Raw genomic sequence first — 72089 nt, 5'->3', positions numbered from 1 at the left:
GATGGAGGTGCTTGTGTGTTCTTTCATTATTTTAATTTTACAAAAGTAGGTATAATATACATATAGTAGAAGGGTACAGTTTGCTAAATTTTGACAAATATTTGTACCTATGTAATTTACATCTCAGTCAAAAGATAGAACATTTTCATCAAACTAAAAAAGTGCCACATGCCCCTTTCCAGTTTATCTCTGCGCCATAACCAGGAGTAATTGCTGCTTTGATTTCTGTTATCATAGTTTTCTTCTACTTTAGTTTCACACGTAGTGGGCAGAATAATTATCCCCCACATACTAATCCCTAGATGCTGTAAGTATGTTGGGTTTGAATGGCAAAGGGGAATTAAGGTTGTAGATGCATTTAGGATTGCTAATCAGCTAACTTTAAATAGATTATCTGGGATTATCTGGGTGCAATTTATGTCCTTAAAAGCAGAAGAGGAAGGCAGAAAAGAACATCAGAGGGAGATGTGACTATAGAACCAGAGAGATAGAATGTTGCTGGCTTTGAAGATGGAAAATGTGGGCTGTGATCCAAGAAACATGGGTAGTCCCTAGGAGTTGGAAATGCAAAGAAGTAGAATTCTCCCCTAAACCTCCAGAAAGGAACATAAATCTGATGATATCTTGATTTTAGTCCCTTGAGATCTATGTCAGACTTCTAACCCACATAAGAGAATATTTGTATTGTTTTAAGCCATGAAGTATGTGGATGTGGTTACTGTTACATCAGCAAAGAAATAATACACTTAATATACACAGAATAATATCTGCTTGTATTCATTTGCGTATAGCTTTTCTTGTTCAGCCTAATATTTCGGACATTCACGAATGTTGTTGCATATATAAGCATGTGTAAATGAACATACTACAATTTCTTCTCCAGATCAACATGTGAATTGCTTTTAGCTTTTATCAGTAAACCATATGTTCTTAAGGTTTTTTGTGTGTGTGCTTTTGATATTTAGGGCTCCTAAGCATGAAGCTGCGTTAGAATCCTTCCAATTAAGTGCTCTCTGCTAAAAAGAGTACTTTTGAAAACATTTTACTGCTAAATTTGAACTTTCTTCAATTAAGCAACTTAGAACATTAGTATTATGACTATTTCTATTAATAGTAGCAATAACAACAGTATATCACCTTTGTAAACTTACATATGATCTCTTTTGATTCCTACAAATTATTCTGAAGGAGATGAGATATGCCTTTCTTAAATTACTATGGCAAGTAGATCTAGACTCTGAATCTAGGCAAGACTTTTGACTCAAATTCTTATATCCTTTCTACTGTAGTTCTTTGCTCATTCATTCATTCTTTTATTCATCAAATAGTTATGGAATGCCCATTATATGCTAACCCCTGTGCTACCACAGTCTGTGATAGTATATTATATATTTATTTTAATGTGTAATTTAAATTGATAAGCTATTAAAATATAGCAATGGAAGTGTCCTAGGGCATATTCTATTTTCCAATTTTCTAATAATAGGGAAAGGCCAGCATTTTATGAAGTTCCAAATGGGGACTCCATTTTCAGAAATAGGCCCACTTTAAATAGGAAAATTAAAAAAAAAAAAGAGGGAACTCTTCATATACCTTCCTATACCTGCCCACATGCATGAAGGTAATTAGCTCCTGTGCTTTGATCAACATCTTTAAGTGTTATTTCTCATGGGAGAATAAAAGAGATGTATGGTCTCATTTCTAATAAGAATAGTAATATTTGACTAGCTTATTTCTTTAATATGATATAACTGATCAGACTCTTGATTCCTATTCCAAGGCTGATTCACCGTAATTATCTACCAGTGAAATATTCAAATTATTTAGAACAGCATCTCCCAAACTTACTTGACCATAAAACTTTAAAAATTATAATGTATTTTTTGGATGTCAAAGACTCATGAACTCTAGTGCCTGCTTGCATAAAAGAGAAAGAGAAAAGTTGTCTCAGAAAAAAATAATAGCCTCCTGGACTGACACCAGATTTAATTTATATGTTTAATATATAATAACTACCAGATGTATCAGACATACACAACTTGAATCAGCAATCATTTACAAGATGACATACAATGGGATGGTTATTGGAAAGGGTTGTCTGTGCGTAGTTGGGCAGCCTTAATGTCATACCTTCATTTATATTTCAGCAATTTTCTAGTCTCTGAGGTGGAACACCTCAGGCAATTTTTGCCTGAAAATAACTATTTTTTGAACCCACCTATATGATACTTAAAAAAACCAATATTCCTAGCATCAGGTTCCCCTACAGTTTTTTTTTTTTTTGTTTTTTCCAGAACACAAATTGATACCACACAAAGCAGAGTTCGGGAAAAGCCAGTCTCACTTCTCTCTCTTTGTTGCTTCTAATCACGACACTAAGGCAGGGGTTTTGTAAGTGTAGTTTGTATGTGACCGTATTCATCTCTGGCTGCATTCCAACATGAAGCATAATTTGTGCCTGCATAATCATTTCCTTTGTTCCTTTCCCCTGGTCTGTATCATTGATAATGTTCTGGGGATGGAGGTTACAAATGACAGAATGATAACATTATGCCAACTTTTAGTCACTTATACACTAAATTTCTTGTTTTAAAACTGTCACATTTGAGAACACAGATCAAATACAAAGACTGGATTCCCACATGCAAAGTGAATAGAAGCAATTTCCTGATAATGCAGAGCCTCTAAACAGAAAAAGGGAACATTTGGATTTGGATAAGTGAGCTCATCTTTATCAATGAAACATGCTTCAACACTCCTCTCTTCCTCTCTGCCTGCCTAACATCTTTTTTCTTAGACTTCCTTTCTTGATGCCCAAGGCCAGATGAGCTATGTCTCCACTGGGCTCCCTAGTACACTCCAGTTTTACAGACACAGCACCTTTTCCCACTGTAATGGGATTCCCTCTTTGTTTCGGTATATTTACTACTGGATTGTAGAAGTCTCTGTGGTCAAGGATTATTTTTCTGGTTCACTATTACATTCCTGGTGCCTAGGTGCCTAGCATGGTATCTGATACACAGTATGTGCACAGTAAATACTTGGGAGATTAATAAGTGTTCTCCCCCCCTCTACTTTTTTGTGTCTATGTGTATGTATCAAGAGAAATATAGACTAATAATTAACAATTATAAGTACACAATGTCTCATGTTATAATCCTACTGTTGGTAACATTGAAGAATACAATGTCAATAATATTGTGATGTCTTTACTATGTACATTAGCTTGATACTTATGAATATTAGACTGGCTGAAAATTTCAATGCTTAGTTTTCCTAAAATGAATATATTGAATAATGTCAGCTCAATTAGATTTCAGCTATACACATGCTTTGTTGAAAAACCCATTTTTCACTTTCCTTCCTTCCTTTCTTCCCTTTTGTTTTTTCTTTTCTTTAATAAATTTTATTGGATTATAGGTGATTTACAATGTTGTGTTAGTTTCAGGTGTATAGCAAAGAGAATTAGTCATACATATACACATATATCCATTCTTTTTCAAGTTCTTAATAATCCATATATTAGGGTTTTCCAGAGAAACAGAAACAATAGCATAGGTGCATAGATAAATAGATACGTAGATAGACAGACAGACAGACAGACAGATAGATAGATAGATTAGAAAAGAGATTTTAAGGACTGGCTTTTGTAATTGTGAAAGCTGACGATTTCAAAATCTGCAGAGCAGGCTGGCAGACTAAAAACCTAGCAAAGAGTTGATGCTGCAATTAAAATCTGAAGATAGTCTGCTGGCAAAAATCCCTTTTCTTTGAAGGAGGTAAGTCTTTTTCTATTTAGACCTTCAACTGATTTAAGGCCCCCCTACATTATGGAGAGCCATGTGCTTTACTCAAAGCCTACTGATTTAAATGTTAAACATATTGAAAAAGTATTTTCACAAAAACATCTGGGAATGATGCTTAAATAATTATCTGGGTACTGTGACCTAGCCAAGCTGACACATAAAATTAAACATGATAGTCTATATAATACATCTCTTTTCTTTCACCACAGCCAGCAGACATAAACAAAGGCAAAGCTGTTATGGGAATCCTGGCTGGGATCTCTTCCACCAGAGCAAGAAGAATATAGGAATCAATAGTCAACAAACAGGATCAATAAATTTTGCCACTAAATTTAGAATGGGCTATGCCATCAGCTTGTGTGGCTATAAGTATTCATTTGAGTTGTTCTAAAAGAGTGTGCATCAGTTTCCTCATTGTCAAAAGTAACTATAAATCTACAGAGATGTGGTAAGTGGCATGCACACTACAGAGTACAATTATTCCAATCGTCTGGTTATTTCTGTGATAAATGCAGAGAATCTGATATTGCTTATTGTAAATGGAGCACCAGAGGCCAGAAGCTGGCTCTAAATTTAGAGTAAAAGACCTAACTGGGTTCTAAATTTGACAAAATGGTTTTTCCTTGTCCCCAATCAATGAAGTGCAACTAAAAGAAACCTACACTATATACTCATTACATTTTCTTTTACATGGGTGAGTACACCAGTTGCTTTTTATCCATGTTTGAATTCTCCCACAAAGCAAACTCAAGAATTCTTGTAAAAACATTTGGCTACATGAGAAAGGAAAGCCCCATGATTTTGCCATGTGGCAAGACAGGTGGCCATCTGGAAGGGGTCTACTTCTGTATGTTGTAGATGAGAATGGCCTTTCCTGATGATAAACAAAGTGTCTAAGAAACTTTGTGAAGGGCCTTGTCATAAAGTAGACCAGGTGCCCACAATACCACACAAGAAATATACTATGCAATGGAATCTGGTTTCTCCTTGATGCATGCAAGCTTCATTATAGATAATGGAAATTGCATGTATATTTTCAGAAAGCACTACAATGTGTGAACTGCAAAGGAAAAGAAAACACAGGCATGAGATTTTAAAAGAAAGAAAGAAAAAAAAGAAAAAAAAACCAAGAAAGAAATGAAACCCCAAACATTATACTTCTGTACTCCTACGGTGATAATAAAAACTGTGGATGCTGAAAATGAAAGCATGCATTTTTTAAAGAAACTAAATGTGGCTACATGCCCTCCCACCTATGTGTAAGCTCAGATTCAAGAGCATTGGCAACTGGTACTTTAGCTATTCATTTGCTTCCATGAAACAGTAGGTATAGTGCATGGAGGGTGTTGACTTTATTTTTTTTTCTTTTTAGCTATTTATTTTCAATGATTTAAAAATATTATAATTATAAATTCTGGAATTAATGTAACTGTATAAATATAAACTGTTTTTTTTCCTATGTAGAAGGCCAGAAAATATATGCTATGGTAAGCATTTATATATAAAGCTGTCCTTCACATAAAACAATAGTCATAGATAATATCAGAATATTTTCAAAGATACAATTTTAGGCAATAGGTTGATAAAAATAGAAATTAATTCCTATTAAAAAAGTAACATCAAAAACTCAAAAAAGGATAGTGCTTTTTCGATGTACATAAAATTTGGAGAATGTGTAAATATTTTGAATTCTTGCCACATAGCTAAGTACAAATCCCTAGCATGGATCAAAATCTTGCAAATAATTCTTGGCAAAACAATAAAACAAAACAAAACAAAAAACCCCAGAAAATATTGAGTCAGTCCCACAAAAGGCAATAAATAGACTGCAAATAGAAATTGCTTTATTTCCAAGTCAATTCATTTTGGCAAACTGCATGGTAATATGTCTTCTATTTGATGGTGAAAGAATAGTTTTCACTGTGAGTCATGAATAGACCCGTTACTAATGATTAAAATTTACTGCATGATAGTTAATATTCATAATGGAGTAGATATGGCTTCTGCAATATAATTTAATCAAATGCCATAAGAATTTTGTTTTTTGGTTTTTGTTTTAACTGACCAACATCCAATTATCCCTGTGTGTGGTTTCTGTGTACAAAGGGAAGATAGTTTCTCTTCCACATTGCCACCATGACCCCTGGGGCTGTTAGATTAAGATCACAGCCACAACTTAGATTTGCCTGGGTGATTAAAAATTCTGGAACTTATGTAGTCCTACAGGATGGATTTTCCAACATTTTAATAATAAAGTTGATAATAAATCATGATGCTGGCATTAATAACCTACTTTATGCTTTACATAAATCACTGTTCCTTCTCACAATAATCCTGCTATATATTCCCAGCAAAATGCCTACTATAGATAAGGAAGTTGGGATCAGAAAAGTTAAATAACTTTTCCAAGATTGCACAGCTAGAAAGTGTCTGAATGACTAATTTCAAGGATCTGTGACCCTATGGTTTATGTTTATCTCCTTTTACCTTACTGCCTATCTTTATGTGGGTATCTTTATGTGGGTAACTGTTTATCTTACTTACCTTGTAAATTAAGTGACTCCATGCAGAGGTAATCAAATAAAATTTTAATATGCTGCAGCAAATACTTTTCATATTAAAAGAGAAAATATTTCTCATGTATATTTTGTAACATAACTTCTTAATTCTATTATTGTCCAAATAAAGTCACTATGACAGAGCATGTCATTGCTTTGTTATATTTAAAAATGTAATATAATGACTAAAACTCTTATTGCAAATGAAAACTCCTTTAAAATGTGCATGTTACCAAATATATGTGTTGTATATGTATGTTGATATAGACTGCTTCAGCATATTTTAAATTCTGGAATTAGAGGGTGTTTATTAAATTAGGACATCAAAGAGCATCAAAGTACCAAGTTATTTTTCTTATCTCAGTCATTGTCCAAATCCATCATCAGAAATAACAACGTGCCAGTATTGCCAAGGTTCTGCGGCATTTATTTCTTCACCAAATGTTCCATATTTTATAGTTCCCTACAAGTGCGTAAATGTTAGTAGCTTTTGCTAACAGAATGGATGCTTAGGTGCTTAATTTTTTTTTCAAAAGATTTTGAAATAGAAAAGAAAACTTCCTTCTCTTTGACTCAAATTGGGTTTCCAGATGTGCAGGGTCAAAGGTTGGAAATAAAAGTATCAAGTTTTGGCTTACTCTAATCAGACAGCATGCCCAAATGTGTGAGAGCTTTCCCAGAGGGTGTCCTTTTGTAGTTTTATTTTTTTCTCTTGTCTCTCCTGCTTAGAGGTCCATATTCACTCTGCTGAATTATGCCATTCTAATTCCACCTTGAAAATGGTCTAGGTATTTTCTTCAGGAAATGACTGCCCTACGAACCCTTAAAATGCTTGTTATAAGTACATACATTTGGGAAGATGCTAATTTTCTTTGTACTGAGTTTGATGTGCCATGCTCTACTTGGTAATATTTGATGTTCTCTTTCTTTGTTACTAACTACTAACATAAAATGAGAGCCAGGGGGTGAAGTAAAAAAACAAATAGAGACATCATGAACTTGATTCCTTTTTGCTCTGCTGAATGGTTGATCTTTAACAATTGTTTTACATTTTCAGAATAATTTTTTTTTACTGGCCATATATATTTAGAAAATATCTAGAAATTGAAATTTTACTAAAAAATATGTTAAAGGATCCCTTTCAGAAACTCGAATTAGAATGTCAACTCAAAATATCATATCAAAAATAAGCCTAAAGAAACATCCATGACTTTTGTTCTTCTTAATTCTTTGTGAAATATACTAGTTTATGATGTTATACAAGGATCTTTCAGAGATATTGTAGGTTCAGTTCCAGATGACTGCAATACAGCAAATCTCAAAATAAAGTGATTTACATGAGATTTTTTGTTTCCCAGTGCATATAAAAGCTATGTTCACACTAAACTGTAGTCTATTAAGTGTACAATGGCACTATGACTAAAACACAAATGTACATGTTTTAATTAAAAGAACCTTATTCTAAAAAATCTAACCATCATCTGAACCTTCAGAGTCATAATCTTTTTCTAGTAAAGAGTTTTCCCTCAGTGCTGATGGCTGCTGATTGATCAAGGTGGTGGTTTCTGAAGACTGGAGTACCTGTGACAATTTCTTAAAATAAGATATAAAATTTGCTGCATTGATTGACTCTTCCTTTCAGGAATGATTTCTCTGTAACATGCAGTGCTGTCTGATACCATTTTACCTACAGTAGAACTCCTTTCAAAATTGGAGTCAATCCTCTCAAACTCTGCTGCTGCTTTTTAACTAAGTTGATGTCATATTCTAAATCCTTTGTTGTCATTTCAACATGCTTCACAGCATCTTCTCCAGGGGTAGATTTCATCTCAAGAAACCACTCTCTTGGCTCATCCATAACAAGCAACTCATTAGCTTTTAAAATTCATGGTGAGATTGCAGTGATTCAGTCACATCTTCAGTCACCACTTCTAATTCTAGTTCTTTCTTTCTATTTCCACCACATTTAGTTACTCCATTTGCTGAAATCTCTCTCTCTCTCTCTCTCTTTTTTTTTTTTTGGTGGTGGGGGAAGGCTGCACCTATGGTGTATGGAAGTTCCCAGACTAGGGTCAAGTCAGAGCTGCAGCTGCTGGCCTATGCCACAACCACAGCAACACAGGATCTTTAACCTCCTGAACAAGGCCAGGGCTCAAACCTACATCCTCATGGATACTGGTTGGGTTCATAACCCACTGAGCCACAACAGGAACTCCCCTTTTTCTGAAGTCTTAAACCTCTCAAAATCATTCATGAAGGTTAAAATTAACTTCTTTTAAACTCAGTTGATGTTGATATTTTAACCTCTTCCCATGAATCACAAATGTTCTTAATCGCATATAGAATGGTGAATGATTTACAGAAGGTTTTTAATTAAATTTGCTGAGATCTAGCAGGAATCACTATTTATGGCAGAGAGGGCCTTTTAAAATGTATTTTTTTTTTCTTTCTTGTTCTTTCTTTCTTTCTTTTTTTTTTTTTTTTGGCTGTACTTGTGGCATGCAAAAGTTCCTGGGCAAGGGATAAAACCTGTACTACAGCAGTGACATGAACCACAACAGTGACAATGCCAGATCCTTAATCCAATGAGCCACCAGGGAACTCCAAAAATATATTTCATAAATAATAAGACCTGGAAGTTGAAATTACTCCTTGATCCATGAGCTACAGAATGGATGCTCTGTCATCAGGCATGGAAATAGCGTTAATCTCATGGTACATCTCCATCAGAGTTCTTGAGTGATAAAGTTCATAGTCAATGAGCAATAATGTTTTGAAAAGAATCTTTTTTTTCTCCATAATGGGCTTAAAATAGTCAATAAGCAATGTTGTAAACAGATGTATTATCATCCAGGCTCTGTTGTTCCATTTATACAGCATAGACTGTATATATTTAGCATAATTCTTAAGAGCCCTGAGATTTTCAAAATGGTAACTGAGCATTGGCTTCAACTTAAAGTCACCAGTTGCCTTAGCCCCTAACAAAAGAGTCAGCATGTCATTTGAAGCTTCGAGCTAGGCATTGACTTCTCCTTTCTAGTTATGAAAGTCCTGGAAGGGAGCTTCTTCCAATAGAGGGCTCTTTCATCTACATTGAAAATTCAGCAGATGAAAGATGTTGTTTACTGTCACCACCTGTATTAATTATTTTACCTAGCTAGATCTTCTGGATAACTTTCTGCAGCTTCTACCTCAGCAATTGTTGCTTCATCTTGAATGTTTATATTATGGAGAGAGTTCCTTCCTTTAAAACTCATGAACCAACCTCTCCTAGCTTCGAATGTCTCTTCTGTAGCTTCCTTACCTCCCTCAGCTTTCACAGAATTAAAGAGAATTGGGGCTTTGCTCTGGATTAGGCTTTGGCTTAAGGAAATGTGGTGGCTGCCTTGATCTTCAATCCAAACACTAAAACTTTCTTCATATCAACAATAATGTTTCTCTTTCTCATCTTCTCTGTGTTCACTGGAGCAGCACTTGTAATGTCTTTCAAGAACTTTTCCTTTGCATTCAAAACTTGATTGTTTGGTGTAAGAGGCCTAACTTTCAACCTGTCTCAGATTTTGACACATCTTCCTCGCTTCCCTTAATCATTTCTAACTTTTGATTTAAAATGAAAGATGTGCAACTCTCCTTTTCACTTGAGCACTTAAAGGTCATTGCGGGATTATTAATTGGCCTAATTTCAATATTGTTTTGTTTCAGGGAATAGGGAGGCTCAAGGAGAGAGGGAGACAGGGAACAGCTGGTTGGTGGAGCAATCAGGACACACACACATAACATTTATGGATTGTTCACTATCTTATAGGGGCACAGTTTTTGAAGCAATTACAGTGATAACAATTACAACATCAAAGATCACTTGTCACACACATATTGCTGTAATACAGATAACAGTAATGAAAAAGTTTGAAATATTGTGAGAATTACCAGATGTGACACAGAGACACTAAGTGAGCAATGCTTTTGGGGAAATGGCGCCATAGACTTGGTGGAGGCAGATTGCCTAGACCTTCAATTTGTACAAAATTCAATGGCTACAAAGCTCAATAAAGTATAGTACAATGAAACTAGGTATTCAGTAACTTGACAAATATACAATGAATGAATATTAAAGAAATGTCCAGCCCTAAACAGGAACAAAAGCAATTGGTCTCTTCCCTTCTATTAAGTTGAAACACTGTAAGTGCTCTCTTTCTCCTATAGCTAATTTTAGTGTTTTGAACCCTTTATGTGGATTTAGAACATCTCATGAAAGAGTCTGTAAAGCTGTATATCTAACCAATGCCTCACAGCCTCATGGTAAGGAAGATACAGAGCACAGTGAAGGAAGACAGGAAGGACTGGGAGTGAGAAAAATTTCAGTGGTAATAAAATAGAAGTTCCAAAATTAATCCATGATCTGTTATCAGTGTGAGACAGCATAACACAGGGAACAATTTGTTACATTATCAAAACCTCAAACTTTCCATTCCAACTGATATAGATAGCTCCACATTGAAAAAGAGTTTCCTTTTTTATGGTTCCTTTTTAAAGATCTCACTGAGTCACAGGTCAAACCTCTGATAAGATCTACTTACATCTTTTGCAATCTGTATTTAATCAAGGACAACTGTTCATTTCTCCCTTATGAGTTTGTTGGACCCATTAAATACTGCATCTGAGAAAAATGAGGTTGTTAAATTACATTTCTCATAAAAATGTAAATAATAAAATGTGTTAATATTTTATTAATAACTAAGTTCTATATATGAGGTTAATGTAAGGTTAAATTTTTTAAAAATCTTTGGATCTAAGCTTGGTTCTTTGGGCAGTATACCAAACCAATTAAATTAAAAGAAACATGCTGGTTGTAAAACCATTCAACATTACTATTGAATGAACTGATTAAAGGTGCAGTTTTAGGTAAGAGTGCATGGCCATTTAAATTCTGACTGTCTCAATTTTGCTAGTAACTTTACTAGTCTGTGTTACTATTTACTTACCTATAAATACCTCATAGATTTATTGTGAGAAATAAAAGAAGTGGCATAGATAAAGTTCTAAGGCCATGATCTAACACACAGATATTATTATGAATTAGAATATAGGTTCCACAGGGGCATGGATTTTTTTGTCTTATTTACTTATGTGTCTTAAACATTTAGGAGAATAAATACATATAATAGAAGCTCAAAAAATATTTTGGAGTAAATGAATCTTCCATTTTAAAGAAGTTTTTTGTTAATCAGTTACATTTTTGTGGTCAAATATCACTATTAATTTACATTAATAAATAATATGCGTAGGACCAGAAGAAATAAAATCTCATTTAAATGAAAGGATGTATGTAGAGAAAACAGAAGTTGGATTCAAATATTATTAAAAAAGAACTCATGGATTTTAGTTTTAAAAATTTAAGTTTAGTATGTTTCCAAGAGACATATCTAAGTGTGGATAATTGCATAGAATAATACAGAAAAATTGGTTAGAAAGCGTAGAACAAGCAATAAAAGTAAAAGTGATCTAGCAATATTATTTATCAGATAAAATAGAATTTAAGGGAAAATCATTAGTGGTGGCCAAGAAAGTAATTTGTCAGGAAGTATAATAACTATAAAATTTTAAGTAACTAGTAACTTAGGTTTAAATATATAAAGCAAAATCCGGTATATTTAAAATGAAATTTTTATGAAATCCAGGTTAAGTGGCAACATTTAACATACTCTTCTCAGAAACTGACAGAATCATGACGTTTCCTGGTGGCACAATAGGCTAAGGATCCCGATGTTGTTACTGCTGTGATGTAGCTTCATCTTCCACATGCTGCAGATATGGCCAAAAATAAAAGAAAAAGAAATTGACAGAATCATGCAGGCAGAAGTAAGTCTAATAAGATTTGAACAACATAGATAAGTTTGACATAATGTATGTTATACATCATATATGTGCATATATTCCTGAAATAAGCCTCCACCATGAACTGCTACCATGCAGTTTGGATATAAGAACCCATTCCTTCATTTTCTAACCTCCCTCTTTCATAATGGAGAAAGTTGATGTTTCCACAGATTCTCTCTAAAAAGGAAAGTGCCACACTCTGTGCAATTAAAGACCAGATACCAAAGGTTATTTCCCTACCACAAATTCCTTATTGTAAACCTCCTCTTTTTCTCATATTTGTTGGAGAAAATAGAGGCCACCAGAATTATCTGCTATTTTCCACCCTTTGATCTCCAGTAGTATACATGAAAATATCCAAAAACATATCTCTATACCTTACTTCCTCTATGTCCAGACCAACTCATGTCTAGGTTCACTGTATGACAATACTCATGTTTTCTTGATATCTCTAATCTCTTTCTATCTTCTGAGTCTTTTCCTCGTCATCCACCATAGATTAAAAATAGGAGTTACTGTTGTGGCTCAGTGGTTAATGTACTTGACTAGTAGCCATGAGAATGTGGGTTTGATCCCTGGCCTCACTCTGCAGGTTAAGGATCTGGCATTGCTGTGAGCTGTGGTGTAGGTTGCAGACGCAGCTTGTATCCTGAGTTGCTATGGCTGTGGCATAGGCCAGCGGCTGCAGCTCTGATTTGACCTCTAGCCTAGGAACCTCCATATGCTGTGGGTGCAGCCCTAAAAATACAAAAAGACAAAAAAAAAAACCCATAAAGTATCTGTATAAATTTTCTATTACTACACAACAAATTACCACAGACTCAGTAGCTTAAGAGGAACACAAACTCATTATCTTCTGGTCTGGATGTGGGTCAGAAATTGGTGTTGTTCAGGATCCATGAATGGCATGACAGAGTTTTCTGCTCAGGGTCTCATATGACTGAGATCAAGCTGTTGGCCAGGACTTCTATTTCACCTGATGCTCATGATTCTCTTCCAAGCTTATTCATCGTTTTGTCAACATTTAGTTCTTCAAGATGTAGGACTGAGTCCCTGTTGCCTTGCTGCTGATGACTAGAGGCTATTTCTAGGGGCTGCCTTCAGATCCTTGCCAACCCCTCCATTATTAGGCAGTTCACAAAATGGATATTTGGTTTCTTTCCAAACAGTCTGTCATTGTCATTATTTTTTATTAAAGTGTAGTTGACTTACATTATATTAGTTCCAGATGAACAGCATAGTAATTCAGTATATTTTCAGATTATACTCAATTAAAAGTTTTTACAAGATAATAGCTATAATTCCCTGTGCCATATAATATAGTCTTTTTTTTTCTTTTTTTTTTTTTTTTGTCTTTTCTAGGGCCACACCTGCAGCATGTGGATGTTCCCAGGCTATGGGTCTAATCAGAGCTGTAGCTGCCGGCCTATACCACAGCCACTGCAATGCAGGATCCAAGCTGCATCTGAGACCTACACCACAGTTCACGGCAATGCTGGATCCCCGATCCAATGAGCAAGGCCAGGGATCGAACCTACAACCTCATGGTCCCTAGTCGGATTCATTAACCACTGAGCCACAACAGGAACTCCCCATACAATATCGTCTTGTTGCTTATCTATTTTATACATAGAGAATATTACACCTAGTGAAATAAGTCAGGCAGAGAGAGATAAATACTGTGTGATGCAACTTATATGTGAAGTCTAAAAAATAGTACAAATGAGAGTATATACAAAACAGAAATGATCTCACAAAACAGAAACAGATTCAGAGATGTGGAAAACAAACAAGTGGTTACCAAAGAGGAGAAGGAAGGGAAGGAGCAAATTATGGGTATGAGATTAAGGGATACAAGCTACTATGTATAGAACAGATAAGCAACAAATTCTGCACATTATTTTAGTTTAATTTCCCTTTCAAATGTGGGCACTCCAGTTTCTGCTTATCTAACCACCTGCAATTACTTCTATCTGTCCTCCAAACTGCTATCCCTCACTGCTCCCTAAACATGGAAATGTCCAAGGAATGGCTCAAGAACCCTTTGAAAATTCAAAATCCACAATACTAATACTATAACATGGTATAACTGATAAAGGATCAGCAATCATAATATACCATTCCTTGAAACTGATTATATCAATCTTTAAAATTACGCTTTTACAAATCTCCCAAATCTTTGGACATGGTGGGGTTTTTTAAAAAAAATTTATTTTTTCTATTACAGTTGATTTACAATGTTCTGTCAATTTCTGCCATACAGAAAAGTGAACCAGTTACTTTTACTCCCAGTTCACCTCTTCACCCAAATTGTAATTTGAGGGGAAAATATATTTGTTTTATTTACTTTTTTGTGTCTTGATTAAATATCTGCCATGGTAATATCTCTCCTTATTGTTTTTCCAAAAATCCATCCACCCACCCCTAAGCAATATTTTGTTTCAAAATTTCTTTTTACATGATCTTATTATGTTTAGCAATGTTGCTCTTCCATGACTGTTCCCCAGCCATCCACCTCCCAAGACCAGTTTCTCTCTTTGATCTTGTAACAATCATATCATTTTGCTCATCATAATTAGGTTGTTCTATGCGAAGCAATGATTCATCCTCAGGGGACTCAGTGTTTTCCAAAAGTAGGACTATAGCTCACTTGGATAAATTTCCTGGAACAAGGAAAAGACATTAAAGAATAGCAAATGTGTTGAATTTCAGCCCCACCAGGTATCTCCCTAACTCAAATGCAGTGTTTTTCAACACCGAACACTCATTGACTTTGAGACTTATGGAGACGGACATCTGTCTTTTAAAATCATATAATGATCTTGGGAATTTTAAAGTTATTAAAAAGTTAACCTAACCTTGTTTGTTTGTGTATAGCTACTATCCTCTTTTGGCATGTCATTTACGTGGTAGAAATATTTTCTAAATAAGACAACTCCGGTAGGACAAAATACTAAACATTGCTGGATAATGTTTTAAAAACCCTCAGGCCAGCAGCAGGCTTAAAATGGGTTTGTGTTTCATATCTTTGCTTCCAAAGTCCTGCAGTGACTTTACATATATTTTTCTGGTAATTTAGATATCATTGAGCTGGAGACTCCAGAGTGAAAACCTTTAATAATCATGAAGAAAAATAAGGGTTTGGTACACTACGAAAGCCTTTTTCTCTCACTTTCCTTGCATATTAAAACCTAATAAATTAATCTCAACCCTTTGCTAAAAATCTGTAACTAGGTTTTGCTTCTGGAATAAAAATGCAAAATGATCTGAAATACTTTAGAAGTATTCGATGTTTCAAACTGTTTCTAACATGACACAATTTAAACTTCAAAGAAATGGTGATTTATTCAATAAAACAAGTTGTGTGGTTTTGAATGATGGCTCAAAGGACCTGTGCTGGTCCACACTTTCCTTTAAATCATGGATGGTCTTATCTCAACTTGAGAGCTTGAATAAATTTTCCATTTGTAGCCTTTAGTCACTTCGGTTTTAATATTGTATTTTTTAAGAGGTGACTAAATGATTTTCTTTAAAAATTGTCAATGTATCAATACTGGTATATAATATGTAAAAGAATTTTCTATTGAAGTAGAGATAATAGCCACAGTTTCACAGAAAATTGGCACCAGTTTGAAAGAAATATCTGATCCGATTTTCTAAATGGAAACTATAATAGGAAAGAAACAACAATCTCTGAGAACATATACTTTTTTAAATATTAAAAATACTGCTTTACCATATATTATACTTGGGCTTATATGAATATCTTAGATTATTAGATTTAAATGATGGTAATTTTCTTCAAAAGCATCATTAAAATAATTTACCAAATCTTTGCTTATGCAAGGTGTTTACTGAAACTAAGGAAAATTAGTTAGAAGGACAATCCATGAATACTTAGAAATAAAGATTCAACAAAAATTTCCCAGGGTGATATAATCACTAAAATTTATAGAACACATACTATGTGGCAGGCACAGTTATTTCTATTTAATTATTTTTAATTACATACTATTATATATAAAATCTCATTTTTCAGATGAGGAAAAAGAGGCCCAGAGGCTATGTCTTGTGTAAAGCTATTGCCTAAAGTCATGTAATTAATAGTGATACAGTTAGGATTCAAATTCGGAGTCTGTGATATGTAGCCATTATAGTTAAGAGCCTTCAAAGAATCAACCTGACTTGACTGAAGGCTGCTGATATTTTTAAATGTTGGCTTTAAAGAAATCACACAATATTGGTATAGATGTAGAAATAGAAAGAAGCTGGCAGCAGAAAACCAGAAAAGAGAAGGCATAACTATAGGTTTTACTTGCTGAGGATACATAAGTGTCTGGGAAAAAAGCTCTATTAATGTTTTAGAATCAAAAACTTCTAAAACCATACTAATAAATGCATTTATTTTAATTTAATGATGGTACTTTGCCTCCTATTTTAAATATATGCATTGTATTTAATTTATACCTAATTTATACCTATATATATGTGTATATATATATATTTCCTCCCCCTAAAAAGGCTTCTGATTTCTAAAATGAATGAATATTTTATTCCTTTAAGCACAATTTTTTAAAAATTATGTAATTTTTTCTATTATTCTGTGAACAATTACAACAAAATCTTGTTGAACATTAATGGAATAAAAACAAAATTGAGCTGTTTGCCAAAGGGCTTTTATGCATTAGTCACTATCATGCAAAGAAGTTCAGGAAGCAATTTTTCGAAGAACAAAAAATGCCCTCTTTCCTATAGAAGGACTCAGACACCGAGCTATAAATAAAGAGAGACACAGAGGATAAGAAAGATGATCATAACTGACAAGTCTGCTGGCCGTGAATACTGAACTAAACTAATAACCAATTGACTGGAAGCTTATAAGGTTTTTGAAACTCTTTTTAAAAAATGTCCAAAGATTTTAGTCAAATGCATTTACCCAATTTGCCATTAAAGTATTTGTGTGCATGTCTATGTACATATATGCAGTCAATTATCTTATGGCTACAGTATACCTGTGTTTAATTTTAAGTTGACCACAAATCACTTCAGGAGGTAGGAGAGATAGATATACATGAATATGTGTTGTATGTGTATATATGCATATATAATAAGTACGCAATTATATAATAGCATATAAATACACATACACAGAGAGAGAGAGAAAGAGGGGAGAGAGAGAGAAAATTTGGGGATGTTAAGAATTATTCTTCTTAGCTGGTAACATATAACGCAGAGAAATTTTATGGATTGTCTCTGTGGTAAAATTATCCACTTTCTCGCCTAATCTCCATTCATATACTTTTCTAGGACCCCAACATTAGATTTATCGAGCATATTTTAATATATTCTTAAATAAATCATCCAAAAATGTAATGAAGTAATTATCTATTTGTTATATAAGTTTTCATATTATATAAATACGTTCTCAATTATTCTCCACAAAATGCCTCTTTAGCAATAAGCTACAGCAAAGGAACAATTAAATATGTTTCTTAAAACTTATATTCTTAAAAACTGTTCATTAGCTGTAGTAGTAAGAGCAGGTAGAACATGAGTAATTGCAATTGAAGTGTCTCAGCAAACCTCATATTTCTAGTCTTCTGGTTCACTCATTGTCTTATTTTTGAGATTAGTACCAGTGACGAATTGATAGTTGTATCATTTCTGCTTTCTTTTTCTCACTGAGAAATATTGAGGCAATGAAATATCAAAAATTTTTATGTCTTTGTGTTTGCCTTCTCCTTGTCATTCTTTATTTGGCTGCACATTATTTTACCAATTCTAGAATGACTCAGGAGTAGTTTTTGCCAAGTTATAGAGGATTAAAATAAATCCCAGATTTAACCAATTCTAATTACACCTGGAATGGTCTTTTCCTGAAACTTTCCTAGTCTCCTTCCCCAACAAACTAACAATAGCATTACTTTGTTGTAATTTTTTTTACTTGAACCTAAAGCAAGTCATTTCAAAACAGTTTTTAAAGTAGTGTGTTATGAAATTTTATTCCACAGTAACTTTATTTAGGTCTGTAAATGCAACAATTGACTCCTACCCTAATGAGTCATTGGCTGCAAAGATCTATTTTCACCAGATGGGGATGTTGCATCAGGAAAGAGCACTTCTGTAGAGCAAAACAGGGATTCTTCTACTAGGAAAGGGCAGAGGGCAAAATCATCTGTGTCGTCAAGATTTGGACATGAAATAAGAGATGCTTAAAATATTTTGAAATATTTGATTTTGGTACTGAAGTAGATTATTTACATTAGGAATACTTGCAAGTTTGACAATAATATTTTTTTCTTTGCGTCTTGCTAGCAAAAAAGATTTTGTTATCAACTGCTCTTTTGCATCGGGGTGAAGCATTTGTGAATATCTAAATAAATGGTATTTTCAAGGAGAGGGAACTATGTAGGTCAGTTCTGCTTTACCATTTAACAATTTATTTCATTCCATTTTATATTTCCTTGTCATTAGAAAAAAAATGCCGTAGTCTCGATATCTCCACATGGATAGCTATTCACAAATATTATTAATAACTGTTGATACATTTTTGTTTATATTTTAACTATGACTTTTATCACTTTTTTAAAATGGGGTAATGATAAAATGTTTTATTTGTTTGATTGTAAACATTTCAAATATGCATCAATTAAATTGAATAACATGCTTTATTGCATGTGTCTCTGAGATGAACTATGAATTTTTCAGGCTATAGAAAAACAAATTTTCTGGAGAACTTCAGTTTGAGGGACTTTCTAAGGTGATTAGCTTAAAATACTTGTGGAAGAGAACATGCAAATATACACATAAAAGGGCACATTTTCACCTAGTTTTTCTCCCTATTTTGTTTCAAGTGAGCAAAAAATTATTACAGGATGAAAGGAATTTACAAAGAGGATAGTCAGAAATTACTTATTTGGCATATATGAGCTATACGTATAGAAATGTATCATTCCATATTTCAAATCAGGAAACTAAAGAAATTCTTCATCTCTGACAATTGTGCCTTGCTTTTCAGGTTACTTTGTCACATCACTATACTTGTCATGAATGGCTCTGGGAAATAAAAATAGTGCCAATAAGATTATAACAAGAAAAGGAAGAGGTAGAAGAGGAAGGGGAGGAGAGGAAGGGGAAGGAGAATGTATCCAAATATTAATGTTAATAATATTAATAAGTATGATAAATCCTTCTACTCTACCCCCTATATGTCTAAGGCAGTCACTTCAAGAAATTTCAAAAAGGTTACTCCACCAACTTCTGCAAATCTGTCCACCAGGGTTATCACACGTTTTCCATCCTGATCATTTCTCCCACTCAACCAATTCCATGGCCTGAAAAACTGTCATAAACTGTTTGTCATGAAGCTAGAAATGGCTATCCAGTGGGAGACATATTTTGTTTGGCTTCAATCTGATTTAAAAATTTTAATTAGCAGTTCCATCATGGCGCAGTGATTAACAAATCCGACTAGGAACCATGAGGTTGCGGGTTCGGTCCCTGCCCTTGCTCAGTGGGTTAACGATCCGGCATTGCCGTGAGCTGTGGTGTAGGTTGCAGACGCGGCTCGGATCCTGTGTTGCTGTGGCTTTGGCGTAGGCCGGCGGCTACAGCTCCGATTAGACCCCTAGCCTGAGAACCTCCATATGCCGCGAGAGTGGCCCAAGAAATAGCCAAAAAAAAAAAAAAAAGACAAAAAAAATTTTAATTAAATATTATTTGGGAAATAAAAACCGAGATATTTCACATTTTTAAATGTGCATTTTTAGTACAGTGAGCTGAGCTGAGCAGGAATAGCATCTATTTCCCATGGGTGGTATAAGGATAGAATGAGTTTTTTTTTAATTAATTTTTAATTGACTTATAGTTATCATACAATATTATATGTTACAGGTATACAATATAGTGATTCACTATTTTTAACATTTATATTTATAACATTTATAGTTATTATACAATATTAGCTATATTCCCTGTGTTGAGTATATATCCTTGTAGCTTGTTTTATACATAATAATTTGTACCTCTTAATCTCCCATCCCTGTATTTCCCCTCCCTCTTTTCCTTTCCCCATTGGTAACAATTTGTTAGTTTGTTCTCCATATCTATAAGTCTGCTTTTTTTTTTTTCATTTTAAAAGCTTTAAGTATGGGTGATTTACACAGTTGTAATAATTTCTGCTGTACAACAAAGTGATTCAGTTATATATATATAACTGCATATATATATATATATATATATATATATATATATATACACACCTCCATTCTCTTTCAGATTATTTTCCCACATAGATTATCAGAGTATTGGACAGAGTTCTTTGTGCTATACAGCAGGTACCTCTTGGCCAATCATTCCACATACCAGTGTATATATGCCAATCCCAAATCCCCAGTCCATCCCTTCCCACTCACCTGTCCCCTTTGGTTACCATAAGTTGTTCAAAGTCTGTGAGTCTATTTTGCAAATCAGGTCATTTCTAGCCTTTTTTTTTTTTTTTTAGTAAGCATATAAGGGAGCTCATATTATGTTTGTCTTTCACTATCTAACTTCACTTAGTATGATAATTTCTAGGTTCATCCTGTTGCCACAAATGCCATCATTTCATTCTTTTTTATGGCTGAGTAATATTCCATTGTATATTTGTACATCTTCTTCATCTATTCCTCTGTCAGTGGACATTTAGTTTGCTTCCATGTCTTGGCTATTGTAAATAGTGCTGCAATGAACATTGGGGTGCATGGATCTTTTAAAATTATGGTTTTCTCTGGATATATGCCCAGGAGTGGGATTGCTGGATTATATCGTGGCTCTATTTTTGTTTTTTTGCTTTTTTGAGGAAACTCCATGCCAGTTTCCATGTTGGCTGCACCAGTTTACATTCCCACCAGCAGTGTAGGAGGGTTCCTTTTTCTCCACACCCTCTCCAGCATTTATTGTTTATAGACTTTTGGATGATGGCCATTTTCTGGCTGGTGTAAGGTGGTATCTCATTGTAGCTTTGATTGGCATTTCTCTAATAATTAGCAATGTTGAGAATCCTTTTATGTGTTTTCTGGCCATCTGTGTGTCTTCTTTGGAGAAATGTTTATATAGATCTGCCCATCTTTTAATTGTGTTGGTTGTTTTTTGTTTTGTTTTGTTTTGTTTGATATTGAGCTGTAGGATTTGTTTATGTATCTTGGAGATCAATCCCTTGTTAGTCACTTCATTTGCCAATATTCTCTCCCATTCTGTGGGTTGCCTTTTGGTTTTGTTTATGGTTTCCTTTGCTATGCAAAAACTCTTTTAAGTTTAATTGCTTCTTTTTTCTTAAATTCACTAGTTTATTATATTTTTTAGATTCCACATGTAACTGATATCATACAGTATTTGTCTTTCTCTGACTTATTTCACTTAGCATAATGCCCTCAAAGTCCATTCATGCTGCTCCAAATGGCAAAATTTCATTCTTTTTTATGGCTAAGTAGCACTCCATTGTGTGTGTGTGTGTGTGTGTGTGTGTGTGTGTGTGTGTATGTATACACACCACATTTTAACCATTCATCTGTCAGTGGACACAGATTAGATCATTATTAACAATAACAATATCAACAATAATTTATTTAGTGTCTACTGTGTGCCTAACACTGGGCATACACTATTGAGTCTAATCTACATGAAGGGCTTAGCACAGTGCCTAGCACACAGGAAGCATTAAAGAAGGATTAGTCAATATTATCATTGCTAATTTTCCCAACTTCCATGCAAGACCTATATTATTATTCCCAAATGAGAAACTTGAGGCTCATAGCAAGTAAGTAGCTTAACAAATATTAGCAATTTCTATTTTATAATGGCTAATCTTTATAATTACTTCACAAGGAAGTATTATCCCATTTTGTTAATGAAAATGCTGTGGTTCAAAAAAAAAATTAGCCTAAGATAAGACCCAGGATTTGAACCTGACTTTAGGTTCACAGCTTCTATGAATCCACCCTAGCCCATTTCATAGCATATTCTATCTTTCCTGTGGTCAATCTATTCACTAGGCTCTTGTCCATGAGTTTTTGAGACACTCCTTTATTTATTTTTAATTTTTAAAAATTTTATTGAAGTATAGTTGACTTACAAAGTTGTGTTACTTTCAGCTTTACAGCAAAGTAAATCAGTTAAATATATATATATCTCCATCCCTTTTCAGATTTCTTTCCCATATAGGTTATTACACAGTATTGAGTAGAGTTTCCTATGCTATACAGTTAAGTCCTTGTTACTTATCCATTCCAGATATTGTAGTGTGTATATGTGAATCCCAACTTCCAATTTATCCCCTCCCCATTTAGTAACCATAAATTTGATTTTGAAATCTTTGAATCTGTTTCTATTTTGTAAGTTTTTTTTATAATTTTAATAGATTCTACATATTAGTGATGCCTGACTTACTTCACTTAGTATGATAATTTCTAGGTCCATCTATGTTGCTGCAAATGGCATTATTTCATTCTTTTTTATGGCTGAGTAATATTCCACTATATATATATATGTGTATATATATATATATGACATCTTTATCCAGTCCTCTGTTGATGGACATTTAGGTTGCTTCCCTGTCTTGGCAATTGTAAATAGTGCTGCAATGAAGCCCCTTTAGATCAGTAGTAGAGAGTATGTATTTTTGGGAAGTGAGAAGTTGGCAGGGAAGAATTGGAGGAAAAACTTACTGTTAGCTCTAGTAACAACCAATCTATAACAATATTCACAAGGGCTTAGTATGTGGCAGCTACTGTGCTAAGCACATCACACAAATTATCAGTTTAATTTTCAGAATAACACTATAAAGTTAATATTGCTATTGTCCCATCTTATGAAAAAGGGACACTGACCCTTCTATGTCTTAAATAGCCAGGTCACACAAATAAGGGGCAGAGTGGGACCAGAACAGAGTAGCATGCATTCTGTCATTCAACATTTATTGAGTACCTCATTGGTGCACATTCCTCCATCATAGAGTCTCAGGGGGTTATAAAAACAGTTTATAACCTGGAGTGGTTGGAATTCTAGCAATACATATTACAGTTTTGTTTTCAAAATGTATTACATGAAGGGTCTTGTGGAGGTTAACTTGGCATAAGGTGGAAGGCTGAACCAGACTGAGCAGAAATTGCAGGGGTGGAGGGTACTAGGTAGGAAGCTATTGCCATGGCTCAGGCATATGCTGAGGAGGATCTTGGGAGGGATGTTGGCAAGAAAGTTATTTTTACATGAAGCATTGATTCTCTTCAAATCAGAAGACTATGTATATGCAATGTGAACACGAACTACAGGTTTGGAATGTCTCTAAGGTAAAAGCAGTTATTTTACAATCACAGTTAGGCGAAAGTACACATCACAATAAGCACACCACAAACCTGCTTTCGAATGAAGAAATAATTTTCAGCACAACTAATACTTGGCTTATAAACACTTTCTAAAGTGCATGAATAATTATTTTCAAATTTTTTCCTTCTGATTTTTTTGGGGGGGGTCTTTTTGCCTTTTCTAGGGCTGCTCCCACTGCACATGGAGGTTCCCACCGGCCTGCACCAGGGCCACAGCAACGTGAGATCCTAGCTGCGTCTGCGACCTGCACCACAGCCCGCGGCGGTAACGCTGGATCGTTAACCCAGTGACCAAGGCCAGGGATTGAACCTGCAACCTCATGGTACCTAGTCGGATTCATTAACCACTGCGCCACGAGGGGAACTCCCCTTCTGACTTTTAGCTTGGCATTTGCTTATTGAGTATTTTCTGTGTGCCGTAGACTAGAGTTTTAAATCATATGATGATAGTGTATCTGAAATAATCCCAATCAGTGAAAGAGACGAAAAAGGAGAATGTGGTTTTATGAAATCCTTAAAATACCCCCTTTTTTTTTTACCATTTCAGAATAGGTACACTCTTACATTGCACCTGCCCTCATGTGTAATGATGTTTCTGTAAATCAAAACCTATTATACATTTGTGCTTCTTAAAGAAACCCTGTGGTGAATCCTTTGTTGTTAATCAATCATTCTTAGTGCATCGGGTTGTCAATCTTGAATCTCATAATCGATTGGCTTTCCTTGGAATATCACCTATATTGTTACTTACTCAAACAACTTGTAAAATGAGCTCTCCTTTAGGTAGAGGCAAAGATCAATACTAAAGTTACAAAGTAAAAATACTTTTGAAAAAAATTTGCAGGACATAAAAAATTTCTTTTCTAATCCAGATGAAAACATTTGAGCTATTTAGCATTTCAGTATCAGTAATCATTAAGGTATTTTTTTAAAAGATATTTTACTCCACAGAGAATGTGCCGAATCTCATTTTGCAGCTCTTTTTCCATCAATTGTACTTGTTGTGATATAGGAAACATAAAACAATGTGGAAAAAAAGGTGATGCATTGAGTTAAATTTGATTCGTGGCATCTGATGCTTTCTTGAAAAAAAAAAAAAGTCTTTTTTCTTTCACATCTCTCTTTGGCTCACAGTTGAAATGAGGAGATATAAATGACCACAGAAAGCTATAGTTTTTCTAGCATAAACACTAAGACAGAGATTCATTTCAGGATCTTGTCATAAGGAGATGAGAAAATAAGGTTGTGCCCTTGTCCCAGATGCATGTGTTTATGCACAGGGGATGGAACCACATTCTTTGGCCACAGCCATGTGCTACCATAAGGCATGATTTTGTGATGAATGCTTATTTAATTGTAACAACCAGCTGGTTCTTTCTCAGGTAGCAGATAAAACCCAGAAAGCTCTACCATGTTACAGCTATTTAACAATTTTAGAAAGGCCTTTGATATTCATATTTCACATATCAAATACTAGTTTTGTGTAAAGCTCTGATCTCTAAAGTTTGTAAATGCACATTCTAGTTGAATGGATGAAGTATGGGCCAGCTAGAGAAAATATTATGGTTCATACATATAGCAAAACACTGTGTGGCATAAACTCTGATTGCTTGTCTCTTATTACCTATTTTATTTTTATCACTCTGTTTTATAAAATGTTAGACTATTAATAATAAATATATGTGAACATAAACTATTGATGTCATTGCTGTGGCCAGAAGGCTGGTTGGTATTTAAATAAAGAAAAAAGAATCAGCAAATAAGAGAACTGGTTTCCTGTTTACACAGATATTATAAAATTGAGTTATACAGTAATTAAAAGATTTATAATTAATTGCTGTCATTATTAACTGGAATTAATTATAGTCTTTAACTTCTCCCAAATAATGAATTTCCATAAGCATATTTGAACTTGAAATATTTTGCATTTTATTTATATCAGAAATCTGGAGTCTGATAGTAAAATTCTACTGATGTCTTTAATAAATATGGGCCAAAAAGATAAAAAAATAAATAAATAAGTAAATATGGGCCATCTCTCTTAAGCTGAAGCATTTTTAACCCTAACCATTTACATATGTGATGAACATGAACTATTTTTACTGTCATATTAGTGTAATTTTTATTACTGATATTGGTCTCTAACTGATTTTTAGCCAAAATGCAGCCACAAAAGCTACATGGTTAGTTTAAGCATGGAGTTACTTGTAAGAGATTTAATGGGAGGTTGACTATTGAGGTGGGCTTTAGAGAAAGTAAACTAGAAAGAAGATCAAGAAAGACTTTGAAGGAATATCAAGGAAAATCACAGGGAATCAGCAGCTCTGTTTTCCATAAAATATTTCTCATAGACATACTGGTGGCTGATATTGACAAAGAACAAAATTAAGTTGTTGATAGAAGGGAATGAGAAGTTTTGTGATATGAGCTACTTCAAATAACTGAATGGGAATTACCGAAAGGAAAGAAAGACCTAGTGAAAGCTGGAAGAGAAAGGGAAAGTTAGAAAGAAAATCCCTTTAAAAACTGTTCTTGAGTTCCAACTTGCCAGTTTTGTCCTCAGAGCCTCTAATGTAAATTTACCTCCTGTTTGGGAATGACACAAATACAGAAAAGATATTAAGTGTTGCCCACAGACAGAGCTAGAGAAATAGTAGCAAGAAGTTAGTAAGGAGGAGAGGTGAGAGTCAGGAGGGGGTTTCTGACCAGGCAGCTCGACTTGACACAGGTTATCTTAGACTTCCTGTCGTTCAGTACCTAGCTTTGTTAAATGAATGTGGTACACTAAAACATTTATGAGGTTGTTCCCAGTAACAGACTTGAGCAAGTTTGGGATTTAGAGGAAATTTTTAGAAACGTAAAGCAGAGGGCTTACTTTTTTCTCAAATAGAGTAAAAATTATTTCTGCTCTCATCCTGCTGAGAAACAGCTAGCAGTGCCAGCTGAACCAGCATGCAAGATATGACTGTATACCCATCCTGATTTGGACTTCTTTGGGTGTCATCAGTTACGCACCCATGACGCACATCTTAGGAACAAGCCCTGGGTTTTTTATTTAGTGTAGCAAGTCATGCAGGCGAGTTTTTCTCCTGCATGCAGAATTCATTATTAATAGTACAGATGTACTAGGAAAGGCATATTACAAAATGCTGACTTGCCAGAAAGTGCTGCATGATTAGGACAAACTGTAAGTCTGAAAGAGGGTAGGGGTTATATTGTATATTTCTTAATACAAAAAATATTTATTATTACAAAAAACATAGGAATTGCTTGGAACAATGATATAATGCTGTTTCTGAGGTGATATAAATGTTTGAATAATCAGCTTGAGGTAGATCAATTTTATGACCTTCAAGTCATTACAAAATTCTTTTTTATTATTAAACACTTTTTAAAATCAAAGTATAATTTATAATATTGTGTTAGTTTCAGGTGTGCAACAAAGTGATTTAGTTATATATGTACATGTATATTTATTATGTATATTATATTATGTATTATATATATGTGTTCTTTTTCAGATTCATTTTCATTATAGGTTACTACAAGACATTGAATATAGTTCCCTGTTCTGTATAGCAGATTGTTGTTGTTTATCTATTTTATACATAGTGGTGCGTATATGCTAATCCCAAATTTGTGATTTAATCTTTCCCCCTCAACCCTCTACTGTCCACTTAGGTAACCATATGTTTGTTTTCTGTTTTGTAAATAAATTCATTTGTATCATTTTTTTTTAGATTCCACATTTAAGTGATATAATATGATATTTGTTTTTCTCTGACTTACTTCATTTGGTATGATAATCTCTAAGTCCACTCATGTTCCTGCAAATGACATTATTTCATTCCTTTTTATGGCTGAGTGGTATTCCATTGTATTTATACATCACACTTCTTTATCCATTTATCTGTCAATGGACATTTAGTTTGCTTCAATGTGTTGGCTAGTGTAAATAACTGTACTCTTTTTTTTTCATTTTTTTTTCTGTTGTCAAAACTATAAACATAGGGAGTTCCTGTTGTGGTGCAGCAGGTGAAAAACCTGACTAGTATTCATGCGGATGTGGTTTTGATCCCTGTCCTTGTATAGTGGTTGCTGTGATCTCTGGTGTAGGTCCCAGATGCAGCTTGGACCTGGTGTTGCTGTGGCTGTGGCATAGGCCAGCAGCTGCAGCTCTGATTCAAACCTAGACTGGGAACTTCCAGATGTTACAGGTGGCCCTAGAAAGGAAAACAAACAAATAAAAACAAATAAACAAAAAACTCTAAATATAAACATATAAATAAATGAACAAATAGCAAGGGCTACAAAAGATTGTACTGTATTTTTTTTTTTTTTTTTTGTCTTTTTGCTATTTCTTGGGCCGCTCCCGCGGCATATGGAGGTTCCCAGGCTAGGGGTCTAATCGGAGCTGTAGCTACTGGCCTACGCCAGAGCCACAGCAACGTGGGATCCGAGCCGCGTCTGCAACCTACACCACAGCTCACGGCAACGCCGGACCATTAACCCACTGAGAAAGGGCAGGGACCGAACCCGCAACCTCATGCTTCCTAGTCGAATTCGTTAACCACTGCGCCACGGCGGGAACTCCCAGATTGTACTGTATTTTTTAATGAAAAAAAGTACAAATCTAAAAAAAAATTATACAGGAGCAGGTGATAAATCTGCTGTGTGGGCTACATTGAAATGATGTTAATGCAGAGAAAAACAGTGAGTATCAGAACTGAGGTAATCATTGGTCTGCTTATACATTTTAAAAATAATAAGTGCTCATAGAAAGGCTGAGTCAAGTCAAGGGAAGAGAGTAAATGATGCTCTTTGAATGAACAATGTTATATTTTACAGTGGAAGAGATACATTCCTTACCTGCAATTTGATTTTCCCTCATAGTCAATCAAATCAAGGCCAGACCTTTGTATTATATTAATTAGTCACAACATGATTACTGCTATGTGCTCTCTAGACCATAAAACCTTATTTCTTATAAATATTCCAGTATAATCTTTCATGACATCCATTGGCCTTTGGGAATGTTAGCTAATTGTGACTTGATTTGATAAATAATAACAAATACAGGAGATTGTTACAATATGGTCCATGACCCAGTGGTGTTTCTCAAAGTATGCCAGCAGCAACAGCAGCACTTGGGTACTTGTTAGAAATGCATGTTCTTGGGCTATCCCCAGGCCCACTGTATTGGAAATACTGAGTATGGGGCCCAGCAATCTGTGTATGTGTGTTTTAACAAGTTCTTTAGGTGATTCTGTTATGTGCTAAAGTCTGAGAACCATGGCTCAGTTGTTTTTCAATTTTGTCATTCATAAAAATCATCTGAAGCATTTATACAAAGTTTAAAATGCTCAGGCCAATGTAATCCCAGTCAAGATCCCAACAGAATTTTTTTGTAAGTTGATAATTAATTCTCAAATTTATGTGTAAATTCAGAGGACCAATAACAGCCATATTAAACAAACAATGCTGGTTAGTTCACACTATAAGAAATGAAGACAATAAAAGCTATAGTATTTAAGCCAGTGGTAGAGGGAAAGGATAGACAAATAGGACAGAAGAGAAAATCTAGAAATGGATTCACACTGTATAGTTACTTAATTTATGATAAAGTTGTCATAAATGTTGGAGCAGAGTATGTTCCTTTCAATAAATTGTGTTGGGTTAGTTGGATATTCAGGTGGGAAAAATTGAATCTTTACTTTCAACTCATTCCAGATAGAAAAATTAATTTCATGTGGATTATAAATATAAACATAAAAGATAAAACAAGTTTTGAGGAGTTCTCATTCTGGCTCAGTGGCTTGAGGACCTGACATAGTGTCTGTGAGGAGGCTGATTTGATCCCTGGCCTTAATCAGTGAGTTAAGGATCCAGTGTTTCCATAAGCTGTGGCATTAAGTTACAGATGTGTCTTAGATGTGGCATTGCTGTGGTTGTGGTGTAGGCCTGCAGCTGCAACTCTGATTAAACCTGTAGCCCAGGAATTTCCATATGCTGTAGGTTTGGCCGTAAAAAAGTAAAAAAACAAAAAGCTTTGAGATGAAAATAGGAAAATATTTTTGTAAATTTGGTGTAGGCAAAGATCTCTTAGATTAAAAAAAAAATCCAAAGAATTCTGAGCATGTGAAAAAAAATGACTACATTAAAATTAAGAACTTCTTTCATCAAAGCATTACTGAATGAATGGAAGGCAAAATACCTGGTGGTAAATGAGATTTACAATATTTATAGCTGACAAAAGGCATGTATCCAAAAAGTTTAAGAACTCTAATATGAAAAAAGTGTATGACTCTTTAAAAAATGGTAAAGAGACTTTTATAGGCACTACACAAAAGATTATGTCCAACTATAAAATAAATATATAAAGAAAACTTACCTCAACTTTCTTAGACATCGGTGAAATGCAAATAAAATTATAATGTAACTGAGAACTTCTGTATGCAGGTGGGTGCCACCAAAAAAAAAAAAAAAAAAAAAGAAAGAAAACTATAATGTGATACCACTGTACATCTACTAGAATACAGTTAAAATAAAAAAGACAGAAAATACTAGGTGTGGGCTGAGGATGGAACAACTGAAACTTTCTTAAAATGTTATCAGTTCTACTCCTAGACATTTATGCAAAAGAAATACAAGTATTTGATTTCCAGATATATTTCAGAATTTTCTTAGCAGTAGTTTTTTAAAATCACAAAAATAGAAATGGCCCATTAATAATGTAATAAATAGATACATTTTGGTATATTCATTCACTGTAATAATTTATTTTAGGAAGAAAAACTATCATATACAAAATGTGGATGAATTTCACAAACACGATGTCAAATTTTAAAAGTTCAGTGTGTGATCCCATGCTCACAAATTCAAAAAACAGGAAAAACTAGTCCATGGACTAATCTATGGGAAGAGGAGTTGATGGCAGGGATGTCGAACAGTGAGAAGGTACAGAAGGAGGTTTGCTGGGGGAAACCACTGATGTTCTGTTTTTGATATGGCTTATGAAAATGTTCAACTTGTAAAATTTTATCATCTGTGTAATGATGATAGGTGCACTTTTCTGTTTGTGGGTTATGCATGAAAAAGAAAACATTTCCTAAAAAAAGTTACAGAGCATAGTGAAAGTTGCACTTTTAAAACACCAGTCAGGATGTAGTATGGGGGAGAGATGAATCTGTATTATAAAATTCATGAGAGAAAGAGGTTATGAGACTATTGCTTTAGGCTGGGATGGAAACAATAGCAGTTTTGTCTATGGTAAAAGCAAGGGAGATAGAAAAGCAGAGGAATTCAAAGGTAAAATGACGAAGTAGAACTGGCAGAACACGGTGATGAATGTGCTAGGGAAGCGAACAATATACAGGTAGAGTCTAGATTACCTCTCAGGAAACTCCTGTCCTTGAGGTGCATGCACCAAGCACTTGCAATGATAGGGATTCCTAAAGCTGTGTGGGAGAGGGCGTGCCCCGTAAGAGGCAGAAATGAGCTCAGTAAGTTCTTTCCAGAAGAAGTATTTGGCATGCTGATCCTGCCCTCCTTTTGTTTGACTTTTCTCACTTTCTTTCTGTATAACATGCTCTCCAGATTTTCCTCCTACCTTTTGATTAGTCTTTCTTGGACTTCCATTTGGTTCCCCCTCTGGGATGGCCAAATCGCTCTTCCAAGCCCCCCTTTCTTCTCTATTAATGTGACCATCCAGGCTCATGACTTTTTAAATAGAATCTTTGCCAAAAATTTTTCTTCCATATTTGCATACACCTCTGGCTACTTGACATGCCTACTGGTGTTAATAAAAATTAACTGTATCGCCAATTTAAATAACCAGAATTGAACTAATTATTCTAGCTCCAAATCTAATCCCTTTCCAGTGTGCCCTTCCTCAGTGAATAATTCCACCCGAAATACAGAAATGTAGACCTCACCCTTAATTCCTCCCTCTTTCCTATGTAGTCTTTCCAACAGTGCATCTTATCAATTTTATATCCAGAATGACTCTCAAATCTTCACAGTTGTCTCCATCACCATCACTGCCATCACCCTGGCCCAAGCTACCCTCATCTCTTGCCTCATCCATGCAGCGGGCTCCTCACTAGTTTCCTCTCAAGACACTGTTGCCCCTTCCCTTCTCTCAATTTATTCTTCACACTCAAGCAGATATGCTCGATACAGTAGGCAAATCTGATTCTATCAAACACATACTTCAAATTCTTTGATGGTTTCTGATTGATTTTAGTCTAAGACCAAAGTCTTTAACAAGGTCTGTTCCACCTTGCTCCTCCCTACCTTGCGCACTCCTTCTCCGTAACAGTGTCATCCACCTTGTCCTCCTGTCTCATAGCTTTGTACTTACTGCACTGACATAATTCCCTGATGCCTCCATCCACCCCCAAGTTCTCCTGGTTATTGAATACTCATCCTTTAGATTTCAGCCCAACCCTCAGTTCCTTGCGGTAACCAACCAAATTCCTCAGAACATTCCATGTCCCTCATGTACCTTTCCTTTAAAGCCCCTATAACAGTATGCTTTACATTTTTTATGTGCATTTATTGGATAATGCCTAGGTCTCTAGCTTGCAATTTTTATGAGGGCAAGGGAGTATCTTTGCACAACACTCTGCCCAAAGTACTTAGAACAGAGCTTAGAATGTTTTGTGCTCAATAAATATTTGGTGAATGAAAGAATCATTTGAGGAAAGCAGACTCCGTAATAAATGGCACCAAGAAACAAGTGAAAGTCATCAACTCAATGTACGCCATGGATATCAGGCAAAAGAAAGAAAGAAAAAAAAAAAACTAGCTTAGAGACTAAACATTAAAATTGCCCTCCTGTGACTTTGCATAGGCTGCCTTTGATAGACAGTGTGTAGCATTGGTCCCACCTATTACAACATTCGAAAAGGTCATCAGTTGTGTTCTGGGAATAGTTATCAAATCATGGCTGAGAATACTTTGGGCTCAAATTAAACAACAGTTAAGTCATAGGTCTTAATAATTTTTGACCCTTTAGAACATTGCCTGACATATAATAACTACATTGGAAAAATGTCAGTGTCATCAGTTTGGGGACCAAAGGACGTAAAGAAGCTGATCCTGATACTTTTTCACATGCACGGACACTTGTTTGCAGAAAGCTGTGTTGATAACAGTTTAACACATAGGGCAGCTACACAAGAACCCAGCACAGGCGGTATGTATTAAGATCTGCTTTGGGGGTGCTGAGGGTTTTTTCTTTTTTGAAATGTGAGATCTAAAATAATTTGGTTTTTCGCCTTTTGCCACTGTTCTCACTCCACACTTGCCGTTTTACATACGATTATTGAGTTGACCTAAAAGGCTTTTAGGTTGGGAGGTGCAAGGTCAGTGTCCCGGCCACCTTCCAATCTCCGTCTGTACCTACCTCAGACGTGTCTTTGTACTATCCCTGTTGGACACTGCACCTTTCCGTAATTATAAATGTCTGTTTTCAGTCACTTCAAAGCTTTCCCAGCACTGGGAGTCCTCCTTCAAAGACTCTGCATTGCTGAGGAACTTCTGTCATTGACAGGAGGTCCTGCTTTGAAGTTTTTCATGCCATTTATTGATTTCCCCCCTTTAAAGATGTTCAGATTAGAAAATGCTTCACCCCCTTTGAAAATGTGCATATTTTCATGATGGTGAAGGGTTAATCCTTTGAAGATATTTACATTTTATAGCAACGTCCTTATATGAAGAAATTTGACATCAGATATGCCACATGCTTTATAGCACTTTCCTTTTCTCTGCTGGATCCTTCAGGATCAAGATCCTCCCAGTTTAGTGCATTGTTGGTTTTTATATTATGCTTTTGTTCCTTTTTGATGCAATGTCAAAGGAACTCAATAAATGTGCTAAAATGAAAGAGCTTGCCTAATTTGGAAATGGCCTTCATTTCTAGTGTTTTATGTAATTCCTCTTAAAGTTGAGACCCTTTTAGTGTTTGGGAGTGTTTACAAAGTTTTCTTGATCTCATGACCATCTGCAGTGTCCTTAGTATACATAACCACTAACAAAGGTTAGCTTTGAAAATTAACTCTGTGTTAGTGATAGAATGCATATTCCACACACATTTTCCTTTCTGTTTCTGTGCTTAAACCTTAATTTCCTAACCTCTTAAAGAGAAGGGTAAGGATGCCATAAGGATTAAATTTTAAAATTGCACTTAAGAAATACCTCACACATAGCAGGTTAGCTATACATGTGGCAATTAATGGCCAAATTCGATTAATTTAATACTGGATAACAACCTATGCAGTGATTTAACTATTAGCTTCAGAACTGTCTCTACTGATCACAAGAACACTAACTTCTGCTCTGACTAGCTGATTTTAGCAATTCTATCCCTTAGTATTTCTATCTTTTAGCTTAAGACTTCAATTACTGTTAGAATAAAATACAATCAGAAGAGGAATACTTTAAGTCCTCAGTGTATGTAAAGATTCTGAAAGCCTATTATGGTGATGCAAAGATATGAGATAAAGAGGAAACTGTGCTCTCAAGAATAGAAAAGGAGGTGAGGAAATTGTGAGATGATGGGAGTAAAAGAAGAAGAAGACTCCAAGTGTGAATTTTAACACAATTCTTTCAAAGATTAAAAATAAACTAAGCATGCAAAAACACACAGTACCCACGAATCTAATTTATAATAAATGTAAGAAGTGGTAATAAAATACACTGAATTCCAGGTGCTAAATCTAGACTTTCCCCATGCACGCAAAAGGAAAATAAATATAGCAGGGATGAGTTTTGATACCTAGTGGGCTTGTAAACTCACATTAAATGTAGTCCAGTTGTCAACCAGGAATCATATGTGACCTCTCCGTGCGTAATAAAAATAAAGTAGTGTTAGTTAATTTCTGTGTTTGCCATAATAAGGTTGTAATCATTATGTCAGGGAAACATTTTCATTTTCCCGGGTGTCAGTTATTAACTTTCATTTCTCCAGAACGCTAAATGTATCGCTTCATTCAATAATTTAATCATTTGTTTATTTAATATTTATACAGTGTCAAGGAAGTACAAATGGCCAATAAACATGTGAAAATATACTCAGCTTTACTATTCACGAGGACAGAGTAAGTATAGACAACAATGGGGTACATATTTTATCTACTCTGTGCTTGATAAAGTGTTGCTAAGGGTGGGAAGCATTAGTATTTTTATATGCTGCTGATGGAAGTATAATTCAATATAAATTTCCGGAAGTTCATTAAGAAATACCTATGAAAGTGTAAATGTGTACACCTTTGAATCCAGAAAATTTTCCTCTCAGCTCTATTATGGAGAGAAAGTGTGGTATTAGAAAAATAAATAAATAATAAATAAATAAAACAGAGGAGGAAAGGGGAGAGAGGAAAGAAGAGAAACATTTACCTAAAAATTTAAATATCCACCAATAAAGGGATGGTTTAAATGAACTATCGGTAATCCACTGCATACAATAGTACCCAGCAGTTAAGTAAAAAAGCATATACTACATCTATATGCCCTGACATGGAAAGATTTTTCAATCATGCGGAAATTAAAAAAAAATCAGATTGAAGAATAATATGTAATGAAGATATCAGTAGAAAAATACACAAAATATATATTTTTAATATATTTTTATGTTTGTGTAAAAGGTGATAATAATGCTTATTTCTGGCATTTAGGGTTTTAATCAAAATGAGCTCTTTATCTCTATTGATTAAACATTACATGAAGAACATATTCTTATTTTCTTTATGTAATTAAAATGAATAAAATAAGTACAATTAAATGTGCATGCATTTTACAAATTATCCTCTAAATAAATTATATAGCAAATTTGATTCCAAATGTGCAAATATCGAATTTGTCTGTTAGTCATTAAATGTGTATTTGATTTTGTGCAAGTATCCATTTGTCAAAAAAATGCTGCATATTATTAATTTCTTGGGAGCCTAAAAGGGACATATCTTTATGTTTTTAGATTGAGCATATCCAGATTGCCCAGATTACTACCCCAGAGAGATCATGGATACAAAGTGTCTGCCTTAGAGTTCATAGTCATTGGGCACCATTGAGAAACATATAGAACAAGCACAATCCTTCTTGTGTCTTTGTTCTCACCCAACACCCCAACAACGCCTCCTAACTCCAGAGTTTCCTAAGGGTCTATTGCTGCCGGGGCACTAAAGGAAATGGAAAGTTTATAAAATGAGCTTTTTGGGCACAGCTTTGTAGATTACCTTCCAAATTCTTCTCCATTGTTTCAGAGGGAAATGTTGGAAACTAGAACAATACATTTCCTGAGTACTATGTGTGACATCAAAACGTTCAGGTTTTCAAAGACAGTTCATGTCAGAGTCCCCCCTCCCTGTATCTCTGTCTCTCTTAGAAAAAGATACATTTCCTAGTCTTAAAAGAAACTCAAGCCCTGACACTTAAAGTTTCAGTACCAAATCTGAACCCCTGAAGTTCAAGAGTTCAAGTTGATTTTGAACATAGAACAATGCATTCTGATATATTGATTCTCTTCTGTAGTCTTGTAACTATTAAAAACCCCAAACAACCATCTATATATATTCCTTGTTCATGAAAAAACAGACTAGCTTTTGATGTAAATTATTACAACATATTTAGCCTTTGCATTTATTACACAATATATACATGTTTATTCATTAAAGTACAGTTTCTTTCAAGATTGCTCTATTTTTGACATCTGTGAATTTTTCTTTGGATTTTTATTAATTTCTAACACCTCAGCCTTGGCCTATACTGCTGGCCTAGCTTGTTGATATCTAGACTTTTTATTTTGAATATTAAACATAATTTCATTCTGCCTTGTCCAAGACTGTGGTCTTTGTGGACAGATTTTAATCTTATTATTTTCTTATTAGTGAACATTGTCAAAGAAGGCAGTTCTTTCTTCAAGTCATGGATCCACACTATTTTCCAGTGACTACATATCAGATTTACTGAACTTTCTATGTAATTTTCCAATTTCGTCAAGACTTAACAAAACTTACTGAAATAATAATGCTTTTATTTTTACACTGTCAACACTTCCTCACTCCTCCTACACTCTTTGGCTACCTCTTATCTGATTTTCACTATCATTACTCTTTTTATCTGTTCCTTCTTACAGTATCACCACATCTTGCAATATCTAACCAACATGCTAAATCCTTTCTCAGTAAATTGGGGCCTCTAATTTGTGAGCCCTCAGCACTTTACTTAAACACAAATTTCATGTGTCATTTCCTATTCTACATGACAGTTTTATACTTATCTCTTCTAAATTGAAAGCTACCTACAAGAAGGAAAACATCTTTTATGGTTTTATTCTCAGCAGTGATTCAATAGACCACATTGCTTAAAAAAATATCCTTTGTATCTTTTTGTTGATTTGAATTAAATTAATGCTAACTGTAGAGGGAAAAAAGTTGTGTTTAGTTTAAATATTTCACTAGTAACAAAGACATGGACTCTTGGCCACTTCTCAAATCTTCTTCTAGCTCTAATATTTACATTGATGTATACCGGAGGGTAGTATACATTACACACTATTTCAGCCAGGTAGAAGGGGTTGCATTGTGTTTTGTTGGTTTCTTATAGTCTTTGTATTAGTTTCCTGTTATTGCTGTAGCAAATTACCACCAACTTAGTGGTTTTAATTAACACAAATTTATTATCATACATTTCTGTAGATCAGAAGCCAAAATCAGTATTTCTGGGCTAAAATTAAAGGTGTGGGTTGGCAAGGCTGTGTTTTTTCTGGCAACTCTAGGGGACAATCAGTTCCTTGCCTTTTCTGGCTTCTAAAGATTGGCTTCCCACATTCCTTCCATCTTTGTTTCATAGCTCATCACCTTTTTTACCTGTTTGCATCATTTCATGGTCTTGTCTCTAAATTTGACCCTCTTGACGCTCATAATGACTCTTCGGGTGACATTAGGTCACCAGGATACTGCAGAATAATCTCTTCATTTTAAGATCCTTAAATTAATCACATCTGCAAAGTTCCATTGTGCCATATAAGGTAAAATATAAATAGGTTCCATGGTTAGGATGCGGATTTGAGGGGGGGCATTATTTGGCCTACTGCAATCTCCAAGTTTATTTTTTATTTTTCGTTTTTGTTAGTTTGTGGAGGTTTTTTCCCCCACTAAGACTTATACATAGAAATCATGAAACCATCAATCTACTGAAACTTAATCACTAGGTGAGGATAATGCCACCTTTATCAATGATATCAAATTAGATAAAGCAACATTAATTTATTATAATATAGATTACAAAAATGGAAGTGAAAACTATTAGAGTGATCTGAAATTTAAGCATTCTTGATTCCTAGGATTACCTAACAAAAAGTACATGATTTTTCTTTGCCTCCATGTATGTTTTAAGTATCTACCTTTTTTCTTTGTATATTATTTCACAATTTTAAATATGCTTGTCCATGCTCTGCAAGGACTAAGGCTTAAGAAGTCTTAGGCTATTAGACTGGAAAGGGAATAAGGGTTACAATCTTCTCTCTATGACCTTTTGTAATTTATAAGTCCAAATGGACTGAACAACACTGAATAATTAATTCATGCTGTGTTTAAGCCCCTGTGCTTGCATGTTTTACACCCTAATTATTATGAATTCCTTCCTTGTGCAAATCTTTGATTCCCCAACCTAAATCAGGTTAATACAGACTCATATGCTCCAATTATGGTGATATCTTTCTCTTAACCTTGGCAGAAGGAGCATTATAGTAGGTAAAAAAGTATCTTTGAGTTTCATTGAGAAATTAACCCATAAGGGAATTGTGTTCATGGTTGTAGTGTTAATTAGTTTTACCAAGAACATATTTTGTGGCTTATTTAACATTCAGATGCTCTCTGCATTTAAATAAAAATATATGCCCTAATATGCTAAAACCACTCAAATGTGATTTTTATTTAATGGTTTTTTTTCCTTGTGAATCAAGTAATTAGCACATTGCACATTTTGACTAATTAAGAAAAAATAACTGTCACCACACTCTACTGAGTCATGCTGGTGGTGTTTCCCCAGTTATAAAGGTAGAGAAACTAGGGAGCAAGAATTTTTTTCCTAAATACTGAAAAGAGGATGAGGTGAGCTGAGTTCCTAGAATTTGAAACCTGAGATAACTAACACTTGACAATATTCTGTCCAAAATCCATGGGCTACAATGAAAAGAATAAGGCAGATGGTTTGCATTAAGACAAACTAAAGCCAATAATTTGGTACATGTATGCTCTGTACAGATTCCCATTGCATGTTCACATGTAATATGATTATTAGATAGGTGATAGGTGTGTCAACTAAGATGTAATTGTTGTGGATCTGATCATTGCACCCATTAGTCTGATCCCATATTAGAAAAAAAAAAATTAGTAACAGTGTGTACATGTTCTCTTCCATCGCCATGGGGGTGGGAGGTGGGTGAGGAACTTTAAAAGTAAGGTTTCAGAATAGAGAAAATTGACTTTGTGGACAAGAATCAAAACCTTCACTGAATGTTTTAAAGCTTTTTTTTAGATAACTTTGTACAAACTACTCATAATTTAAAATGTCTTCATGGGAGTTCCCTTTGTGGCTCATTGGAAACAAATCTGTCTAGCATCCATGAGGATGCAGGTTTGATCCCCAATCCCCGCCTTGCTCAGTGGGTTAAGGATCCGCCATGTTGCCTGAGCTGTAGTGTAGGTTGAAGACATGGTTTGGATCCTGCATTGCTATGGCTGTGGTGTAGACTGGCAGCTACAGCTCTGATTGGACCCCTAGCCTGGGAACCTCCATATACTGCAGGTACAGCCTTAAAAAGACAAAACAAATAAAATAAAAAATAAAATATCTTCATGAAAGTTTGAAACAATTTCTCCTCTTGAGTCTAGCATGCAAAAATCAGACTTAAATAAAAAACACGCAACTGACCTTCTGGAATTGTCTCATGAAATGTTAAGTGTGAGGAATAGCAATGACCACTCTTCTTACATCCCCCCCCTTTTTTTTTTTTTTTTTTTTTTTTGTAAACCGTATTTGCCTCTTTCTTTTTAGGCTTCATTCCTAGAAGTAAGATTTTTGAGTCAAAGCAAATTTGCAATTTATTTTCTGATACACATCAATACATTGCCTTCCAGAGAGATTATATAAATTAGCATCCCCATCAATAGCATATTCAACAGAGAATACCTATTTCCCTAAGTATTAACAAATATTTTACTCTTTGTCTATATAAAAGAAAAATAATGACATCTCAGTGTGGTCTTAATTTGCATGTATTTGGTTATTAGAAAGCTCTAAGGGAGTTCCTGTCTTGGCGCAATGGTTAACGAATCCGACTAGGAACCATGAGGTTGCGGGTGCGGTCCCAGCCCTTGCTCAGTGGGTTAACGATCCGGTGTTGCCATGAGCTGTGGTGTAGGTCGCAGACATGGCTCAGATCCCGCGTTTCTGTGGCTCTGGCGTAGGCTGGAGGCTACAGCTCTGATTCGACCCCTAGCCTGGGAACCTCCATATGCCGCGGGAGCGGCCCAAGAAAAGGCAAAAAGCCAAAAAAAAAAAAAAAAAAAGAAAAAAAAAAAAAGCTCTAAGAACTTTTAATATGATTTTATTTATATTTTCCTGATGTAAATTGTTTATATTTAAATCTTGATCATTTCTCTATCACTATGATCTTTTTCATAATTGTTTTTAAGGGTGTTTTACATATTATAATAATATTATTATTTGTATAAATTTTGCCTGTATTATTTTAAAATAATATTCCTATTTTCTATTTGTCAACTGTTTAAATATTACATATTTTTATATATTTTTATTAAGATGTTTTGAATTTTATATGGACAAATTTGCAACAGCTCTTTTTTTTTTAATTTTTTATATTTTAATTTTTTTTTTTTTTTTTGCTTTTTAGCACCACAACCACAGCATGTGGAAGTTCCCAGGCTAGTGGTCGAATTGGAGCTGCAGCTTCCGGCCTATACCATAACCACAGCAACGCAGGATCCCAGCCACATCTATGACCTACACCACAGCTCACGGCAATGCCAGATCCTCAACCCACTGAGTGAAGCCAGAGATCAAACCCTCCTCCTCATGGATACTAGTCAGATTCCTTTTTCTGCTGTGCCACAATGGGAACTCTGACAGCTCTTTATATTTTATGATTTGAGAAACATGACTAGAGATTGAACTTTCCAAGGTCACAAGAACACTTAACCATGCTTTCTTTTCCTACTTATGCTGTTAAATCTATTTAAAGCTATTAATTCTATTAATTAATTTACTAGTAAGGTTTGATATAGCCAGGATATATTTTGGTGAAGGAGCTGATAAAACTTTTTCTTTATTTTCTTCCAAAAAGCTAGCCAGTTGTTCAATAACATAATAAATATTCCATATTTTCTATTGATTTTAAGTATTGCCTTTATCATATCCAAAATTCCAGTATAAACTTTAATTTATTTAACTCTCTGTTTTGTGGATTGGTTTTCTGTTTCTTCCAACATACTTTAAAATAAATGTAACTTCATTTTGTCCTCTTATTTAATTGTATTGACTAGCATTTCTAGAGCAATGTTCAAGGACATTGGTGATAGTGTTTACTTTTGTCTAGTTCCTCAATTTATTACTATGCCCCTAAAGGTTGACCATATATCATGATGCTGACATTAAAATGAATATGTTGATATATATGCAGACAAAAATTTATAAATTTTTAAATATTTTTCTAAGAGGTTTTTTAACTGAAAAATGGATGATAAAATTTATAAAGTGGGAGTTCCTGTTGTGGTTCAGTGGATTAAGAACCCAACAGTCAGGAGTTCCCATTGTGACACAGTGGAAAGGAACCTGACTGGTATCCATGAGGATTCAGGTTCGATTCCTGGCCTCTCTCAGTGGGTTAGGGATCTGGCGTTGCTGTGAGCTCTGGTGTAGGTCACAGTTGCGGCTCGGATCCTGAATTGCTGTAACTGTGGTGTAAGCCAGCAGCTGTAGTTCCAATTTGACCCCTGGCCTGGGAACTTCCATATGCCACAGGTGCAGCCTTAAAAAGAAAAAAAAATTTATAAGGTGTTATTCCAACATTTATCACAGAAATCATAATTTTCTCTTTTAATCTATGAATATCTTGAATTATTTTAACATATTTTTATAACACTTGGCATAAATTCCACTTGTTCATATATATTTTAATTCTTATATTTTACTTTTAAATTCTAGTTTTTAAGATTTATTATGTTGCATCAATATTCAGAAATAATAATGGTCTTTGTATGTGTTGTCTTAATAACATTCAATTATTTGGTTTCTTGAAAATAACTTGGAAGTTTTTCTCCTTGGGTTGTGAGTGAATCACTTTACAAAACAGCACACATATATTTTCTTGAAGGTATAAAAAAAATCTGAAATTGTATAGATTTAATATTTTTTGGAGAATGAAGAGTGATCATTTTTGATATATTCCTTTAGTCTCTTTTAGTTATTTGGTTTCTGTTAAGATTTTATATTCCTAAATTTAAAAATTTATCTATGTTATCCTAAAATCCATTTATTTAATTTAGGTTTGCAATTGTATATACTTTAAGGTTACATAAAATATTCCCAAATGATTCTTCTAATGAACTTTTTTATCCAGGTTTATATGCAATTTATTTCAGTGTTTTCAGTTTAGGTATTTTTTCTAAGCTTTAATGTTTTCTTTTGGTGTTTTTAATTCCTCCATTTATCTTTTTTAAAGTTATATTTTATTTTAATATGTTTGTGTTTTCCTCTATTTAATCTTCATAATATTTTTGTGAGATAGATATTTGTTCTCTGCTTTAAAGATGGAGAAACTGAGATGCAGAGACATTTAGGAAATCTGCATGCACTTGTCAGCATTAAAGGACAGAGCCAGGATTCAAACTAAGGGCCAACTTATTAACCATTGCATTTTATTGTCCTTCGAAACTTCTTTAGCAAACTAACTATTTACTCAATCCATTTCAAAAGTTCCTCAGAAGTAGATCTTTAAATTCTTAAATGAAAGTAATCATGGTACTTTTTTTTTTTTTCCTTTTTAGAGCCCTACCTATGGCATATGGAAGTTCCCAGGCTAGGGGTTGAATCAGAGAGCTGCAGCTGCCAGCCTACACCACAGCCACAGCAATGTGGGATCCAAGTTGACTCTGTGATCTGTACCACAGCTTGTGGCAGAGCTGGATCCTTAACCCACTGAGCAAGGCCAGGGATGGAAGCCATATCCTCATGGATGTTAGTCAGGTTTGTAACCTGCTGAGCCACAATGGGAACTCCCAGTCATGGTACTTGAATTACTCTTTTATGTAACTTTTCATCATAACTGTAGAAGTTTAACTATCTTCTCCCCGCTTAGCATCCAACTCCCAACTCCTTCCTGTTTTTATTAGCATCTTAATCAATCTTTTTGTAGTCTTAGAAGAGGAAGTGCCTTGTCTCCTCTATGGGAGAATAGACCAGATAATCTGACTTTTTTGTGTAGCACATCTGGTGGAAATTAGATAGGCCACTTAAACTTGGCTGTACCAATAAGATACTCTCAGGCTTCAGAAGCAGTTGGAGCTTGGAGTGACCATAGTAGCTTTAGTGGCACAAGGACCAGATGTACCTTTGGGTTGGCTCCTACTGCCTGTTGCTTGAAGTGAGCTTGAGCTAATTTGTTCTCTCTGTCATAGAGTTTTATTTCATCCACTTTACTTTTTATTTTCTAATCAAAATAATACATGCACATAATTTAAAAATCAAATAATTATTTAGGAATTATCAACAAAAATAGTACTCCCTTCCCTCAAATCTCTACCTCCCTTGAGATGACTACTTCCAAAAGGCAGTTGGTTTCAACATTTTAAATGTTTCTCTTGGGACCTTCACCCATATTTCTAAATAACATACCCTCATTTCTTGAATTTTGTCCTTTAGACATTAAATCTGTCTTTCTATTAGGGAAGGTACTTTACGTCTTATACCACCTCCCCAACCCCACCCCCACCCCCGAAACATGCACATATAGGCACATTTTGCTCCCCCATCCACATATACATTCATATTTGGGGGGAAGGTGAAAGACAAATAAATATAATCCATAATTAAATCAGTATTCTGTGTTTGAATATATTGGCTATGTGAACATCATTCATAAGAGTACACATCATTTCTTACACATTTTTTGGTCTTCCCTGGATATAATTGTCTTGTGTTTTTCTATTTGCTTTGTTTTTTATGAATGGATGGCTAATTTATTCACAAACTCTCCTCTGAAGTGAAACCTCCCCTACATACACTTAATCACATCAGGTATTATATCACATATTTTCTTTGAATACAGACCTCCTAGAGCCCTCAGCCCTCCTGATGCCATCTGGATTGGTCTGTGCTACATGTTGTTATTTGACATAGCACCTAACATTTTCCTGACCCCTCTCTTTCATGCTTTCTTGGATTGGAGGTTGTGTTTCCTGTATGCTTCGTCTTCTTTCCTCTTGGCTAATTTCCTCCAGGACATTAACAAGAAAGCAGATTTGGGAAGCAAATACATGGAGACCTTGAATATCTTAATGTCATCATCTAACATGTGAAGTTCTGAGAGGGTATAAAATTTTAGATTGGAAATAACAGTTCTCAGAATTGTTAGGACTTTAAGTGATGCTGTTCAGGAATCTGATGCCATTCTAATTCCTCTTTGCATGAAAGCTGATTTTTCTTGTTCAGAACTTTGTAGATCTTTAAGTTGTTCCCAGTGCTCTAAAATTCATGTTTTGCCTTAGTGAGGAGCTTTTAAAATCCATTTTTATGTGATCCTTTCAGGTTCTGTCAACATGGACACTTGTGTTATTTAGATAATGAGAAGTTTCTCTGTGTTGTTTCTTGAATATTTTCTTCTTTTTTTTTCTTTCTTACTTGATTGTCTGTTATCCATATGTTAATACTTCATCAACTGATCCTGTAATAGTTTTCTAATTTCTGCCTTTTTTGTTTGTAGCAGGTATCCTCAACTTTAACTTCTAAAATGTTCTAAAATTAGGTTGTGATGATGGTTGTACAGCTATAACTATAATAAAATCATTTAAAAAATGTAACTTCTAAACTTTCTATAGAAAGCTTTGATTTTTTAAAAATCTGCTATCATACTTTTGATTGATAAGAGCTTGTATCTGGCTCTTGATTATTTCTTTTTAAAATAGTATTCTTTTTTTCACAGATTAAATATTTTCTTATCTATCTATGAGTATTAATTATAGGTTTTCCGGAGGTTTTTTTGTTTTTTCTTTCTTTATTGTGTCAGTTCTTTGTGGGATTCCTTCTTTTTGTTTTTTGACTTTATCTTTAAAGTTGGTAGCTTATCTTAAATGTTCATTGCCCTTGGTTTTTAGAAGTGAGATACTACGAAGCTGGGGCTGGAAAGTGGTGTTGAGAATGAAGGATCAGCACTGTCAACCCATCAGGTGATCTCCAAAGTCCATTATAAGGAATCAGGACTTGACTCTTAGAGTGCTTGGAACTGAATTGTTTCAGTGGGCTGAAGGCTTCCTCTTCAATATACAAACTTTTACTTAAATGTTCTTGCTGCAGCATGGAGTTAAATTTTGGGAAAAAAATTTTGCCATAATTTTTGTGGGTTCTGGAAGGAATCAGAAGTAAATTCATGTTCATTCTACCATTTTAATTTCAAATGAATGTCCTTTATTTTATAAGTAAATAATTTAGGGTGAGAAAGAGTTTGTGAAGGAATGATAGTCAATTGTTTTTTGTTTGTTTGTTTGTTTTTAGGAATTCCCTTGTAGATCAGCAGGTTAAGGATCTCTTGTTGTCACTGCTGTGGTGTGGGTTCCAACCCCTGTCCCAGGAAACTTCCACATGCTGTGGGTGCAGCCAAAAAAAAAAAAAAAAAGTTGTGAACTTTTTTTCTAGAATAACCCAAATAGAGGAAGTGCACAAATCTCCAGGTGTGTAGTTTGATCAGTTTCCCAAAGGTGGGCACATTGATGTAATGACCAATAGTATTAAAAAACAGAACATGATCATGATCATAACCCAAGAAGCATTCTCAAGCCCCTCTCCTGTCACTGCCTCTCATTCCCCAAAGATAACAGTCTCACTTTATATAGATGTAGTCATGTGGTATATACTTTTGCATCTAGATTCTTTAAATATTGTGCTTATAAGAGTTCATGTTGTTACATGTGGTAGGTTTTTAATCCTTTTTTTTCATTATATGAATACACCTTATTTTCTTTTTCATTCTAAAACTGATGGTTATGTGGGTTACTTCTAAGATGGACTGATTATGAACAGGGTAGCTATGAATATCTCTACCCCTTTAAAAAAAATTGTGGCCACACCCACAGCGTATGGAAGTTCCCAGGCAAGGAATGGAATCTGTGGCAACAGATCCTTTAACCCACTGCAACAGGCCAGGGATCACTCATCTCCACAGCAACCCAAGCTACTGCAATAGAACTCTTAACCCACTGCAACACATCAGGAACTCCCCTACACCTTTCTTTTGTGTGTATATTCACTTTTTTCTCTTGGGTATATACCTGTGAGTGGAACTGCTAGGTTACAGTGTTGGTGTATGCTTAACTTTCGTGGTTATATTAATTTACATTCTGACCATTGGTATATGAAATTTCCAGTTGTGGTGTGTCCTCCCAAACGTTTGTTATTATTACCCTTAAGTTTAACCATTCTGATGAGTTTGTGGTATCTTTTTCTTTAAATAGTGTTCAGATGTATTGATTCTTCAATATCTCAGATTTTAAAGATACATTAAAGGTTTATTGTAGCACTTGTATATTCCTTTTGAGGTTAATAAAAATTTCTTGTTGATATTATCTTTCAATCTATAGAGGAATTTACTTCTTTTCTTCTCAGATCACCAAGGAATCTGTGAAGGTGCTTCAGAACAAGAGTAAAGGGAAAGGAAAAACAAAGAGCTGGACTCTGCTCTCTCAGCCCTTCTTCAAGCAACAAAGCTCTGTTTGTACACTGGGCATTTTCTAAAAATATAATCTCACATGAGATGTTGCTTTGCTCAAAATTTTAAGTTAAAAACTATTCTTCAAAGAATTATTGACAATAAAACCTTTATACTGGAATATAAATCTTTCTTGATACATGGGCTCTTTGCAAAGGTTTTTTTTGGTTTGTTTTTTTATTTTGTTTTGCAATCTTAGGAGTTCATGGCTATTCATACACTGGCATCTGATCTTGTAAGGGGTGGGAGTGGGCACAACTAAGCATCAGCAACCAGTGCCTTTACAACCCTTTCTTTTACACTGTTTGTATCTCTGGTGCAGGAAGATGAGTAAATAACATGCTTTAGTTTATAACATACTGTCATCATTGTTTTGTGGAAAGCCTTACTACTTTGTAATGTTATTTTCCCCTCATCTTTGGTCTCTTATTTCTCTCTCTGCTTCTAGTATATTTGATAAATATTTGTAATTTTCCCTATAATGGAAAATATATTCATGTATATGTATATATTTAGACTTCACTCTTAATTTTCAACTCAACACTAAGTTTTTAACTATTGCATGGCATTTTAATATGTATCCCTTCTCTTTTCTTATGCATTCCTCTAGTGATAGAGTGATAGACAACTGGGTTGCCTCCAACCCCTCAGTACTATAAACAACACTGTAGTGAACATCCTCAAGCATCTTCTTTCATGAGAAGTGCCATAATTCTTCTGAGATATGTGCTTCAAGTGTTCCTGCAGGGCTAGAGAGCATTATAGCTATATTTAACTTCAGTAAGTATTGCCATACAGTGTTTTGAAATATCCACACCACTCAAGTAACACCCCATAGTCATCCTTGCCTTTCCTCTCTTTGCAAATACTTAGTATTGTGCTATTTTCTAATTTTTACAACATGAGGTTTTATTTTTGCTGTATTTTTCTTCTTTTTACTGAGTTTGATCAACCTTCATATACTTTTTACCTATACAGATTTCCTTTTCTGTGAATTGCTTATTCATATCTTTTGCTCGTTATTATTTCAGGTATCATTGTTTTCCTTGAAGGGGTTCCTGGTGTATTCTACATTAGTCTCTTATTCATTGTACAGATTACAGCATCTTCTCTGATGAGTCATCCTTTTGATAACTTCTCTGCAGAATACTTTGTTGAATAGAAATCTTTAATTTTCATATAGTCAAAACTGAAATTTGCCTTTGGTTTGTAATTTCTAAGATTATAAAGAGGTCTTTCTACACATCTAAAACACAAAAGTCTATTACCTTTTTCCCCATTAGTTTACTATGTTACCATTTGTAGCTGTAAGTCACCTTTGTACATCAGGTGTGCAAAAACTAGTTTCTTTAACACTGTCTATTGAACCAGGAGTCAGAAAAAATGTTTTTGTAAAGTGCCAGAAGGTACATATTTTGATTTTTGAAACAAAACGATCTTTGTCTCTATGCCTTAACTCTGAGTGGTGGTACCAAAGCACCCATAAATAACATATAAGTGAAAAGGAGCTGTTGATCTCTAATAAAATATTTTTTTCAAAATCTAGTAGATGGCTGGATTTGGAGTTTGGACCATAATATTTGCAGTATTCTCTTAGCCCATTTGATTTGTGATGCCAAATTTATTTATAAAGCAAGTTCACATAAACATGAAGGTTTTCATTCTCCTCTTAGTAGAAGCCATTTGCACATATCTTTTCCATGCCTTCTTTACCTATTCTTCATTTACTTATACCTACTTCATTTGGCTTAAACACTGCTTCCTCTGGAGGCCTTTCTATTGTAACTGAAAAGGGTAGGGGGCTCCAAGAAAAAAAAAGAGTCAGGCATGGTTTTTTGGCATAAGAGAAGCCATATTTGGCCTAAGCTGTTTTGTGATGGAAGCCTGGCCACAATGCTTGCCCTTGAACAGGTCTTAATAATTAATGATCTTAAAGGAACAAAAGAATGAAGAAACAAAAGACTTTTATTAGGCAAGAGATACATTAGTTATAAAGCAAAAAGATACATTAGTTATAGAGACTCCCAGTTCTGTTTCAGTGGTAAAAATTAGCCTAAAGGGCTCAACCATTGGATCAACTAGAACCTAAGGAATGACAATGTTGACCTGCTCTGACTCTTGTGACATCAATGAAATAAAGTCTGGACTCTGCCCAAGCCCTTTCATGAATATGCTTGTACTTTTAGCTTAAAATATTCCCAGTTGTGCTGTTTGGGGAGATACTGGTTTGGAAAAGATTCTCCGAGTTGTCCTTTCTTGCTGCAAGTAATAAATCTTTCTCCTGCTCTTTGGTTTGGTTGTGTCTGTTGACTCAACTCCCACCAAGAGGTGAATCCAGTTTTCAGGTAACACTATATATTGAAGAATCCTTTCTTACACACCCTTATAGAATCATGTTTCTTTACGCTGAATCACTCAGCCCCATCTTTAATTACACAATTAGGGTGGTAATAAGTTCTTCTCTCCAACTAAGTTGTTAATTCCCTGAGAGCTGGTGCCATGTCTATTTTAACTCACCATTTTATTTCCAGTGTCTATTAGAGTGTCTGCACAATAATGTTCACTCAATAGATATTTGTTGAAAGAATGAGTGAATCCTGTGTCAAAAAAGTTTCTGAGAAAACTAGGTCAATTTTACAACCAATTCAAATCTCAAATAATTTCTACTTCATAGTTGAAGTTACTCAGAGTTTTTCAAATGCAGCTGATAATAAAATCTCTTCTCTCCCTTCAACACATTTGATACCCTGGTTTCATCACACCTGCTACAACCCAATCTCCTTTATGTTTTTATTCTAAGGAGGAATTCGGTCTTCTTTCAAAACTCAAGTATACTACTTGAAATTTTACCCACTTGGGTTTACTTAGGAGGAAATTATTATCTGGGGTAAGACACTGGGTAAAAAATATCATTTGTGAGAGTTCTATTTGATGTTGGAGAATTTTAAGTTTTAAAGTAATATTTAAGGAAAAATAAATTATTTTACATTTTAAAACACTGAGGACAACTGTTCAGTGATAATGGTTGAATAATTCTTGAACCATTTGCCTTCAGATACCACAGATATACTTAATCTTATAAGTGAGAAAATGTTACATCAGTTGCTCATATATACAGAGAAGATATAGAGTGGGAGGGAAAGTTGTTTCTTTCCCAAATTAAGACAGAGCCAGTGCCGCATTCAACATGTGATGCTCTCTGCATTAGTACCATTTTCAGGAAAAGTCTTGAGTCATGTTTAGTTTCCTATCACTTCTATTAATCAGTTAACTGGGGATGTCAAGTTATACTGCTGTTTCCTTCATTCTGTTGTTAAAACTTTTTGTAGTAAAGTACCTAAATATTACCTGTTTATCTCTTCCTTTTTTTCCTCCTACCTGTAGACTCCTCTTATTACCCTGAATTTCCTCATCAATAACCTAATATGCCATCATATGCAAAGCAGAAAGCTAACATTTAAACACTTGAACCTTCTGGCATCCTCTTGCCTTGTTGGGTGTACTTTTTTCCTGGTGATTGTTAAAAAATAGAGCATGTTCCTTAGTCACACTGACTAGCTGAACTATTGAAGATTATATCTCTTTCAAATATTACATTCTTTTCCAGAGGGAACCCATTAGCCAGTGAAATTCCAAAAGAATGCTATAACCTAACAGCTAAGGATGAAAATATCACAAAATTTAAACTAATCTATCCTAAAGTGTTGTAGATTTGTTTAACAAATTTTCAGTTTTAGATGAGGTTTGGAAAGATTTAAAGTGATTTTTTTAAAAAGCTGAATTAGTCAAGGATTTTAAAAGAGATAGTAATAATAATGAGAACCTGGGAGACTTAGAGGGAAAGAAGGTAGACTTTATTTACCTTATTTTTGTTTGTCTTCTTAGGGCCACACCCAAAGCATATGGAAGTTCCCAGGCTAGGGGTCAAATCAGAGCTACAGCTGCTGGCCTACACCACAGCCATAGAAATGCTGGATCCAAGCCATGTCTGTGACCTACACCACATCTCACGGCAATACTGGATCCTTAACCCACTGAGCAAGGCCAGGGTTCGAATTTGCCTCCTTGTGGACACTAGTCAGGCTCGTTACCACTGAGCCATGATGGGAACTACTAGACTTTAAAGTTTTCATGAAGATATTAAAATGGCTACAAAGCCAAAATACACAGACAATTACAGCAATAGAGATGGTGGAAGAGTGGAAAACAACCAAGCTGTTTTAGCAAATTATGTGAATACATATTCTCCTTGCTAAATATAAGGAGAAACTATGAATGAAAAATTATTTTCATTATTTTTTCCTTTCTTTTGTACAAGAAACTGTTATTTGGCAACTAACAAAAGTGTGTTGTATCCCTTGATGACGATAAAAAGGTGATTAAACCATGTATTCCACCTTCAAGACACTTCTTATCTAATGCTTATAATAACTATGAGATAAATTACAAGTACCTCAGTCATAAACTTTGTTAGGAAATTAAGTTAAAAAATCACATTATTGGTAATTTATAGAAATGGGATTGTAAAGGAGCAAAACTTGCTACCCTAAAATGTTTTTTTGGTATGCAGATTGTTTTGAGCTAGAAACAAGGCCTGAAAGACCCAGGAAGTAACTTTGACTTTCCCCTAATTGCCTAAGGAATGTATCTATAGGACCAGTTCCAGGAAGGGAGCCATCACCACAGGTAACTATTGTATGAACTAGGTGTATAGATAGGGAGGGACCTAGCAAAGTTGTCAGAATTTCTCTCTGTGACCCATTATGTCTGCAGGGCCCAGTAAATATTTATTTGCCAAATATTTGTTCTTCCATCTCCATGTAAATTGCTATCCTCCCCTTGGAAGTCCCAGACCACTAGCCCCAACATTCTCTTTTTTTCTTTAGCAGAAGGTGGTATTTAAGATGAGGGTTTCAGCCATTTTAGTGAGTCACTCAGTTTTCCTGGGTCTTGCCCTTGCATACATGTTATTAAACTTTGTTTGATTTCCTCTTTCATGTCAATTTAATTTTTAGACCAGCCAGAAGAACATTGAAGGAAGGATACTGATTCTTCCCCTATAGGATACATAAGTAGGAGGCAAACTGAATTTAACTCACTTTGCTATTACAGTAAAACACTGAAAAGAGAAGAAGAAATGGTATTATATAACTCATCCATACTCAGTATTACTCTTATAAATTTCAAGTATCTTAAATTATTTTCTGGAACTTCTGTATGTGGATGCTTGATTACTCTTCTTTCTATCTAATGATTTCTATCTGTATTCTTACCAGGTAACTATGTGATCAAGATTTCATGGCCATAATATAAAATTCCTCTTGTATCAAAAATTAGCAAACTGCAGCTATAAGAACTCTTTATTATTACAGAAGTCAGAAGACTTTGTATTTGGCAATTATTTTAACCCATTATCAGGGGGCTTTATAAATCTAGTAGCATTTTCACTTATGATTAATATTTCCAAAAGTTGACTCTTTCTGTATGTGGTTATTTTGATAGATCAGAGAAAAAGGAAAGACAATCTTGTGTTTCTTGTGTACTAAGCCCTGGTATTAAAAAAATATCTCTTAAAAACGGGAAAGTAGCATTCTTATGGCTTCATGGTTGCTCCTAGTGTTTACAATATGGTATTGAAATAATTGCCATTAAATCAAACAGTTTTCGTAGTTAAGAGCCAGCAAATGCAAAACCAGTTTGTCAGTTTTGCCATTATTGACATCTAACTTTAAGTTGAATATTTTGAAATCTGTAGTACTTCTTTACTGCTGCCACTCAGTGCTAAGAGATTACATATCCAAACAAAACAAAAATGAATGACCAGCTTTCACAGTCTTCTATTTTTCCAAAATTGAATTTCACATCACTAAGCCCATATCACAAATAGAGCATTGAAAGTCCTAAATAGAGAGAAATTAGTTAAATAAGTGTATTTAAATCACACGATTTTTTCCTGACATTATGAACTAAAAGAGTGTGGATCAGGCAGTTTGTAACTGACAGCGGTGCCGTGAAATTGCAATGCAGTCTTGATAATTATCCTCTTCATTATTTTTTAATATATATCAAGATAAATATAGCATTTATTTTCACTTTTAATGTCATGCAGCATAATAGAAAGATGAGAAGAGGCATGTTTGTCTTAACAGTGTTATAGTTAAAGCATTGGCAAAGGAAAGGGTATGACATTAATGATTCACAAGCGTCGGTGCTGTAATCCACATCGATTATATGATCATTCTTTATAAACTGTACACACACAGTTAAAATAAAACAAGATGCATTTTCTTCACAAAACTGTAACTGCTGACAAGAGCTATCATTAAGAACAAAATAATGCAATTAGGAGTTTGCTTCTTGTCTCAACTATATCAGTTGTCAAATAGTTGTGGTTCAAACAAATGCAAAATGCAATTCATTATTGTTTGAAAACAGCCTTAGCAATTACAGAGCCATTGGAGTCCTGTATTAGTCCAGATTCTTAATATATTAGCTTCATTAAATTTCCAATTCCCCAAGTTGATTTAAGTTAAATTTAACATGTGGTATGAATTTCTTCTTAGTGATAGCAATTGCATTTCTCAGGATGAACTTCTTGCTGCCCTTCTTTCTCTTAAAGGGCAAACATTGAAAAACTTGAAACAAAATTAGTAAGACTATGTCTATAGTGACTATTGTTTGAAATCTCAACCCAACTTCTGCTTGAATTTTATTGACCTGCCTTCTATCTCAAGGCAATTTATGGGAATTAAAATAGCCACAGAATTGTGTGAGTAATACCATTTCTTTTGAGCTTGAATCAGATTTAATGATTCAGAGGCTGACTGGATCAAATGAAAATGTTGGGTTATAACTCACTTCCCAATGGCAGGATAAAGTTTTTCATCCATATCACAAGTGTGTCTTTAGGATGTAACAGCAGCTTGTGTCTAGATGCTTAGAACGTAACAGCAGTGCCACCTTCTGAGAAAGCCATGAGGTGTTCTCTGAGAAAGCAGCCCAAATTTGGAGGGCAAGTGTCAACATAGAACTACTAGGCACACTTCACTGCTGCAGCTTTATACCATTGCAGGACCACCACTGGGCAGGAAAGCCACAAACTCTCAATCTCACAGGTGAAGAATTTGGGGTGAGGGGTGTTACTCATCCTGGTAGGACTTTTTCCAGTTATGGTGAGTAGAATGCATTAGGGAATAAAGTGCAATGGAGGTGCACAGAGCAGAAGTTGGACCAAAAGAAAACCAAGGCCACACCACAAATGGTTGATGGTACCACAGTTTTATCAAATCCATAGCAAGGCCTGCAGATGTGAAGTTTCCTGCTTGGACTAGCTGAGCTTCCTCCCCCATTTAGTTGTAGATCACTGATCTGGTAATGGATACTCATGTTTAGCAACCCTGGCAATTAAGAAAAGGAGGGCTGTCTAACAACATTTCTTTTTTCATTGAAGAGTAACAAAGGCACTCCATTCAAGTGGAGTTTGAGCCTGGACAGAATGTTCTTTGTTTAAGAAGGGAAAAAAAGAAACAAACATATGCAAGGAAATTATTACGTGACATAAAATTAAAATAGGCTATTACCTAAGAAGCCAAAAAATGAATGTTTATTAAGAAAATATTATGGGAAACAGAAGTAGTTTTAGAAAGGTTTGCTGCTTTCTTAAAATAGCCCTTTGCAGGGTGTGGGGTAGGAAGAGATGGAAAGAGATTTTAATATAACCAATTGATATGAAAAGACTGATGTCTACGGTAAAGAAAGAATTAAAAGTGAGTAATACTGTATTACCACAATATGAGATCTGTTTTCAAAGCAAAGAAAAGCAGAACTGATACTTAATGAAACTAAATCCTGATGTGGAAGGTAAATTTAAGAACTTTTCCAGAATGCAAAGAAAGGAAAAAAGGTGAACACAATGGCAGAAAACTGGTTTAAAAGAGAGTTGGGATATTCAAGGTACATGTAATTGGAATTCCTAAAAAATAAATCTGAACAAATATAACAGAAACAAAATTAAATTCCAAGTTAAATCTTTCATGAGAGTAAAACAAACAAACAAAAAATCCTGGATATTTATGTTAACAGTCTTACTGATTAGCAGACAAAATGAATGAAAGGAGTCTAGAAACATTCTGGTGAAATTGTTAAGTTGTATCAATAAATAGACTTGTGAAGAAAAGTAGAATATAAAGAAATGTTAAAACAACAACAACAAAAACCCTTGTCTTTAAAACAACCTATAACTTCCCCTTGATGGTTTCTCCCAACTGCCAATTTCTTCTCAGACTTCACCTCTTCTGTTTGTTTCTTTAGCACTGGCTTCTTGCAGTTTGTTGAACATCTAGTCATGATCCCATATTACAATCTTCATACTATCTATTCCCTCTGTCTGGAATAGTCTTCCTCCAAATAGACATATGATAATTACTCACTGCCTTCAAGAATTTGCCCACAACTCACTCTATCAAAGAATCCTACCCTGGTACAATATTGCATACTACAGATCTGTTCCCCATCCTGACCCGAGCCAACTCCATACTTTCTTCTTCCACTTCCTTTCTTTTAAAAAAAACCATGGTACTTTTCTCCTTTAACACATTGTATAATTTACACATTTATTATGTCTTTTGTTCACCGTTTATCTATTGAAATAGGAATGTAAACTTTATAAGAGTTCAGATAATTGACTGTTTTATTCATTCATGTAAGTACTTAGAACATTGCTTGCCACATACTAGGTACTCAAAAGTGTTCGTGTATGGTATGAATGAATGAAATAACATAGTTTAACATAACAACATAACATAGCAAAACATAGTGTAATTAGACTGTATCAAAGGAAGAAATAGGGAGGAGTTTTACCTGAGGCAGCATGTCTGCCTAATTCTCCCCCTTCCATCCCTTGGAGCCTACAAGGGCAAATCCTCATCCCCTTTTGGTGCTTCTAGGGAATGTGGATGAACTCCAGGATTGGGGGAGCCTCTCCACTCACTGCCTTACACCAAGGATCCTAGACCCTTGCCCTCTGGTATAACTTCTTCCTGAAGAAAAAGAAACCTTTGTTCTCTGCCTGGAAAACCATGTTCCAGTGCTGTCTCTCACCTGTTCCATCTGTGCCCTGCCCTCCCGGGGTACCCCTTGAAGTATTTTCCACTGCCAGGTCCTTCCACTTCCTTTTTCCAAGGAAAAGCCATTTGGAGAAAGATAGAAAATGGCAAAAATAATAAATTTCCACTGACTCTCAGATGAACTGAGGGTTTTTACAATAGAAAAAATAGAGATGGTTGGGAAGGCCTTTTCTAAGATAAAAAATAAGGACAAGCCATGCAGAGAGCTGGAGGAAGGAATCTGAAACAGTGCATACAAAGGCTTGGAGTCACTGAAGGACTCTGGAGACTCTGGAGTCTGTTTGAGGAGCAGAAGGGAGACCAGTATAGCCAGTGTGTCATTAGTGAGAAGAAAGCTGGTTCCATAAAGAGGTGGAGACTGACTGTGCAGGACCTTGGTGAATAAGACCATTAGACTGGAAAAGATCTCTTGGGCAGAGAGTCTGGTAAAAGAAAATTTCAAATTCAAAGACAGACACAGGAGTGCTCCAGATCTTGGAATGAGTAGAGGAGAAATGGGCAAAGATAATTGATAGGGAACAGCTGGTTAAATAGAAAGAATCCCAAGTCTTTATTGGAACAAATGGGAAAAGAGAAATTTCAAGGAGGAAGTGAAAGACTATGCCAAAGGCTGCTAAAAATAAAAAAAAACAACAGAATAGAAAAGAGTTTATTAAATATGACAACATAGCAATGATAGTACAAATGTATAGAATTATTTCTGTGATTCATGGAGTTCCCATTATGGCTCAGTGGTAACGAACCTGACTACTATCCATGAGGATATTGGTTTGATCCCTGGCCCTGCTCACTGAGTTAAGGTCTGGCATTGCTGTGAGCTGTGGTGTATGTTGCAGACATGGCTTGGATCCTGAGTTGCTGTGGCCGTGGAGTAGGCTGGCAGTTGCAGCTCTGACTTGACCCCTAGCCTGGGAACTTCCATATGGCCCTAAAAAAAAAAATGCAATTCTTTTGCAATTGTTTTTACATGTATTAATTCCATAAATTTAAACCTCACAACAAGGAGCCAGATATATACTTATTGTCTCCATTTTTATTTGTAATAACTGAGCAAAAAAGTTAAATAGCTTACTAAAGATGATACAGCTAGTTAGAGATAGGGCCAGGATTCAAACCCAGACAGTATGGCTACAGAGCTTATGATCTTAATATTTTATATGGACATATCTAGTAGCCTTATTAAGCATAATCAAATGCCTATGAAAAATTCTCAAAGATCTATACTAAAATGTGAATTAATTATTGTCTAACACACTTAATTATAAGTGTTTTCTTGTTCCTATTTGTTTATTTGAATTCTTTGTGTACAGAAATATGTGATATTTATATAATTATATTTTTAAAAATTAATTTTAGGAGGTTTGTCATAAAATTTGACATGATAAAGGTACATACCTGTCTTAGTTACCTCCTGTATCTTAATAAGTTACCTGTAAATTTAGAGGCTTCAAGGAACAAATATGTATTATCTATTGTTTCTGTAGGTCAGGATATCATGAGTGGCTAATCTACTTGAGTCTAGCTCTGAGTTCTCATGAAGTTGCAGTCAGTGATGAAAGAGGTCAATGATCTGAGCTCTAATAGAGTTTATAGTTTCAGTCAGCTTGGATTGCAGATATATGGTGGCTTGACTGGGGCCATTACATTTATTTCCAAGATGGCTCACTCCCATAGCTATTGGCAGGAGGTCTCAGTTCCTCACCACATGGGCCTCTCCAGAGGGTTGCTTAAACGTCTTCTTAACATGGCAGCTGGCGTCTTCCAAGCAAGTTATCCAAGAATTAGAGCAAAGAGGATATTTGCAATGCCTTTTATGACTTGGTGTCAGAGGTTACGTGTCACTTCCCTGACACATTTTATGCATTGGAACAGAGTAACCAAGTCTAGCTCCTGGGAAATTGGGCTCCACCTTTATAAAGGAAGTGTGTCCAAGAATTTATGGACATTTTAAATCTACCACAATAACCAAAAGAAGAATTGCAGTAAGAACAAGAACAGAAGGAAAAGGTGGAGGAGGAGGGAGAGACAGAGGAGGAGGCAGTGAAAGCAAAGAGGAAAGGGAGAAAGTGAGAGAGGAAGAAATAAAGGAAAGAAAAAGGAAAAACAGATAACCTATGATTAATCTGTTTAGAATTGGAGATGACTATATTTCATTCATTCAACACTGTATATTTTTATAAATTCAGATCTTAAAAATGCAGTACATGTGTGTTTTAACCATTTAGAAAATGTTATTGGAGTATAGCTGACCTACAAATTGTGTTAATTTCAGGTGGACAGATAAGTAAATCAGTTATACATATACATGTACCCTTTCCTTTTCAGATTCTTTTCCCATGTAGGTTATCATACAGTATTGAGTAAGTTTCCCTGTGATATACATTAGGTCCTTGTTACCTATCTATTTTATATATAGTAATGTGTATGTCAATTCCACCTCCCTAATTTATTCTGTCCCCCCCACATTTCCCCTTTGATAACCATAAATTTGGTTTTGAAATATTTGAGTCTGTGTTTTGTACATTCTTTTGTGTCATTTTTATCAGATTCCACATATAGGTGATATCATATGACATTTGTCTTTCCCTGACTTAACTTCACTTAGTATGATGATCTCTAAGTCCGTCCATTTTGCTCTATATGGCATTATTTCATTCTTTTTATGGCTGAGTAATATTCCATTGAATATGGGTACCACACTTTCTTTATCCAGTCCTCTGTTGATGGACATTTAGGTTGCTATGTCTTTGCTATTGTAAATAGTGCAGCAATGAACATTGGGGTGTATGTATCTTCTCAAATTATGATTTTTTCTGGATAGAGGCACAGGAGTGGGATTCCTAGATCATATGGTAGTTCTATATTTAGTTTTTAAGGAACCTCCATACTCTTCTCCATAGTGATTGTACCAATTTACATTCCTACCAACAGTTTAGGAGGGCTCCCTTTTTACGGCACCCTCTCCAGCATTTGCTATTTGTAGGCTTTTTGATGATGGTCCTTTTTGACTGGTGTGAGGTGATACCTCATTGTAGTTTTGATTGGCATTTCTCTAATGATTCGTGATATTGAGCATCTTATCATGTGCTTTTGGGCCATCTGTATGTGTTCTTTGGAGAAATGTCTGTTTAGATCTAACAACAATTTTAAAATTAGGTTGTTTGGGGTTTTTTCTTTTGGTACAAATCTGTATATGTCTGTATATAATGGAGATTAATCCATTGTCTTATTGCTAACACTTTGACTATTTCAACTTTAATAAAATTATAGTTTCTGCTTTAAATCAACACATCCTATGGAAAGTCTTTCATATATATCACTGGATAATAGAGGTGATCTGAGGCTAAGCTGTTTCACTCTATGCTAAATCCCTATGGCTACTGGGTAACCATTACCACATTTCTGAGCCTCAATTTTCTTTTTGGTATGTCTCTGGGCTAAAGAGATTTTGAGTTTCTGTTTAGTTCAGAGATTTTTGATTTCACAGTATATTTCAATCCAGATTAAGTCAGATTAGCTAGTTTTCAGTAATGATGAATATAATTTATCATTTAATGAACATAAATTAAACACTACTCTTTTGTAAGTGAAAAATGACATTTAATTCAACTAGAAATGCAAGAAAATAGAATCTCAGAAATTTTGCTGTAAACTATGATAGTTTAATGGTTTACCAATATAACCCTGTGTACAGGATTTAGGCCCCCAAAGGGGACAGTGGGAGATGATGCTGTCCCAAGAAGACACAATTTTATTTGCTGGTAATACAGAAATGCTTTCAAAGACCCGTGTAAGAGCTTTTAGAGCAAAGCTGCATATTGTGGCAGAGTAATGGATGATCAGAATATTTTATTTTAAATTTGTGGTTTGATCGAGTCTTCTCTTTGAAACAGTTGTTTTACCCTGTGTCTTTGGTTATTGAAATTAACATGCTAATTTGATTGACTTGATTATTTTGATTCACTACCAGTTTATGCGATCTGTACAAACACCTCTACTATTTCAATTTGTAGGTGACATACATAAACTAAGGCATCAGGCTCTGTCACTTTGTATTATTTGTTGTCTTATAGGAATGGCCTCTTTCCCTTTTCCCTTGACACAAAATGCTGAAAGAGGTCATTTCAATCTGTTCCATTTCTGAACAAAGTCTCTAAGATTAGGTTTGAGATTTTGAATTTTGGTTTTTCCTTCTCACATGAATGACATCAAGCATTTCTCCATGGTAAATGGTATATGTGTCATATATAAAAACAGGAAGGGTGAGAGGGAGAGAAGGAAGGAGGAGAAAAGAGAGGGGAGTCTTCCCTTGAGCAATGGATTTCTGAATTGAAATTGTACCAATTTATTAACAGTCAACAACATGCTTCTTAATTAAACTACAATAATGTCACTAATAATCTTCACTGTTCACTTCAAAGTAAGCATCTCTCTCCCTTTCTTTGGTGAGGCATTGCAGCCATCCTGCTTATATGAGCTTAAGAAGCCAATGACTCACCAAATAGACTTTCAGTTTACAGAGTTTTATGCTTCAGAAAAACCTATTAGCAACTATTTTATGGGAAATGTCATCCTTACAGCGATTCCTTTCTTCTGAGTTGTAACATTTCAATTAAGTATGAACCTATGTTCCTGACATTTGCAATCATTATTCTTTCCCTAATACTTGTTTGGAGTGACCCATTGCCTTGATTTGTCATCTTCTTTTTAGTAAAATGAAAATTTCTGTCTTCTCCTTATACTAACACTCTGATTCATTGAAAGCTGAAGTGGTTGGTGAGTTATAACTTAAAAGCATTAACCTAATTTTGTTTCTGGCTTTGTTCTTCTCCTGCCTAGCCTGTCACAGGCCATCTCTCCAAGCTCTTCCCAAAAGAGACCATTAAAAGATATGGAATGAAAAAGATCTGAAGTTGGGTGATTACACCAGAGTTCTGCCATTCTGTCTTTGACACTGACTTTGATGCAGTCTAACTTATGCATATTTTTATCACCAGGCTCTAACCCTGACTTTCCATCTCTTACTCCAAGTCTTGTGCTAGAAATTCAGTGCAAGGCATAAACTGTGTATTTTCACAGTAACCCCAGATGGACTCATGGCTATGCCAGCCATTACGCAACTGCTTGTTTATACTTAGAACGTGGTTCTGAACTCAGTATCTGATTGATTTCTCTTAATGTTTTTAGCTATTAAATCAGAGTCAAGAAAGATTGCATGATTCTGAGAAGATCATCATTTTAGCTACATTAAAAAATGGAATATTTTAAGCATGTAGTAGTATGAGAGTATTTTTGGCAAAGAGCAATATAAATTCTGAGCCAAGGATCTGGAGAAGCAGAAAATCTGAGCTATCCATCCTAGAGTGTGAAAAAGGACAAAGGATGCTGTTAGAGCAAACAGGCCACTCAGACTATAGCTGTGGTTTTTCGGTGAGCCTGAACACCAATGCTGCTGTCATTGTCTTTATATTGGTAAGGAGAGGATATACAAATTATGCAAAAAGTCCTTTTTACATGTGGGGTGTGTGTGTGTGTGTGTGTGTGTGTGTTTGTGTATTTGTTTTTTTGGTTTCCCTGAAGGTCTCCCTCAGGAAACTTGGGGATAAAAAGAGGACACAAAAGTTTGGTGTTGGTTACTGGCCACCAGTGTGAGCAATGGATAATTTACTTAGTCTGCTTCTCATTGTGTCTTGTGAAATGATTCAAACTCAGTGTTTGAGTCCATAATTGCCTGGGTGTTAATGAAGCTGCACAGGAAGGGTTACGCTGATGCCCAAGCTAAAGAGCTATTTTAAGTTTGGGCACCAATTAAGAAGAGGTTCTTTCTGTTAATGTGGCTAATAACCTCCCTCACATTGTCAAAGTGCAGTAATAGTCACTGAATGTATTTTGTATGTGTTCATATATTATACATACATACATATCTATACATACATATATTTGTATATGTGTGTGTGTATGTATATATATGAGAGAGAGACAATAAGGATAATATAATTATTCTAATTGCAGAAAGGATTTATTTATTCTTAACAATTCCTTTTGTCCTCATGAAGTTTGAGTAAGGAGAACCATTCAAATACATTAAAGATTCATGCCAAGACCAAGTGAGTGACTGAAAGTCATCACACTTTTTATCTTCTCTTCGTCTCAAATCTTCTGTAATGAATATGAATGTCTCGTATGCTTGAGAAAATGGAAGCCACAGACGATGCATTTGCTCACCTTCCTGCTGAAGGAATTCCCAGCTGACATGTTAAGTTCTCAGTCTCTCAACTGTCCCTCCTCCTACTTTGGATGAGTGTGCTCTGTCTGCTCCTATCAAAGATCAACTTTGGTACATGGGTTTGAAACCTGCTCTCCCTCGCTTGCTCCAGGACTTAATTCTCACTATCCCATATCCTTCTGCATCATCACTTTCTCCCTTCTGCAGATCAATTCCATCCGTATTTCAATGCTTTAGTATTTCCTTTAAAAAAATATTCTTGCTTGACCTTACATTACCCTGCAGCTTTTGTTGGATTTCTTTGTCCATCTTATAGCAAATTTTATTGAAAAAAAATTGCCTGTAGTTGATATCTCCACTTTTTCTCCTTAGCATCTTCCCCCACCCACTCTATTAAGACCTTATATTGGGCTGCACTTTGCCAAATCCAGTAGTTCCTTTGAATTTTCAGGACTATTCAATACAGTTAATACTGTTCCCCTTCTTCTCCGCTTAAGACCTTTCCACCAGCTGGCTCCTCTGCCTATAATGATTTTACTCAGGTCTTCTCATCTTTGTCTCCTTATTCAAATCTCAGTTTGAGTGTCACTTATCAGAAGTCACCCTTGCCACACTGCAATCATGTCATATTTTAACAGCTATTATCATCCAATAATTTTCTTGTTTATTCAGTTATTGGTCTGTTACTTTTCTTCCCTCATTAGAATATAAGGTTCATGAAATCAAGGAACTCACCTTTCTTATTCAAATATTTCCAACTCCCAGAATAGTGCCTGGCATAGATTGAGTGCTCAATAAATATTCATTGAGTAAATGAATGAATGAAAGTCAAAATCCTTGCACTCAGAAAGGTCAAAACTAAGTAAATAGAAATGTTAACTTTTGTAGGGATATGTCACACGCTGAAGTATACTTTGTTTTAAATGTGCAAACTTTGAAAATTTACCTCACCCAGATAATAAAAATAATTATGCCCAAAGATTTCCATTTAGAGTTAGAAAATAGTAGATAAGAATTTTTTCTATTGGAAATGAAGCAATGTGGCTCATTTTCTAAAAACTAGTTCCTAGAGTCAGCATTGTCTCAGCTACACTAAATATTTTAACTGTATTTTTTTTTTTTTTTTTTGTCTTTTTTTTGTCTTTTTGTTGTTGTTGTTGTTGCTATTTCTTGGGCCACTCCTGCGGCACATGGAGGTTCCCAGGCTAGGGGTCCAATCGGAGCTGTAGCCACCGGCCTACGCCAGAGCCACAGCAACGCAGGATCCGAGCCGCGTCTGCAACCTACACCACAGCTCACGGCAACGCCGGATCCTTAACCCACTGAGCAAGGGCAGGGACCGAACCCGCAACCTCATGGTTCCTAGTCGGATTCGTTAACCACTGCGCCATGACGGGAACTCCCCTTAACTGTATTTAAATCTGTATTAGTTTCCTATCACTGCTGTAATGAATTGTCACAAACTTGGTGGCTTAAAACATAATTCCCTTATTTTACTGTTTTGGAGATTGTCCAATACGGGTCTCACTGAACTAACAATCAAGGGGTAGGTAGGTCTATGTTCCCTCCTGGAGGTTCTAGAGGAAAATCTCTTTCTTTCCCCTTCTAGTTTCTAGAGGCCACTCATATTCTTTGGAGTATGGCCTCCTTTCTCCATCCTCAAAGCCAGCAACATTTGACCAAGTCCTTTTCACAATTCACTATTACTGGTTCTCTTCTTCCTCCCTACTCAAGGTCAGTTGATTGTAGCAATCTTAATTCCATTTGTGAAGTTAATTTCCTTTCACCAGATAATCTAACATACTCAGTTTCTGCAGATTAGGACAGAGACATCCTTGGGGGGATATTATTCTGCCTGCAACATTTCCATGTCTGACCTCAAAGATTAATGTCCAACCCACATGCAAGATACATTCATCCTCAAAGATCTCAACTTATGACCATATCAACTAAATTCCAAACAATCTCATCTAAATTTCATCAACTCAGTAGTCCCAAATCTCATCATCCAAATCATCTAAAATATGTGCAGATGAGGTGCTGGGTAAAATCTACCTTGAATTATCATAAATTCTTTGATGGAGAAGAAATCAGAATCATTTATGATAATTATAATTAAATAATGCAACTGTACATTACAATTAAATAATACAGTACTACAATTGTATTATTAATAACCATTTCTCTCCATGGTATAATGTAAGGTCTATAATGTCTTATTTATCACATCACCTAGAATGGTGTAATACCTATATTGAAGAATCAATAAGATGTAACAAATTGTGAGGACATATTTATATAGTTACACTATTTTTTATATGTGCTTATGCATTTTATATTTTACTTATTTTCAGAGGGTATATTATTTTTATTATTATTACCAGTTAAGTTATTGTTTTTATTATGCTATATAAAATATTTAATGGTATATAAGGCTTTCTTCTTTATAAATTTTAGTTGCATAATATACACAATTTTAATATAATGCTAACTTTTAAAGAAAAATTGAAATGTAATAGATAATACTAAATAGTAAAGATGAAAGCCATACAAAATGGGATAAAGTATAGAATAAATTTCCTGTTTGTCTCAGCATATTCTCCATTCCACTTCTCCAGAGGGAGTCACTTAATCTGTTTTTTAAGATCCATGATATAATAATCTGTGTGAATGTAATTGTGTTTAAATATATGTATTTTATCCTATAAAAAATAAAATAAAAATATAATACAAGAAGAAAATAATAAAAAATAAAAAAAGAAATGCTACAAAGGAAAAACACAGAGGGGTGCCTATCAGGTGCACGTGATTTAATGCATGGATAGAAATGTCTGGGCAGAGGGTGGGAGGAGACGGGCTGGCCGAGGGGCAGAGAAAAGGCAGGAAGGAAGCTGATATAAAAAAAAAAAAATCTATCTTGAGAAACAATTCCTCTCCATCTTTAAACCTATGAAACTCAAAAAATAAAATCTGCTCTTGAAATCTAATGATTAGACAGGCATAGAATACCAGTTATAGACATTCTGGCTAAAAGGGGAGAAAATTTAAAGGAAAAAAGAAGTCACTAGTTCAAAATATTTTCAAAATTCAGCTGTTTAAACTTCCTTTGTATTACATAAAATTAATTATTATTATATAAATATTATTTTATTTAATGATGGGATTATAGTATTTCTTTGTGTGTGTAATAAAACTTGAAACAACCTTACAATAAATTTAATTGCTTAATCCTTACCTTCCTCCGAGTTAACCTGACAAGTAAACTTTGATTGTTTTTTTCTATAAGTATTTTAGACATTAAGTTGCCACATATTACATGTTTATTTTGGTTTAGCTGTGTGTTCCTGGGATCAATCTAGCACCAGCTTTCTTTACTGATATCTGACTAAATATTCTCAGAATTGGATACCTTTTTTTTTTTTTTTTTTTTTTTTTTGTCTTTTTAGGCCACAGGCTGGGGTCGAATCGGAGCTGTTGCTGCTGGCCTACGCTAGAGCCACAGCAAGGCCAGATCTAGCCATGTCACGGCAACACCTGATCCTTAAACCTACTGAGCATGGCCAGGGATTGAACCCTCAATCTCATGGTTCTAGTTGGATTCGTTTCCTCTGTGCCACGACAGGAACTCCAGAATTGGATACCTTTAATATCTTCATGGAAACTTCATTTTGGCCTTTTGTCAAGGTGAGTTTTTTTTTCTTTATGCAGAGCACTAAATACTCAAAGGTATTAAATTGAGCTGTTAAATTAATGAATTTTACGTATTATACAGTATTAATTTGGTACTTTAAATAATACTAGGTAGGCCTTCTGCTTATAATACTCCAATTGTTCAGACAGCAGATTTAGAAAGAACATTTTTTTGGTTTTTGCAATCAGTTTATTTACCATTTAAATTTACTGTAAATGATAATTTGTACTGATTTTCTGTTTGAATATTCACTTTTAAATTTCTCGTGAAGATTGTTACTTTCTATTGTTTTTGTATAGAATGACATTGCTAAAATAAAAAGAGCCTACAAAAATACATAGTAACATATGTTAACACATATATGTATATGTAACATATATGTCTGTAAATATATATGTATATAGATATATGCATAAATGAGTGTTTCATGTTTATTAAGAGTTTGTATTTCCAAGGTCCATTTAAAAGTCAGCCATTTTTATCTTTTTTCTTTTTCGGGCCACACCTGTGGCATATGGAAGTTCCCAGACTAGGGGTCGAATTGGAGCTTTAGCTGCTGGCCTACGCCACAACCACAGCAATGCCAGATCTGAGCCATATCTGCTACCTATGCTGCAGCATGTAGCAACACCAGATTCTTAACACACTGAGCAAGGCCAAGGATTGAACCTGCATCTTCATTAATACTACTTGTGTTCTCAATCCACTGAGCCACAAAGGGAACTCCCTAAAAGTCTGTCATTTGAAAAATAAAACATATTTCCCACAGACTCATATGTTTAGCAGAGTGGTTAGGTTGGCAGATCATTTTATTTATTTTTTTAATTTTATGTTACATGGTTTTGTTTTGTTCTTTTTTTTTTGAGTGTAGTTGATTTACAGTGTTGTGTCAATTTCTTCTTACTCCAGATTCCTGGTGGTCTAGTGACTAGGATTTTCAGATCATTTTATTTTATTTATTTATTTATTTATTTGTCTTTTTGCTATTTCTTGGGCCGCCCCCGTGGCATATGGAGGGTCCCAGGCTAGGGGTCGAATCGGAGCTGTAGTCTTCGTCCTCCGCCAGAGCCACAGCAACGCGGATCCGAGCCGCGTCTGCAACCTACACCACAGCTCACACAGCAACGCCAGATCGTTAACCCACCGAGCATGCGCAGGGACCGAACTCCCAACTTCATGGTTCCTAGTCGGGTTCGTTAACCACTGCGCCACGACAGGAACTCCTCAGATCATTTTAAAACTCAATTTCATTTATAATTCAACTGAGTTAAAGTACTAACAGTCTAAATCCTGCATATTGATATGACGGGAATACATTGTGCAGAAGAAATAATACAGTGATGTCAATGATTATTCAAAATAATAAGAATAAATTATAATTATTGTATTAGTTATTTGTCATGTTATATTGCCTCTGAATGTTATAGGCACAACAAAAAAATTAAGAAATATTTTTACTGGAAAACTCCCACTTCCTTTTCTAATCCCTTCCCCCATGTATTTTCTCTCAGGTCCTTAGGCATTTGTCTACCTTGAGAGTTCCAGAAGCAACAACATTGACATTAACCCATATGGGGACCTTAGTTGAGGAGGAGGTGGCAGTACAGCAGTGGGAAGAGGACAGATCTGTTAATTTTTGCATCTATAGTTCTATTTTTGGTAGTTTACTTAGAAAGTCACCTCCTATCTGACTTTATAATGTCTTGTCCTATTGTTTTAATCACAGTACTATTAAGACCTTATTCTTAACTTTATGTTTTTTTAATTCAGTGAATTTTATGTTTATAGTTGTATAATCACTATCACAACCTAATTTTAGAACATTTCCATCTGAAACTCCCAGTCCATCTCTCCCCCTCAGTCTTTCCCCTTTAGTAAGCACAAGTTTTTCAAAGTCTGTGGATCTGTTTCTTTTCTGCAAATAGGTATTTTTTTTTTTTTTTTGGTCTTTGCTAGGGCCGCACCCATGGCATGTGGAGGTTCCCAGGCTAGGGGTCTAATTGGAGCTGTAGCCACCAGCCTATGGCACAGCCACAGCGATGAGGGATCTGAGCCACATCTGCAACCTACACCACAGCTCATGGGAACGCCGGATCCTTAACCCACTGAGTGAGGCCAGGGGCTGAATCCTCAACTTCATGGTTCCTAGTTGCATTTGTTAACCACTGAGCCATGACAGGAACTACTCATTTTAGATTCCACATATAAGTGTTTTAGCATGTGATGTTTGTCTCTCATTGTCTGACTAACTTCACTTTAGCATTATAATTTTTAGGCCCATACATGTTGCTATAAATGCCATTATTTCATTCTTTTTTATGGCTGAGTAATATGCCATGGTATATATGTATCTCATCTTCCTTATCCACTCCTCTTTCGATGGAAATTTAGCTTTCTTCCATTTCTTGGCTATTGTGTACAGCACTACAATGAACATTGAGATATATGTATCTTTTTGAGTGATGGTTTCCTCCAGATAGATGCCCAGGAGTGGGATCATATGGTAGTTCTATTTTTAGTTTTTTGAGGAACCCCCATACTATTTTCCATATTGGTTGTACCATTTTACATCCCTACAAACAGTGTAGGAGGGTTTCCTTTTCTCCACACCCTCTCCAGCATTTTTTGTTTGTAGACTTTTTGATGATGGCCATTCTGGCTGACCTCATTGTAGTTTTGACTGATATTTCTAAAATAATTAGTGATATTGAGCACCATTTCACGTTTTTTTTTTTTTTTTTTTTTGGTGGGGGGCATCCCTATACCTTCTTTGGAGAAATGTCTGTTTATATCTGCCCATTTTTTAATTTTTTTTTTCATATTGAGATGCAGGACATGTTTTTATATTTTGGAGATTAATCCCTTGTGAGGCACTTCATTTGCAAATATTTTCTCCCATTCTGTGAGTTGTCTTTTTGTTGAGGGTTTCCTTTGCTGTGCAAAAACTTTTAAGTTTATATTTTAACTTTATATTTTATTTCATCAGGAATTAATTTTATTATATACTGTCTACCAATATCATTTATTAAAAATTCCATTGGTTTGCTAACTGATCTGAGATACTTCCTATATCATGCATTTAATACATGTTCTTGGGCGTGTTTCTGATTTTTATATGTTGTTATACTGATGCTTATGTCAGTATCATACTGTTTTAATTACTATGTCTTTAGGATATAAGTTAATATTTTATACAGCTACGCCCTCAAATTATCCTTCCGGTAATGTTTTTGCAATTCTCATATTTTTCTCCTGTTGTTCTCCAAATTAACTTATGTATCATTTTGCAAAATTCTGAAGAAAAATCCCTTTGGTGTTTTGGATAGCTTATACAAATGTGTTGATTAACTCTGGGAAAAATGTATCTCTTTATGTTACTAGCTCCTTTAATTCAGTACTGTAATAAGATGCTACACATCATATTTGAGCCTTAATTTACTATCTTATTAAAGCTTTTAATTTTCTGTGTTTGTCAGTATTGAAATTAGTTATCTTTCTCTCTGTATGTCATACTTTTCTTTGTTATTTTGAATAATTTTTTTTCTTTCTGACAGAGTCTAAATTTAAATTGCTATTGAGCTGTTAATTCTTGATTATTTTTTGACTCTCTTTTACTCATTATATAATTGTTGTAATATTTCAGATGATTCAGGTGATTATTTTAGGCTTTCCAAGTAAAAAGTATATGATATATAAGGGTAGTTCAGCATTTGTCTCTTTGTTTTAAATAACTGTAGCCATAAAGCGTTCTTATTTTATGAAAATTAAGTAGAATATTTGTGTTTATTAATAGAAGTGACTCCAGAGTTTCATAATTAAAATTTTGTTTTTGGGGGGTTCTCATTGCAGCTTAGCAGGTTATAAACCCTATTAGTATCCATGAGAATGTGGGTTCAATTCTTGGCCTTGCTTAGTGGGTTAAAGATCCGGCATTGCCTTGAGCTGTAGTGAAGGTCGCAGATGCAGATAGGATCTGGTGTTGCTGTGGCTGTGGTAAAGGCTGACAGCTGGAGCCTGGAATCAATCCATAGGCCAGGAACTTCCATATGCTGCAAGTGCAGCCCTCAAGAGCAAAATACATACACACATACATAAATATTAAAAAAATAAAACTGTGTTTCTGTGTTAAGATAGTTTTTTTATCATGTGAAAATAATATTTTTTGATTTCTGGTTTTATAATAGTTTTTAAAAGAAACAAGGATTAAATTTTATTACCTTCCTCTGCAAAGACCACATCGGTTTTCTCCTTCAGAGTAATTACCCCTAAATTCTTAGAATAAAACCTCCTTGGTTATTCTGCACAAATAATACACTGCTCAATTTGATTTGCTAATGGTTTACAGTAGGGTTTTGTAACCTCATGCATAAGTGTGATTGATTTATGTTCCTTGCTTTTGTGTAGTATCTTGTTTGGTTTTTGGCAAGAAGAGTTTGAAAATCCACTAAATGTTTCAGGAAAAATTCCACCCTTTCCTATGATCTGGAACACTTTAAATAGTGTAGTAAATTATCAGAATATTAAGGTTTGACACAACTCTACTCAAAAATATGCACATGTTTCCTGATTGCAAAGTGTTTATAATCTAATTGGTGTTGAAATTACATCTAGAGATTAAAAATGCTATTTTACAAAATTTTTAAAATATTTCCAAGATGACTAACCAAGATTATAATGGAAAGCACTTTATTTGAAAGCCAGGACACCTTGTGTCCTGGTGTCATCCTTGTCCAAGTTTTGTTATTATCCATAGGATCACTTTTCTGCCCTGGACTTGAAATTTTAGAAAATAAGGTAGAATTGATGACATCTAAAGATTTAGTTATTACGTGGTACTAAGAAACATTTGATTTTTCTCATTGTCTTAGTTATGTTTTATTATTTGCAGTCCATTTCAAATTTTACAAAACTACGTTGCTAAGACTTTGAAAAATATTCTAGGTTACTGAGGAATGAGTGTGTAGTGGCATAAGATACAAGTGGTATGCTGGATACTATTGAAATTTCTCTCCGTACAGAGGGTCAAATGAAAATGTGTGGGATTCTCTGAGAGAAGGTACATATGCCCTGGGATTACCCTGCAAAACAGTAACACTGAGCAGTTTTGTGCTCATCCAGCTGACCTTTCACAATCCAGTCCTAATTTTGTTCTTTTATAGCCACATTTTGTTTCACCATAGTTGATAAGGAAGTACAAAGGGATTTTTTTGATGAGTCTCATTTTATTCTTATGCATTTATAATAGTATCTACAGAATGTGAGCTCTTAATTCACATTTTATCCATCACTTATTTTATCTCCACAGATGTATGCGCAATTGTTCTTTTAGGACTCTGTTCAGCCCACAGATGTCTCCACAGCTGCTCTCTGTTCCAAAGGGGATTTTTTTTTTCCCTTAGAAGCAGTCATGTAAGGCTTTTTTTGTTGTTTTGTTTTGCATTTATTTTATTTTTATTTAAAACATGGCAAAGATGTTTCCCTCCATTGGGGGAAAAAATCTATCTTACCCAAAAGATGGCCTTGAGAACGGCATCAAGAATGATCTGAAAACAAAGCACACTCGCTGTGTTTCTGTTCATTCTTGGAATCTCACTAAATTTTGTGTATACTGGAGGCCCAAGAACTGTAACCGTTCAAGAGTAGAATCTCCTTCCTCCGTTTTTTGTGACTGACTTGGTATTTGAGACAATGCAAAAACTGTCACAGTTCATTCAGTGCAGAAAGAAAAAAATCAGTCAGATAAATGCATAGTTGAGGCAAAATTGCCAATTTGAGAACAGTTTGAGGTTTAGGGGGAGCAAGTAATTCAAACTGCTGCCTATGTTTCCTGCATCCACTAGGCTCAAGGATGTTCTGATTTTCTTTGTGTTATAGGAGGATCACATGATTCAATAAAGTGAACCTGTGATTATGGCAGTTATGTTCTTGGCTTTATTACCGTAGACATCCCTTAATATTTAGATGTGTATAAAGAAGAGCTCTCCTTCAACCTGCACCTGTATCCAACGTTTAGTGTCACTGAGTACTCCAATAATAGGTGGGCTTTCAGAGAACTAAGGTTATATTCCCCATTTTATAGATGGCATACCAACAACCAGACCCTAATATGACTTCTACGAAAACATAGAGCTAGTTTGGTGTTCTGGAAAAAGTATATGCCCAATAAACTGATAAATAGGTCACCAGCCCTTTATTCATTCCCCTATTTGATGTAAGCTCATAGAGGTTAAAATCACTAAAGATCTCTGAAATTAGATCCTTAAAAGAATAAGGATTTGTTATCTTTATTTTTTGGTGTGTGTATGGTTTTGTATTTTTTTTGTTTGTTTGTTTTAAGGAGAGATGGTCAGAACATTTGTGCAGAGCAAGTGCTTAAACATTGAAATAGTCTACTTCTTTATGGGAACTAATGTAATAGTGAAGGTCTTTATACTTCAAAGTCAT

At 34.9% G+C, this 72089-nt stretch overlaps 1 long non-coding RNA gene across 1 annotated transcript; it reads left to right on the top strand.

The window, feature by feature from the left end:
- Positions 25479–50445, top strand: LOC110256314. Its single transcript, XR_002337725.1, has 3 exons — positions 25479–26788; positions 34635–34703; positions 46501–50445. It is a non-coding gene; the product is annotated as an uncharacterized LOC110256314 (long non-coding RNA).

This window comes from Sus scrofa, chromosome 13 (assembly GCF_000003025.6).
Source record: "Sus scrofa isolate TJ Tabasco breed Duroc chromosome 13, Sscrofa11.1, whole genome shotgun sequence".
In the NCBI taxonomy this organism is placed as follows: Eukaryota; Metazoa; Chordata; class Mammalia; order Artiodactyla; family Suidae; genus Sus; species Sus scrofa.
This window is presented reverse-complemented; position numbering and strand designations above follow the sequence as displayed.